The sequence below is a fragment of the Marmota monax genome, unplaced genomic scaffold (assembly GCF_021218885.2).
Source record: "Marmota monax isolate L192 unplaced genomic scaffold, Marmota_monax_Labrador192_F-V1.1 WCK01_AAM20220418_F8-fsc00096, whole genome shotgun sequence".
In the NCBI taxonomy this organism is placed as follows: domain Eukaryota; kingdom Metazoa; phylum Chordata; class Mammalia; order Rodentia; family Sciuridae; genus Marmota; species Marmota monax.
The window spans coordinates 2,187,625-2,259,713 of NW_026695236.1; the positions used below are offsets into that span (position 1 = coordinate 2,187,625).

At 36.5% G+C, this 72,089-nt stretch overlaps 1 protein-coding gene and 1 long non-coding RNA gene across 3 annotated transcripts; one reads left to right on the forward strand and one right to left on the reverse strand.

The window, feature by feature from the left end:
• Positions 1-9,870: 9,870 nt before the first annotated feature.
• LOC124089335 (uncharacterized) lies at positions 9,871-11,506 on the reverse strand. The gene is made up of 2 exons (XR_006850711.2): positions 11,301-11,506; positions 9,871-10,087 (listed from the first exon to the last, which is right to left on the reverse strand). It is a non-coding gene; the product is annotated as an uncharacterized LOC124089335 (long non-coding RNA).
• An 18-nt stretch (positions 11,507-11,524) lies between these two features.
• Ctsc (cathepsin C) lies at positions 11,525-55,232 on the forward strand. 2 transcript variants are annotated; one of them, XM_046439343.2, is made up of 7 exons: positions 11,533-11,801; positions 13,518-13,663; positions 36,552-36,718; positions 40,283-40,438; positions 47,073-47,188; positions 52,886-53,017; positions 54,341-55,232. In XM_046439343.2, the coding sequence occupies exons 1-7, from the start codon at positions 11,630-11,632 to the stop codon at positions 54,841-54,843; spliced, it is 1,392 nt and encodes a 463-aa protein (XP_046295299.1). In that variant the 5' UTR covers positions 11,533-11,629; the 3' UTR covers positions 54,844-55,232. The 2 variants fall into 2 exon arrangements, with proteins under 2 accessions (XP_046295300.1, XP_046295299.1); XM_046439344.2 differs by lacking the exons at positions 36,552-36,718; positions 40,283-40,438; positions 47,073-47,188; positions 52,886-53,017; positions 54,341-55,232 and adding exons at positions 18,391-18,475; positions 20,081-22,673 and having other exon boundaries at positions 11,525-11,801.
• The last annotated feature ends 16,857 nt before the right edge of the window (positions 55,233-72,089 follow it).

A 72,089-nucleotide genomic window follows, 5' to 3' on the forward strand; every position in this document is an offset into this window, starting at 1 on the left:
CATATTAAAAGAGGATGGAAGCTGGACATCTAATCTGAGATTTTTATGAGGATTGTATTTTTATAATGTGCTGCAGTATATCCAAAATAGTAAGCGCTTGATAAACTTTTTCTTTTTGTCCTAATATTCAAATATCCAAATATCAGATGGCCAGAATTTTGGTTATCCAAAGAAGTTATGATTCCTAAGTGCAAAAAGTAGCTTCTCAAAGATGGTAGGTCATCGATCTTCTCACCTTTTCTAATATGAAATAACATCTTAAGTGATTTTTTAAAATTGTTTTACTGACAACTTCCACTTTGCACTTATCTTAGTAGCACTACCTTTAGAGTTAATTGCTAAAGAACATATATTTTAACTAAAAAGTTTGACAAATTTTCTTATATCAGTGTGCATTTCATTAATCACAATGTGATCTTGTCAGCCTATTAACAAAATAATTAAGAGAGAGATTCTTCAAAGAATACTGTTATTTTGAAATAGCAGAACACTGCAATGAGAATATGCATTACCAAAGTAAAACATGGTCATATTCAAAGTTTTATTTTGTCTAAGGTGCTGATGGTCTTTGTATAAGGCTGTCATTTTGGTAGAGTGTTTTGTGATACTTACTATAAGGGGATCTTACTTAAAAACCCTTCCTTCATTACCTCCCAGCTTTATTTATTTTAGTTTTTGGATAGAACTGATGTAAGTGACTTCATTTTGATTCCAACAACTTTCACAGTTCTTTCACAATATTTACATATGAATATATACATATAAAAAATTCATGTATGTAAATATGAGACACATTACCTATTTGCATGTGTCTTGTAAATTTTTGCTCTTTCTACTGCATAAAACAATTTCATACATTCCATATTTGGAACTGGATATATGGAGTTGCTTTCTCTTTTTTGCCTGTTACTCTTCTCAAAAGAACTGAGTTTCTTTTTTCTTTTCTTTTTTTTTTTTTTTTTAATGAAGTAGTGCTGTTCATGTGGTGGCCCTGTTAGCAGAAACACTGGGAACAGTTCAGGGATGACAGGCTTAGATTGTATTATCAGATGCTTTAAATAGATAATCAGATAAATTAATTCCTTTTTTTTTTTAAGAGAGGGAGAGAGAGAATTTTTTTAATATTTATTTTTAGTTTTCGGCGGACACAACATCTTTTTTTTTTTTTTAAAGAGAGAGGGAGGGAGGGAGAGAGAGAGAGAGAATTTTAATATTTATTTATTTTTTTTAGTTTTCGGCGGACACAACATCTTTGGATGTGGTGCTGAGGATGGAACCTAGGCCGCACGCATGCCAGGCAAACGCGCTACCGCTTGAGCCACATCCCCAGCCCAAAAGAACTGAGTTTCTTGAAGGGAAGATTCTTAGAAAAAATATGAAAAAGGTCAAGGTGGTTTATGTCACTACCTTTCTCCTTTTCTCCTTTCTCAGTTGAAAGACATGCCTCATACTTGGGGCCCCAGGCTGCATCTGCTGTGATGTTCTCTGTTCTATCCCTTTTGGCATCACTAAGGGATTGTGGGAGGAAAATAATCTCAGCCAATTTTGAAGTCAGAAGTGACTTTTTAACTGTTTTTTGTTTTGTTTTGTTTTGTGGAGAGAACATAATGTGGGCATATTTTGTCATAGTTTTCAGAAGTGTTCACATTTTTTAAATTATTTGTTCTTTTTAGCTATGCATGACAGTAGAAGTGTTTGAATTTTAACCACGGCCAACTCAATTAATAAACATTTATGTCTATTCAAGCCTATGTAGAACTAGTTATAGTACCTCCTTACCTAGAATAGGCTCAGAGAGACAAATAAATGACTTAAATAAACCATGCAATCAATAAGGGGGTAAAAGCAGGTATGTTGTAAAGTAATCATATAGGAGAAGAAATAACTGAGCATTTTTAGAATAATAAATGGCTTTCTTTATGACCCAAATGGAGTGTTCATAGAAGTAAAATTTCCAGAGGAAGTGATAAATTAGTCAGAATGTTGCTACAATAAATCTCCTCCTCCTCCTCCTCCTCCTCCTCCTCTTCTTTTCTTTTTTAGTCACATTGAAACATTTGGGAAACAAAAGAGGAGTGTTTATGCCTTTTTGCCAAATTGTTCCCCTGGCATAAGGAATTTTACCTCAGACTCTCTCTTTCTCTCTCACTCTTTCGTTATTTTTCTCTTTTTCTCTAATGAAACCTGTGACCATCAAAACCATTAAAGCTGTAACCTCACCTCCTCAGATTAAAATATTTTCTTACCCCTAAAAAGAATTATTGGTTCCCTTCACTTTCCACATAGCATTTATCTTATCATTCTGTGTATTAAAGTCATTACCACTCAGTTTTAAAGTAATAAACTTTACATTGCTATGATAGATCTTACAATTACAAAGTGCTTTCATCTATTTCAAATATATATATTTGGAAACTCTGGATTTACAGTTCTTCCTCTCTCTCTCTCTCTCTCTCTCTCTCTCTATATATATATATATATATATATATATATATATATATATATGCACTTTGTAACTCTATGTATACATACATGTATATATTATATATAAGTACTATGTGTTTTTTCATTATATATATATACACCTTTTTTCATTATTATACACACACAAACATATGATTGATCATATATTTAGTAAGCATCTGCTGAAATTAGATCTTCCACAATATAATTCTAAAATCATATTCTTTATATACACCTTACAACTGAGAACATTACAATGGGTCTGAATGAAGAAAATCATTAGATATGTATTTTTTAAACTCTGATTTCTTTGCCTGCTCTTATGTTTAAACCTCTAGTAATATTTATTTACCATGTCTTATTAACATTGTTCTTCAAAACCACAATTCTATTTTACTCCAGAAATATTCTGTGGAATTAACATGGGCATACAAACTATTTGTGTTTCATTTTAAAATATATTTATAAAATATATTTATAAAGGTCTTTCTGCTCATAGCAAACTGGATCATTTGACTTGATACATCTGTCTATATGCTATTAATATTATGACTGGACAAGTTCCTTCAAATAAAATAATTTGTAAGGTTTTATTTACTCAGTTGTGGTATTTATTTCTTCCTTCTTTTTCATCCTAGAATAATCAAATCATAAAAAGTAGATTAGAGTTGAGACAGTATGTGTCTTGAGGTAGCATTTAATATAAACTGGGGCTCAGAGGAGTTGTTACATCTAATTAGTGGCAGTAACTTCCCAAGGTTGGCTAAAATTTATGGATTGTTGGCAGGTGGAATCTGAATCACTGTGTAACCAACTTTCCATTTTTACAGAATTATGGATGTTAGGTACGTGTTGTAGTCATTCTTGCTAAAGCAACATTAAAATTATTAGCAGTAAAACACTTAAAAAATAATTTAAAAGTTTAAAAAAATAGGACTTTGGGTAGATAATTCTCCATAGCATTTCTACAGATCATGTTCCCATAGCAAAGAGCCCCTTGCAAGCTAGAAATAGAGCCCCCATAGTCAAAGGACAGATTTGTTTACTGAGCAGGATAATACAGATGAGACGTTTCCTTTGCTTTCCTGGAGACATTAAAGGTAATAAGGATAATGTGTTTTTCCAGAGGGAAGGTGGACAGGTTTGTGTGACCTCCATATAAAATCAGTTCCCATCTGACAGTTCTTCTGGTGTGTTAGTTTTCTGTTACGGTGACAAATACCTGAGACAATCAACTTAAGCAGAGAAAAGTTTCATTTGGACTCATGGTTTTAGAGGTTTCAGTCTGATCAATTGACCCTGATGCTTTGGGCCTGTGGTGAGGCAGTGTTTCATGGTAGGAGGGCATGGTGAAGCAAAGCTGCTCACCTCAGGACTGTAAAATAAAAAAGAGAAAGAGGAAGGGTCTGGGGTCCTATAATCCCCTTTGAGCACACACCCCCCAATAACCAGAAGACCTTCCACTAGTCCCCACCTTTTAAAGCTTCCACCACCTCCCAGCAGCACTACACTGGGGTCCAAGCCTCTGACACACAGGCTTTGGGATTCCAGATCCATACTGGAGCAATGAGCTGTGATCAGGATCCACAGTGGGATCACTACTTACCTAAACCTACTGCTTCATTGTCTGCTTCCTTCTTTTCCTATGAAATAAATCATGCTATAGTATAAATATTTTCTTATATTATTATGAGTTCTACATACAGACTTTTATTAACTATTTATATTCCTCATTTGCACACACCATATATTCCCACTAATTCCTATGTATTAGAAATTTGATTTTTTTCTGTTACAACTATACATTAGTAAATATCATTTTTCCCAGTTTTTTTTTCTGTATTTCATTTAATTCACAATAAGATAGATAAACAGAAGTAAAAGGACAGAAAATTTTTTTGAAATTTTTATTGCAGCTTGATCTTTTCAACCGGTTAAACAAATAAAATATTTTAAATGTTCCCTTATCAGTACTTGGGGAAGTGATCTAATTCTGGAAAAGGAATGAACTTTCTCAGCTTGGAGAAAATGATAGTTTTGACCTTTACACTTGACACCTTAGGCCAGCTGCTAGTTGGTTTTGCTCTCTTCTTGCCAAGAATCTATAGTTTCTCTGGCTTAGAAGTCACCTTGTTCGACTTTGTTTTCCCTCCTGGTAATAACCTATAAAGAGAAGGGAAGTAAACTTAAACTGCAAAGCTGTGGAAATAAAATGCTGACATGTAGTTTAGCCTTCCTATTACCCAATATGTGTTTATAACTTGGCTTAAGCAGGCCAAATATTCATTACTTAGACCAGGGTCATCTTCCACAACTTCCAAACTAACTCATATTGGTTTGTTAGCTAAGAATCCTCAATATTACTGGGGCTCACTACTTGGTCCCTTATGCCAGATGAATATCTTGAAGTGAACAGTTTGCGGTAACTAATATAAAATGAATCATCTATTCATGCTAACACTTGTCCAGTGAAAATTTCCTTCAGATAAACCTGATTTTTAAAGCTGATGAGTAGGTACAGGTAGTTTTAATCAACACTTAATAAATATTTATTTAGCATCTACCATGTGATAGGGATACAGTGGTATACTAAATAGGCAAGACTCAAGCAGCTTGGAGCTTATGTTCCAATGGGGGCAGATTCATAATACACAAGAAAATATAATAATTAGAGGCAATATGTGTGGAGATAAACAGGGTGATAAAAGTGAGTAGCTGCAGAAGGCCACTTTAGATAGCAAGACTAGGGGAAGATTTTCTGATATTTCTCACTCATCAGTGAGAATATCAGTCAATGAGAAAGAGCAGTCATTGAAAAACTGGGCACATTATTTTAGGTAGAAAAAGTAGCAAAGTGCAAAGGAAATGAAGAGAGAAGGAATCCAGAGGTTTTGAGGCACTGGAGAAAAATAATAGTTTCAGAAACAGTCAGCAATGGGAGGAACAATAGAAGAAGTAGGGCCTCCTAGGATTTCATTCAAACATGATAAAAAAAAAAAGTAGCTCAGTGAGACATTTTAAGCAAGGAAGTGACTTTATAGAATTTATATTTAAATAAAAAAATCACAGTGTAAGAGTAGACTCAGTAGGACTCATAGGCTAATCAGATAAGGCAAAAGGTCAGGAGGGGCAAGAGAATGAAAAGTCAAGGATGATACTTAGGTTCCTGGCTTGTGCGTTAAATTATACAAAAAGCAGAAAAAACTAGAATATCATTGCTGTAGGTACTGACAGCAAGAAATGGTAAATGGAGTGCATTTGGTGCAACAGAACAGGTATACACATTAAGTTTGTCAGTTTGCTCTTGAGAGTTGCTCTTACTATATAACATATGGGCAAATCCTAGTCTATCAGTAAAAAAAATAAAAATAATAAATAATAAAAAGCTTCCTAAATTTTCCATTTCAAAATGGCTTATTTAACAGAAGTGAAAAGTGAAGTGAAACTAGGATCAAATAAGTAGAAATATACTAAAATCATTCACAATTGCTTCCACTTGTATTGTCTCTACATTTCACTTGTAGAAATCACTGTTTCTCCTGTTTTTATTTGACTGAAACAATAGTTAAATGAAACATCATTTTCTTCATTCCATTCTAACAATGCCACTTAAAAAATGAAGTTTTCTCTTGGTTATCAGATTTAGACTCACCAGAAGTGCACCCACAGAAAAGTCACTTAACTTTTCTGAGGCCCAATTTTTCTTATCTGTAAAAATGGGAATGATAGTAGAAGATTGCTGTTAGAATGATGTGACTGTCATGTGAACAAAATAACAAGCTATTCAAATAGAAATAACAATTACTATTTTTCTAGCTTTGTAAGCTTGTTTCATCAAATTGAAGGACATTTTCCTATTTCTTATATATAAACTGAATAAATTTCCCCACATGGGATATAAAAAAATAATACCAGTGACCTGTAAATAAAGAATGTGCTTTCCATGGTTTCTCCATTCTTGGAATTGTGGTCATTCAAGTATACTCTGCTCATCCCTGTTTGCCTTGTGACCAAGCACATACATTTTTGAGAGAATCTCAAAATGTCAGTGAGAGAATCCCTGGGTGGAAAATTATTATAGCAAGGAGGTACAATGCATTATCCACATGTTTGTGATAATACTGGTGAAAATAAAACTAAAATGATGCCAGTTGTATAAAAGTATAATGCCTACATTAGGTAAGGTACATAATACATGGTAGTGATAAGTGATCATGTTACTGGTTTATATATTTACTACATTTTGATTTTTATCATTATTTATTGTACATTCCTTCTATTTATTAAAAGAAATTTACTCTAGGGCTGGGGCTGTAGCTCAGTGGTACAGCGCCTGCCTCGCACATGTGAGGCACTGGGTTCAATCCTCAGCACCACATAAAAATAAATAAAGATATAAAAGAAATTTACTATAAAATAGTATGCCATGTTAATATGAGCAGCAGCCTCAAAGTATGCTACTTTCATTTTATGATTATTATTAAATGAATAAATCAATACTTAATTATTTTTACATTTCATTTCTAATAAAGTAGATATCACCAGATATAATCTATATAAACAAAAATTCTTGGGAGTCCTCATAACCTTATAAGAATGCTAACTAGTCCTGAGATCAAGTTTGAGAAACATTGGTACAGTTCAACTAACCAACCTGGGCAGCATTACTAAGCAACCGTGTGATTTTCTCCGCCACAACCATCAACTAAATTTTCATGCATAGAAACCTCCTTATTCATTTTTTTCTACCGTTCTTCCTACTTATCTTTCTTTCTTCTTTTCTTGCATTAATTTTATTGAGGAAATGAATAAGTAAATATTATTGGCCCAACTCCTGTGAGAAATTTTGATGTATAAAAATATCATAGTCCTACCATCAAGGAGTATGAAGCCCAGTGGAAGTCAATCACAAAATTATAATGAATTGTGAACACAGGAACATGAGGTCACAGCAGAGGGAATTTTGATATTTGCCTAGAAGACAAAGACAGAAACATTGCCAAGATAGTACAGTATGTGGGATATCACCATATCTGAAGAAATGTCCAGCCTCCTTTGTCATACTTGTGGATCAACCCATAATATTAGGCAGGAATCTCTCTCTACCACACTGTTGCTCCCATAGGCGTCTACTGTCTCCACTTCTCTTCAAAATAGCCCTGTTGTGAGAGTGTCATTTCCTGACAGCATGATTTCAAGATCCATCTTAGCTTTCTGGATCAGGCCAATTAATAAGTGCAGCTCCTTCATGAACAATCTTTATAGCAGTGTTTCCTGTAGGACTGTCTGAGAATGTATCAGAGTTGTATTTCTGAGTTTCTTTCTAAGTTTCTTTTCTTTCTTCTTCACAGGTGTCAGACCTACACATCCTCTGAGGCTTCCTCTTTTTATTCTTCTTTTTCCCTCCTCACTTTTGCTTTCACAGTCATTAGACCCTAATAAATTCTTTGAGACCCAATTTTTTTTTTTTTTAGGGATAAAATAGAAATTATGTAACACCTTCATTATAGAATTGTGTGATAATTAAATGGGATAATGCATATTATCTCGACAATGTGAAATGCTAGATAAATAAAATTGATTATTATTTTTATTTATTTATTTATTTTTGGTACTAGGGATTGAACTCAGGGGCACTTGACCACTGAACCACACCCCCAGCACTATTTTGCATTTTATTTAGAGACAAGGTTTCACTGAGTTGCTTAGCGCCTTGCTTTTTGCTAAGCCTGGCTTTGAACTCACAATCCTCTCTCAGCTTCCCAAGCTGCTAAAATTGATTATTATTACTACCAATGCCAGAAATGTACATGATATAAAATATCATTGCACAATATTAATATGTCAAGTTTTTCATCTAAGCGCTCTCTCTCTCTCTCTCTCTCTCTCTCTATATATATATATATATATATATATATACACACACACACACACACATATATATAGGTACCAAGGATTGAACTCAGGGGCACTTAACCACTGAGCTACATCCCCAGCCCTTTTTATATTTTATTTTACCACAGGGTCTCACTGAGTTGCTTAGGGCCTCCCTAATTTGCTGAGGCTGGCTTTGAACTCGTGATAGCGATCCTCCTGCCTCAACCTCCCAAGCCTCTGGGATTACAGGCATGCGCCACCATGCCCAACACTTTTTTTTATATTTTGACATGCATTCCAATATGGTAGTTTTCATATCTATTCATGAGGCAAAAAACATGGAAATCATGATGCTCTTAGCCAAATACCATTAAGTACTGATCAACTTGTAACCATTATATTATTAATTCAGAAAATATTTGAGCACTCCTTGTGTTCTAGGAAATATTTAGGGTAATAGGATTACAAAAAAACTATATTTGGAATCTACTGGTTTAACTAATAAGGAAAATTCCTCTAATAGAAATACTTATAGTGATCTATATTACTCTTATAGAGAGATCTATATTCTCATTTAGTCTTTTTAAAACCAGATAAAGTAGTCATAGGAGATATAATTATGTACACTTAATAGACAAAAAACCCAAGGCACTAAAAGAAGAAAAACAACTTAGGTCAAGATTTAGCAGCTGTTGAGTGTCAGATTTCAAGTGTGAATCCCAATTATTCCTAAACCAGTAATTCTCAAACTTTAGTTTGTATCCTCTGGAAGTGGGTTTTTAAAACACAAATTGCTGGGACCTCCCCAGACATTTTCTTTATTGGTAGGTATGGGGTAGGTCTAAGGAATTTGCATTTCTAACAAATTCCAAAGAATTGGTCCTGGGACTACAAGAACCACTGCTAAGCAATGCTTCCTTTGTTAAACCTACTTACAATTACATTAACCTAGCAGCAAATCAGTTTTGCATATAAAAACATTTTATTTCATATAATTTAACATACACTGAATTCATGGGAATGTAACTTGAAGATACCCAATTCAAGTTTTTTTCCTGAATTTCATTAAGTGGCAATATGCCATTCAGCAAGTGTCTCAATTCTCCATTGCTCAGTTTTTAAATGACTCTTACATTGAGAGGTCTCCAAGATCCCTTTCTATTTGTTCTTCATTGCATAAAAGCTGTTTTAAACTTTCTTCACAATTAAGTATAATATTCTAATTACGTGTATCAAAAAAATTTCCAACTTGACGGCTCAGCTCTAAAATATTGATGATCTAGCAAAAAATTTAATGTTTAACAATGACACACTTTCCCAGAGATTTAGGAAGGAAATGTTACTCTGTTAGTGTATTTTTAAATAGTGTTAGTGTAATTAGATGTCAGTTTTTAATCCTTAAAAGGTCTATAAAATCTAGAAATACATGTTACTGAAGGTGGTCCAAGAAGGTCTCAGAGAGGGGATCTCAATTCAGGACGGCAGGGTCCTTGACATATATGACAAAAAAGAATTCCAGCACACTTCAGCTATTGAGTCACAGAAATTTATTTAGGAAAGCAAGGAATACATTTTTCACCAGCAAGAGAGACTTTGGGGGTTCTTGGTCTCCTTTTTTAAAGGAAATTTGGTGAGGGACGGCCATGGGAAGGTATGAGGGAATGCCATCAGTCTGGTGGTGATCACAAGACAGTTTATGGTGGTCTGGCTATTCTCAAGTTCCTTAAGTTGAGGTCTTCTCCATTACCTGATCAATAGATAATGGTGGGATAGGACCCATTATTATAGGTTGCATATCTTCCTTTCTCTGTTCTAAAAATACATGTAATAGTGGACTAATTAATAGGGCACAGGACAATTTTAAAGAGTGAGTGAATTTCCAGTAACTTTAAGATTGTCAATGAAGACTTGTAGATTTTCCAGAAAACATAAGTGATAGGCTAGGAAAAAAGAACTGACTCGGGGAGTGAAAGTATGAGGAACTTTAGCCCAAGGCTTTTAAAGTTTAGTTTTCCTGTCCTTGCATGTTTCTTTTCTACTTTTTATATTTCTTCTGGCTACCTCATAAAAGGTTGGCCACACACTGGCCCTTGTAGTTTGGGTATTAAAAAGCAATTTCACCTATGAGCTTTCAAGGGCAACTACTTTTTGGGTTTCAGGCTTACAAATAAAGATAACATTTAACATTCAAGAACACATCCCTGGTGGTTTTAAACAAGATTGCAGGGAGATATAAATGAATGATTTGGACTTGCTACCTTGGAAGGTTTATAATCTGATGGAAAAGTGGCTATATGGGTACAAGAATGCATGCAACTGAGAGGGCAGGGACACTCAAGTATGTCTGGTTCATCAGAGTGTCCACAGGGTCTGATACCTCCGAGGCTCAGTGGAGGAAAGGAGCCCAATTACACATAGCAGCCAAGAAAGTCAGAGAAGCTCTCACACAGGGGAGAACAAGGAGGCACCTGAAAATAGGGCTACCTAACAAATGACCATCAGATTGGCACACCAGAGTCCAGAATTGGGCAGGACATCAGCTTCCTTCCTCATCCTGGGCAAACTACTTCCTTTTTCTGGCCCTCCAGCTTTTCATGTGTAAAGTAGTAGAACTTGAGCAATATAATCTCTGATCCCCTTATGTAACTAAATCCAGTTAAACTGGGCGGAGGGGTGGGGGTGGGGAGGTACTTAACGCTCAAATTTGCACTATAGTTGAATTCTCCCTTAGGCAAATAGACAAATATCATCAACAGGAGACCAAAGAAAATCAAGAGAATATTAAAAGAAGTGAGAACTGGAAAAAGGAAGAAAGAGGAGTTTTCAAACAGAGTGCTGAAGTTTTTCGGAGGGGAAAAAGTTTATAGCTGATAAACAGGCAACTAGACCTCAGAGAGAGGGAAAGTAAGCAAAAGAGAACTCCACTCCTCCCAGCTCTTCTCTCTGGGCCTCCTTCTCACCTTCTGTCTCCCCGCCCAGACTAGGTCCTATTTAAGTCACCGATTGTGCAAAAAATTGAAACGTCCGTCAGCATTTGTTTTTCTGGTTTGGCGTCCGGCCGCAGCCAGGTGAGGACCTGCGCCTTCGGCGAAACCCACCTGAGAAAGGTGGCCCCGCCCACCCGGGTGTCCCGCGCCGATCCCCCACCGTGCCGTAACCCCGCCCCCCGCCGGCCCGCGGTTTCCGGGCTTCTGGCTATTTTAAAGCGCGAGCCACCCGGGTCGCCTGATTCCAAGTCCGCCACGCTTGGGCTCTTCTCTTCTTTGCCTCTTGTCCGGGCCCCTCCAGCATGGGTCCCTGGCCCCACTCGTTGCTCGCCGGCCTCCTGCTGCTCCTCTGCGGTGTCTGGACCGTGCGCTGCGACACACCTGCTAACTGCACCTACCCTGATCTGCTGGGCACCTGGGTCTTCCAGGTGGGCCCAGTCGGTTCCCAGCGGGACATCAACTGCTCGGTTATGGGTAAGCCGCCGGCGCCCTCAGACGCTCGCTTTGCCGCGCCGACCCGGGACTCCTCGCAGTCGCCCGTTTCTGCGCCCAAAGGCCACACGGCGGCCAGCGCTCCTGAGTGGCTGGAACATCCTGGCTGGACTCTGGGTCCTTTGGGGTAACTCTCTTGGCCACCGCTGCGAAGTTAAATTTGAACTGCTGAGAACTTCTAACTGCACACTCTTCAGGACCTCAACTCTCCCCCTCCCCCCCCCCCCGAACTTTTTCTTCCTCTTAATATTTGTATTTATCTGGTTGCTTTGGTTTAGAATAGAGTTCACAACTGCAGTCTTTTGTTTCCCCCTTCTAATCTGCCAGTTTTTTCAAAATCCTATTGGTGAAAAAAAAATATATATGAGCTCAAGGACTCTTGAGGATATGAAAATATATATATATATTTTTTTTCTGTGAGGTTATGGGAAAGGACTCTTATGTCCAGCCATTTCGATTTGGCATGTGGTAATGCTTCTTGTCCTTCAGTATTTCTAGCACCATTCTTTGTTTCATGTACTTCAAGGAGGTATAGAGAAGCTCATTTCTTCTTTAATACTTTCCCTGATAATTATTTGGAAATGCCCTGAGCCAAGTACAGTGCCTGGCAGTTGGAACAATAAATATCCAGTGTGTGAATACACTGGGGTATTACATATGCTTCAGTTACTTGGCTAACCTTAAAAAAGAAGCCAGTAGAGAAAAGAGGAAAAACAAAACCCCCAGACAACAGGCTGCTGGTCTGCTGAAAGTCTTGCTCCCTGTGACTTGCAGAGTGAGTGGAGCTCTCAGCTGTAGTTTCCCCATTAGCAGAAGGAAGTCTGTCAAGTAATCTGATACTGTCAAGTAATATTTCTTTAAAAAGAAATATTTAAGGCTGGGGATGTGGCTCAAGCAGTAATGTGCTCGCCTGGCATGTGTTGGGCGCTGGGTTCCATCCTCAGCACCACATAAAAATAAATATGTTGTGTCCACCGAAAACTGAAAAATGAATATTAAAAAATTCTCTCTCTCTCTTCTCTCTTCTCTTCTCTTCTCTTCTCTTCTCTCTCTCGCTCTCTCTCTCTCTCTCTCTCTCTCTCTCTCTCTTTAAAAAGAAAAGAAAAGAAAAGAAGTGTTTAACTCCAGTTGACTATATGGCTTTTCCTAATCTTGGACACTGTGTACCATTGTTTCTTTTTATAAATTGAGCTTGGGGATGATGGCAGAAGGGAGATCAGGATTTACACTTCCCTGTCACATGCAGTCTCCCACTCAGAGTATTAATCTGAAGACTCCCTGAAGTGTGGGAATGTCCAGATGGACACAACTGAACTCTTTTCAGGCAGCCTCACAGTAAACCTACCTTTGACTTTAATCCAGTAATTAAAGACACTCCTAATTTAGAAGGATTCAGGTTCTGAGGTTCTCATTTCTAGAGCCACTGAGTAAAAAAGATACCCCATTTCTTCTTTGAATAGACCATTTTCTGTTTTTTCTTGGGCTTAGCACATTATCCTTTTTCATTATTTGATGGTTGGTCTTTTTATCTCCTTGTACCTTTTATTAAATTTTTCTTTGCCTTGATTTTTGGATGGGGGGATTGAATTTAGGGATGCTTTTCCATGAAAGGAAAGCAGCTTAATTAAATAGTAGAGATATTTTTAATCCTGTGAAGTTCAAATAACTTTCCTTTGTTGTACATTTTCTTTTCTCTAGGACCACCAGAAAAAAAAGTAGTGGTGCACCTTAAGAAATTGGATACAGCATATGATGACTTTGGCAATTCTGGACATTTCACCATCATTTACAACCAAGGCTTCGAGATTGTGCTGAATGACTACAAGTGGTTTGCCTTCTTTAAGGTTAGTTTCTACTGCTTTGAGATATAAAACCTCTTCTGATTAGGATACCCTGGAATTTTAGTTTTAGGTTAACAGGATAACCAGTATTGATACACATTTTCCAAGAGAAGTTAGCATAATTTTGCAACTTTAAACTTGTGGCTTCAGTAGGATTAAACAATACTTGATCTATATTGAATGTGTATAAAGTATTTACATTTGCATTTTGGTCAGTAGGACATGATTCTCAGCTTACTTTCTTTATTGCTAAACCTTTATTTCTTAGTGTTGCCTTGTTGGCTTTATACTGAATTGGTAGGAAACATAAGGCTATTATAAATTTCATCTTCGTGGTGTTTAGGCTGTTTTTCTTATCATTGCTTATTGACTCTGAGAAATTGACCTAAATGACATATCGAATTAATATAATGTAGTATGTGTTAATATGAATTTTTTTTTTTTTTTTTTTAATACTAAGACAAAGAAACAGCATAGGAGTTACTCTGCTCATTAGGCTGATGAAAGTAAAAGGTAGACCATCCAGTCCAGGTTGTTTTTTTCTCTTCTCTCACTAGAGAAGAACAGTTATTGCTCATTCAAACACACTGTTTCCAGTTGCATGCACACTTTGGGTTAAAATAATTTAGTACAGATTTATGGCCCATCCCATATGTTGTTCTGAAAAAGTTGGAACTTTTCCTGTAAGCTGAGTATTAAATGGTTCAAGTAAATTGAAGCTAGCTGAAACTAGCTGTTTCTCATTATACATGGAGTCTAAATACAGATTTTTCTTGGGATAAGTATACAGCCTTTGGAGCATTTGGCAAATGTTGACCCTTTATAGGAACCTGTGGGAAAGTGGGGAATGAGTTTGTTACAAATGACAAAAGACGAAACAGTAGCAGAGGCCTAACCTTTAAATTTGTTGTGATTTCTCCTAGGAGTTGTGACTTACTACTAAGATATAGTGTTCTATCTAAACCATGCTTATTTCTTTTAAAAAATAACTTCCAAAAATTGTTAAATAAGGGCCCCTCTTTAGTATGAAAAATAAATAAAATGAAAAGGAGATAGAGAAGAAAAAGTTATTTCTTTCCAAATGGATTGGCTGATCTGATACTTAGTGGTGGGAATCGGGCTGTGCCTGTCGGCTATTGTTGGCCAGCAGTCTGTTGGATTAATTGAAGCCCATGCTTGACCAGTTGCTAACTATTTTTAATATCATCCCTAAGTGCTATGAATTTTTTTTTAAACCCATAACTATGTGAATTTTTAAAATGCTGCCATATTATGGTAGATGTATTCAATCAATTTATTTCTTGGTCTGCGTATTGATGAGCCTAGGGCTTTTTAGACCTCTTACTCTGTCACATTTCTTCAAAGGTTCTTTGCCTCCAGATCAAAGTACCTACAGAATTGGTGCACAAAAATTAATTAATTAATTAATTACAAAATGGATAAAGTGGGACCTGATTAAAAACTAAGTTGAGTAAATTATTCAGTGTGAGGTGGGAAGTAGGATATAGATGAGTAAAGAGTTTACCCATTTGGCTTAGAAAACTTCTCATTCTTCAGTCCTGTAGAATTGGAGAAGCTGGTGGGGAAATTTCTAAAATCACCATTTAATTACCAAAAACATAATAATCAGAAAGGTAGCAGAATACAACAGTTACTAATAGGGCATTATGTAAAAATGTGGATGTGTAACCGATGTGATTCTGCAATCTGTATTTGGGGTAAAATTGGGAGTTCATAACCAACTTGAATCTAATGTATGAAATATGATATGTGAAGAGCTTTATAATGTTTTGAACAACCAATAAAAAAAAATTAAAAAAAAAAAAAAAAAAATAATAATCAGAAATAGACAAGGGCAATTTCCCTCAGTATTTTTTCATCAGAAACAGAGGGACTGACTACCTGATGGCTGAATGAGGAATTGGAACACTTTTTGAATCAGTGTAAGCAGATGTGGTGTTTTGCCAGAGCCTCATTAGGTCAAAAGAGAACCAGTTTTTAAAGCTAAATACAGTTAAAGTATTCTCAACCATAAGTGGGAAAGAGTCAATGTATGGGCAGATAATTAGTCAATGATTAGACAGCTACAGTGGAACCTTGCCTGAACATATGCTTTAGGATGGTGTTCAACAAAAGCCTATTCTCTTCTTAGAAGTAACAACAGAAGGGGAGCTCCCCTATCCAGCTGATTTTGCTGTATAGAGTTTAAAGTGCCCATTTGACAGAATCATTATCAGGGCTACGTTTTATTTTCCTGCAGAAAAATCAACTACTCTAACCAGTCAGTTGTTGGGCCTTGTGACAACAATCATAATTTCAATTAGCAGAGTAGACTATACATAAGATTGTTGTTTTAAAACCTATCTTAACCTAATCAAGTAGTTCTAGGCAAACATATTTTTGCAAAATAATACAACCCCATGTTATTTTAGTAAATACAACTGCAAGTATGATGGGAAACAGTTAAAAATTTAAGAAATTACAAGATCAAGTTACTTCAGATAATAGGAAAATCAAGCACTTTTGGTGAGATTTGTTAATTTAAATCTTGCTGGATTTTACCAAGCCTCGGGGTATTTCCTACAATGTGCTGGCAAACCAGAGTGGGAGGGATGTGTAATTCAAGAAAAACAAGCCTATTTAATATGTAAGTTGGATCTTTCCTACAGGCTTATAAAATATCTCTTGAAATTAATTTATTTTTTGTGGTACTAGGGCTTGAACACAGGGATGTGTACATGCCAGGCAAATATACTACTACTGAGCTATACCCCCAGCTAAAACTAATTTTTTAAAATGAGGAATCATTAAAAGTTAAATTGTATTTGCTATTTGATTTTAAGTGTCTTATGTAAACTATAGCATCTTTTCAACCCAAGACGTTGGATATATCTGACAAATTTTTACCATGTACACCTGCCATGTTACTCTATACATTATTATTCTACAAATCAAGTGGATTTCCAGATCTCTCCGCTCATACCAGACTATGTCCCTTTGCCTTCTTTAGGTGTGCTTTCCTCCGATTGCTTCTAAGTGTCATTTCTGGCAGATTTTGAGGAGTAAGTGACACATGCAGGGCATTCTGTTAGGCTCCTGCTGCATCATCTGCTCCCTTAGGTATCCTGAAGCATAGTAGTAGACACATTGTCCTCCCCATTCTCTGCATTCTAGCGGGGAAGTGATTAGATGCCACCCTTATTTCTAGGAACTTTCTTTATTCAAGTTTTCTGTATTCAAATCTCATCTGGAAGATGAGCATTTTTCATGGTATGAGATTCCTAAATCTTTCTTACTTGATTTTAATTGCTTGAAAATTTGATGGATTTGGGATGATCTATCTTTTTTTCTTTGCACATGACTTCAAGATAGATGCAAGCTCAGAAGGAAATAAATCTTGATGTTGAACAGTTTTGCACAGTTCAAGTTGAACAGGAAATACTAGGTATATATTTTTAAACCATCTTTTTATTTCCAGGCATTCCATTATCTGAACATTTTATGGGGGTTACAAATTCTAAATTTAGGATCTATCTAGGCATTTTCCTAAGCACTGAAACAATAGGGATTAATTGGGTCTGTGTCAAAATGGAAAATTCTTAGAGGCATTTTTTTAAAACACTGCTTGCCTAAACAGATGACAGTACTCTGCAAGTCAGTTTTTAAGACTATCAGATTTTAATAGCTTTAGCCATTTGGTTGTACTTGTTGTTCTCTGGTAGATTTGAACCTATTTAAAATATCTGCATATTACATATAGCCAAGCTCCAATATAATATCACAGTGCAACAACAACAACAATAACAACAACAACAACAAATAAACAAGCAGAATATAAAAATGCCTAATTTTGCCTGACTTTATGTGATAGGTGGATAAGTGACTTTTTCCTTTGTTCTAAGCTATTATATACTTTATATATTTTTTTTTGACCAGCATATATAAAGTTGCTGGGTACAACATCCAAACTCTCTACCAAATTGCCCAGAGGAAGAAAGTCATGGGAAACAAACTGATCGTCGAAGAATGCCCTCAAGTTGAATAGGCTTTCTAACCTTTTACTATTTCTCATTGCACTTTCTCTGAGGCAGGAAAAGAAACTGGAAAACAGAGCTGTAGAGAAGGAACTCAGATTTTATTTTGAAGATTAAGCTACTCTAAATTCAAAGAAAATTCACAGGAGGGAAATGAGATTCATAATGACTAAAATTGTTATTTGGTAATAGTCAAACTAATTTTACTGATTTCTAATTGAGCTCTTGTTGGGGACCTTCCAATCTTAATAGAAGCATAAGCTAAAACAAAAACCAAAACACTGCCATAGTTGTTTCCAGAGCAAATGGCTTTCAAAACAAGAATGTTGAATGATTTTATCAGAAGATTTAAGTGCCCACTTTGTGCACTGGTGATCTTGTCAATCATGTTTCCACAATAAAGGACTAGGGAATTATGAACCATTTTTTTCAGACTGCTCTCTGGGTTCATTTTTAAGATACAATGATCTCAGAAGAGTTATTTTTGAGGTAGGTGTACTTTTAAAATTATAGATTCAGTATATCAAGCTCAGGATTTTATTTATTTTTTAACACTTTGGGTTTACTATGAAGAATGTTTCAATTGAGGGAAAATGTCAGAAATTTAGCACTTAATGCATGCCTATTTTATGTTAACTTTCTTGATGATGCTTTAATTTCAACATGACTCAGTTTGCCACTGTAAACTCTTTATAGGATGTGACTGATTTAATCAGTCAGTTGTTCATGCATCTGGGAACTGTGGGGATATATGATTTGCCACATCTGAGGAACAAACTGGGTGAGCTCTACTGAAATATTTTTAACTTTGTTATTAAAAGCCAGCTTCCCCTCTTCCCTGGTGGCTTATGCAAATAAATGTCTATTTATTCATCAGAGAGAGTCAGTCTGGAGAGATTATGGTTTTCTTATGGATTTCTTGCTTGAGCCTGCTTATCTTATACTTCAAACTTGCCTGCACTTTCTTATGTGTTATTTTTCATTCTCATGTGTTCTGTTTGCACACCTCAAATTCCAGAATGATACTTGTAACTTAAGTAGATAGGAATTTAAAAAGATAGAGATCCTGTTAAAGAAAAGGTTGGCTAAAGTTCACTTCACATTTTAAAAGTAGTTATGCTGCTGCCTCAGGTTGCTTATTCTTTTCTTGAAAGACTCCCTCAAGGGAGAACCAAGTGAGGCCACATGAGTGTAGAAGGTGATTCAGAGAAATTGACATTCCTGTGAGATATCACTCATCTTTTAAAAACTGGTTTGTACTAAGAAATTAACAATATTGACTAGGAAGAGGAGGAGAAGAAGAACTTTTTCACTCTTTCAGTTCTCCCATTTGCAGAGCAGAGATTTAAATCATTGCCCACACTAGTGCCATAAATTTAGATGTCTAAAATTTTGATTAGAATTTGATTGATGGTTAAAGTTGATAGGGACTTACCCTTCCTTATGTTTAAAAGTAATACTCTTTCCCCTTTTCCTTGGCTCTTAAGTACTAAGAGTGAGATAGAAAAAAAAGAGGGAACTGGGGATAAGTATTGAAAGTTTCATAGCTTCATCTCATATTACTGTTTTCACTTTATAATGGACCATCTGTGGCACACACATCTACTAGGTAGGGATTGCTCCTCAATTATGTCATTTCATCTTGTCAGGTTTTAAAGCTTGTTTCAGGCAGTGGTTATTGACAGATCAAAGTGAGCAGAGAGCCGAAACTAATAAGCTGTTTCTTAATTTTTTTCTGGCACCTGAGTTAGATTAGAACTATTAGTTTTCTTTATTTGAGAACTTCTCAGAATTTTAATATATATCTAAGTGATAGTTGAGGAGGAAAATAAAATAGGAAACTTTTCCCAAATAGGTTTACTGCCCCCCCCCCCCGAAAAAATGAAAACAAGGTACGCTCAAAATATAGTTTATGAAATGCTGTCTTAAACCTCTTCACTCTTAGTTAGGGAGACACATCTGCCAGTAGAAAAGATGAACCTTCGCATTTTGTTCTGAATATGGGATAAAGATCCTAGGACCTAGACATGGATCTAAGCAGCACTAAGCCTACATTTAGCATTTGTAAGAGATATGTGTTGTGTGTCTAAGTTATCAGAACTTAGCCTGTTTCTTAGGTATACTTCAAAATTATGTTGTTTTTGAAGTGGCAGTTACTTTCAGATACATGTGCTTCTTAAGCATGTTGGCTGCATGCATAATAGATTTTGCTTAAGCACTGAGCTTGAGAATGGCAGCTTTAAATGTCTTAAAGAGCATTAAAAAATAACAAGGATCTCTATTAGTTTTGTTTTATTTAACTTAACAGAAATTAATGTAATTAAGTATTATTAAGAGACAGTGTGATTCCTGTTGGCTTGTAACCCTAGTTTTTATTGTTTTATAGTTATTAAATAGAGCCTCTCTGTGGGGCTCTTTTAAAACCACAGCCAAGAACAGACTTTGGGTCTAAAAGGCAGAGCAGCATGCAGCAGTGGACCTACCTCTGGCAGCTAGCAGAGGCCTGTGCAGCTACAGCCCCTTCTGGAGTCTTTATTGCATGTAAAATGCAGAGGAGTCCTGGTGACCTACCTCCAAGGCAGCTGCCCTCCTGAACATTTCCTGGGAAAGCAGTAATCATCATAATGGAATGTGAACAACCAGAACCTACACAGGAAAAGAAAGGTCTGGAAGAGATGGAAGTCTCAGGTGGCTTCACTGTTCAGTTTTTTAATAAAACAATATGGAACATGTTAATTTTTTTTTTTTCTGTTTGAATACTTTTCTGTTGAAATGATTTTTTTTTTTTTTTCCAAACTGGTCAGGATTTGAAATTTGTGTTTTGTTTCATTGACAGCACAGATTTTATTCACAATTCCGTTGCCTCTGCTGAGTGCCTTCTCGTCCTCTATTTAACCTGAGGAACGCAGAATCTATTGTAGGGAGAAAATAAGGTTTCAGGATCTCTTAAGATGCACAGATGTAGCTGGTTGTGATGGCCCATGCCTGTAGTCCCAGTGGCTCAGGAGGCCGAAGCAGGAGGATTGGGAGTTTAAAGCCAGCCTCAGCAATGGCAAGGCACTAAGCAACTCAGTGAGACCCTGTCTCTAAATGAAATACAAAGTAGGGCTGGAGATGTGGCTCAGTTGTCAATTTTCCATGAATTAAATCCTCAGTACCCGCCCCGCCACCCCACCCCCCCAACAAAAAAGATGCATAGATATAAGTTATTGAAGGGAAGGTAGTTTTTTGGAGGACATATTTAAAGGAGGAGAAAAAGAGATTGTCTCAGACAAGCCATGCTATTGAAGAATGTCCTGTAGACTGTATGTAGAACTGCAGTAAGTATCTCTGGCCAGAACTAAGAAAATGTGTTTAGTTAATAGCTTTTTTTTTTTTTTTTTTTTGCCTTTTCACACTTACTCCCTACCCGACCCTTTTTGATTAGATGCCTGCTTTGTACTAAGAACTTGACATAGTATAATTTTTTAAAAAAATATATAGATAGTACTAATTTTGTTTTACGGATAGGAAAAAGTAGTCATGTAGTACTTAAGCTCACACAGCTTCCAACTGTAAAATGCTAGAGCTAATCTTTCAAGCCTAAGGATACCCCTAGAACTAAAAATTAAAAGAAAAACCATTTCACAATAGAGTAAATAATACTTAGAGTCACATTTGGGTAGATTTTCTGATGGATTCCAGCATGTAAGCATCATGAATGTTAGTTGAATGGAGTAGAATAGCTGCATTGGCTTTTGTTGGAGTCTTTAAGAGCAATTCCCTTTGAGATTTAGCATTCCTTCCCATGAGCTGCTAGCTTTCTCGCCCAAGCTAGACTTAGGGACAAAATCTTAACCTTATTTTTCTTTTGTACCTTCAAAAGTTGAAAAGAGAGCTTTTAAACTTCAAATTAAATACAAATAAAATCCCTTGCCAAATAGACTTCTCTTAATTACACTATTGTTCATACTGATTGTTAACTTTTAGCTGTTTCCTGCTAAACAGTATACTCATTTCCTCCTCATTTGGTTTAGAGCCCATTTGATCTAAAATGTGGGGCTACACCTAAAATGTGGGGCTACACCTAATCTGTAGTATCTAGAAAGACTTTTCCCCTACATTTTGTCTTAGATAGATAAAAATCTCCCTAGATAGTAGTTTTTCAATAATGATGACAATTTTATACTGTTGGAGAGGAACTGGTCTGCTATAACAGTATAGCTAACTGTATCTATCAGACATTCTTTTCTATCCTGCCTTTGGACCTGATCAGTGCTTTATCACTGAGGACCTGATGCCACCTCCCCAGCTATCTCCATTAACAGGAGAAGCTCTGTTACCTTGGTCCCCATTGTACTTTGCAGATTTCTCTCATCTCATACCTATTATAGCAGAATATTTTGATAGAATGTCTTCATCGTCTTCTGGGCTGAAAGTCTGTATTTAACCTTCAATATTTTCAGCACCTAATGCACACAGAACTTCATAGATTCTTGAAAATAAACCACATTTCCTTTTTCTTTTTGCAGACTTTTTACGAGTAATACCAGCTTACAAAGAATCAGTTCTCTTGAATCCTAGAACATATTTGGGAATGGTGCTATAACTTTTTTAGTACTCTGCTCTAAAAAACATTTTCAGGTTGCCTACCTCCAAAGATCTAAAAGTTGTATATTTTCAATTTGATGTACATATTGTAGAATGTATTTAATGTGAAATTTTAAAAAATTATTAAATGTTTCTGTTTATTTCTCTGAGTAATTTAGCTTATAAATGGATTATGAAAAAGAAGAATTAGTGACAACAAATTTGTAGATATGTGTTACAATGTAATAATGCTTAGCTTTCTCTGTCATAATTGTCTGCTTTGTCTTCTGGTCTTAAAGTCCATTATGCAAGGATCAACTCTGTATTACTAACCATTTTATTCTCCATGTATAGTGCAATATGTGAAAATAACAGGCCTTCAATAAATTTAGAAAAAAAATTGAGCAATACATCCTGGTGTTATTTTTATTGATGTTTCTGAAAGTGTTACCTTTATGTCCTTAGAGACTCGGGTGGAACCTCAGGACATATTTGTTGAATGACTTAGTGGAAAAGAGATTAGACTTTTAAATTTTATTCTGTTTATTTATGATTTAATATTCCTGAGGCATAAGAGGGCACTATACATCTCCAAGTAAAAAACAGTAAAAGTTCTAACTTTCAGAACTAGGGAAAACTCAGTTGTCAAGAGAAAGTGAGTTTTCTGGCTGCAGTGGTTCCCTGAAGCCTATAGAAATGACAATTTGAATTAGCCTGGAAGGCTGCAGGTTCTTGTCACCTCTGTCAACTATGGTGAGGAGCAAGACCTAGGAAATACATTAGATGAACTCAAGATTTCTTCCAACTTCACAAGTTAGAAGTTTGTGAGCAAGTAAATGAGGGATGAACCCAGGGATTTGGGCTGCTTTGCTGAGTGGTAAGTGACTGTTTTAACTAATTCTGAAATAAGTATTTTGGCTTAAATGGAATATCTTCGCACTAGGAATAATCAAACTTAAGATCTTCATTCTCACGTATAAAGCCAACTATCAATTTCTTTTGGTAAAATGCTGGATATTATTTGGTTGCAGCTACTATAAGGATTTCCTGGCAGTTTTGTAATTCATTAAAATTCAACTTTTTAAATAAACAGTTCAGTCTTATTAGTAGGCAAAGCTAGTTCTCGGAACTGACTTAGGGAAGTTGGCTTCTTTCTGAGGAAAGATGGTGCTCTGGGAGGGGTTTGGCAAAAAAACAACTTGGTAAAATTCACTTTTTTTCTTGTTGCTGTCTAGCAGCTTTTGCTTGTTCTAAAGACCTGGTAGCCAATTAGACTGGTTAATTTGTACTTAGGTAGATATCTGCAGTAAACAAATGGTAAAAGATTGAGTAGACTTTTTTTTTGTTTTCAAATATTACTCAGATTTTGTATTTCCATATCTTTTATCATTAAATCATTGTACTTCATTAAAGGTGTTCTTTTTTGAAGTAGTAAATCACTGTGATGGATTACATGTATGGTCCAAACTTTTATGAGTTCCACAGTATTTATCAATATATTTAAAAATTGTACACATGAAATATTAACCAATGTTTTTTAAATAATAGGAAATATTAAATATTTAATGGTTATATTAAATATTTTATTTGTTAATGTCACAAAATTACCCTACTAAAAAAATTTCATGATGATACCATTTGAAAGCAATGTAAAATATGCTTCATTATGATTTTAATTTCCAAATCAATGTTAGAATCTACTACCAATAAATAGTTTCCATGACTAAATTTTCAGTGTTTGAACACAGTTTTCTAATGTATTTTAAAATCTTTTAAATAAGGGATTTAAAAAAAGAACAAAAGACATTTTTAAACCTTATTAAATCACGTCAAGTGAGTTCCCAAAGTAGTTGTGTCATTTTATATCCCCACCAATAGTATATAAGCAATTGTATTTTACTTGAGATAGAGTCTCACCAATTTTGCCCAGATTGGCCTCAAGGGATCCAGCTACCTGAGTAGCTAGAACTTAAGGCAACTCCATTCAGTTTTTTTTGACACCACCTTTTTAAAAATATGAAAGTGTCATGGCTTTTGAAGAGTTTTTAGGAGAGTCACTGGTTTGCACTAGCAATGGTAACAATTTAATAGACATTTTAACTGAAACATTTACTTTCTGGAAGAATGGCATTCCAAAGTGAATATCCTAGTCCTGGAGCCATTTCACACATCTACTTTCTAAACAAGACTAACAGAACATATTATACTTAGGGCAAGTGAACATTTATGTTTACATCATTAGTATTTGCAGATCCTGTTTTCTTTGCAAATATATTTTAAGCCACTTGTTCATTTTGTGAAGGTTAGCTTTATGAAATCAGATATTTATGTCAGTTAAAGCAGGAACAAAAAAGAATATGCCATGTCCCAACCATCTTGTAGGTACTTTATTTACTAGCACAATAATAACAGTGAAAGTGAACCTTGGATAGTGGAACTGACTGGGAGCATCAACCTTGATTTTTATATTAAATAATAGTGGAAGTCGTTTTTCAGCTTTTTATCAAAAATATAAATAAAAAATATAATACTTTTTCCCATTGTTCCAGTGGCCCTCATTTTACCTCCTTTTGGAAACCAATGCCTGATAGGATAGGCCCCACTGTCAACAGCTCAGTTTGTTGACAGTTGGGATATTTGAATGCCTAGAAATTATTTGACTGCATCAATGGTGTCTTAAACAGCTTTGTACCCCACATAGCAATAGATGGTAATATTTTTTATTGTTACTTGTTTGTGTTCTATGTAAACTCTTCAAATTTTAATATCTTTACCCTTCATAACAATCCAGTGAGTTAGTATCAGTTGCTGATATCATCCCCGTTTCAAATGAAGAGATTGAGGCTCACTAGTTTTAGCTTGTTCAAGGATACGTAAATAAGTGACAGAACTAGAATTTAAAGGGCAAAGTCTTTTTTACTAAATTGCCCCTGCCCCCTAGCCAGTGTGTTTCATAAAACAAATGTTTGAATATTTGCTAACTATCACTTTCGCCAGGAAAGTAGTGGAATGAGGTTTAAGTGATTTGTTTTTTACCCTCCTATGTGTCAAAAACAGTGGAGAAAGAGATCTAGAATAAATAAGTTACTTATTTGTGTGTGTGGTGGTGGTGGTGGGGTGTCCCAATACCATGTAGGTCTAATTGGATAGTTCATAAAAATAATTGGGAAATTTATAAAATGAGATTTCAAGAATGTTTGACAGCTTACTGGTAATTTTGAAGAAGCAAATGAATAGTTAATGAATCATAGTTATTTTCTAATCTTAAGTGCTTGGGAGCTTCATCACATTTTAGGAAATTATCTATTTGTTGTAGTAGGAATTGGCATAAATGAATGGAAACTTGAATTGTTTCATCTGTCCAAAGCATTCTTTAGAGACTGATGTTTATATAAATGAAAACTCTTTGGAAAAAAAAAAAAAATTGGCTGCATTTACAGCTGGATAGTGTGGCTAAAACTTCAACTTACAAATTCATGATCATGTCAAAAACCACATCAAATTTCACAGTAGCAGGAAAATGACAAATATCTTGGGAGCATTCAGATCAAGAAAGTAACAGGTACAGTGAACAGTGCTTCCAGTTCAAGGCTTCAGAACTGTGAAATGTCTCTTTTGTAGTAAGTTATATTGCCCTGAACAGGCCTGTCATGGCCTGTTACTGCAAACCTTCCCTACCTTTTATAGAATAACTTCACCTTCTAAAAAAATTACTTCAGTTTGTGAAAACTATAGAATAATATAAAATTAATTTTAAAGATAAAATAATTCCATCAATTTAATGTAACAGAAGTGACATACAAATGGATACCATTTTTAGTATATTTCAGGATTTTAGTTATAACAACAAACAAAGTTGTAGTATTTTAAAGGATTATTATTTATAAATAAAGCATGGGTCTAGATTAAGAACTATTTGCCTGATTTTGTTGATTTTGAGCAAAACCACAGATGTAAGGATGTATGGTCAGGAAGCTCAAAGGGAAATTTTGGAACAGATCAGGAGAGGAAAACTGGCAATTCTGAAGTCTTGTTATGAGTTATAATTTGGGTCTCTTATGATATGTTGGCATCACAACACCTAATTATAACTTCTTATCTGATTTCAGTTTCTTGTGTTAGTATTGAAATGGGAAGGGCATTTGTTCTTTCTCTTCTATTACTCACTTTGCTTATTCACTCATTCAAGAATTAATTTCTTCCAAGCTCTAGACAGTTTGCTAGGTATGGAATACATGAAAAATCCTGTTATCACAGTGCCTGTTTCTGTGTGGAAAGTACAACCTCATAGGCTGTTGTGAAAATTAAATGAGTTAAAAATACCACCTATGAGATGGAGTCTGTTATTATCAGCCCTGATCTTATAGATGAGGAAACTGAAAGTTCAGACAGGACAAGTCTAGTTTAGGATCACTTGCCCAGCAAGTGGCAGAACTAGATTGTATTGAAGTGATCCAAGCCTGGGCTGCTAGAAAGTTTAGGCAGCCTTTACAGGGCATTAGGCAAACATTTGAACCTGACTTGAGTCTATTTAATCTTCTGAAACTTTTTTTAAGAACAGGATATACTGAAAAGCAATGATCTTCATGACCTGGGAAACATATTTGAATCCTCTCATTTTGTATCTTTGCATGTCTATCTTTTCTTCATTAAAGGGATAATGCTTGTTATTCCAAGAGATTTTTGTGAGCCTCAAAGAATATAGGAAGAAGTCTCTTTGGGGTATAAGCTTTTGCTGCATAGTTTTTGGGTTTCTCCCCTCAGTGTCTTTAGTAATTGTCTCTCTAGCTTTTTGTGAGAAGACACAAGTGTACAAAGAAATAAAGCATTGTACTGGGAATACTGTCTGAGTAGAGTAATCTTTGGTTATAAATTCTAGTTCAACCACCTTTATAGATTTCATTTTTTCCAAGAACCTTTAACCCAAAAGCATAATATAAATATAATTTATAAATATAAAGCATAAGAAAATATAATCATAACCCCAAAGCAGCCATTAGCAATATATAAGCATGATGCTTTTCCAGTATATAGCAACAGACAGGTCTCTCCAGCCTGTTTGTTTACCTCCTTCCTATAGCACTCATGAATTACTTAAAATGATATGTAATATTTCTTTGAGTTGATACTGTGTACTTATTTTATATTTTCAAACTTTTTTGTGATTTTTTAAAATCTTGTTTCTGTTAACATTTCTGTTGTACTGCAATGAGTGGCTTCCTGTGTATAGTATTGTATGTGTGTGTGAGCGAAAGAAAGGGAAGGGGGGATGGTTTCTATAAGGAAAATCACAAGAATTCTTAAAACATTGTCAGATTTCTTTCTCAACAGAGGTGGGAGGGAGCAGTGTCTTAGCCTTTCCTCTCCTGTATTTCTAACATCCAGTAGAAGAAACAAGAATATGATCAGGAATCATTGCTAAAGAGAAACACACCATCAAACCCTAGAGGGTACAGGGTACATTGCATGAACCCGACAATATTAGGTTATTTTTGAGCTATGGAAATATAACTTTAGGACTGGAGAGTGTGGTTCAATATTAGAGTACTTGCCTCACATGTTTGAGGCCCTAGGTTCAATATGATGTGTCTCTACTTGAGTAACATCCTGAAATACTATATAAGCTGAAAATAGTCATAGTGAAACTCACCATTCCAGCTGAGTAACGTGGCTGCCACAAACTACAGCTCACTGTCTCTGTTCACTTTCCTCTAAACCAGAGGATGCCAATCTACAGACCTGTTCCAGTAAAAAGTATTATTAGCACTTGGTCTTGCTCATTCATTTATGTATTCCCTATGTACCTTTTATATTGTTGTGGCCTAATTGAGTAGCTAAAGGCCTTTAATCTGCAAGTCTGAAATATGATTTCTTTTTCGCCCTTAAAATAAGAAGTTTGCCAACCTCTGCAAACAAGTAAAGTAGCCTCCATTAGATTAGATCAGCAGAAAGTATAGCCTCTATAGCTAAAACCAACCTACTGTCTATTTTTGTAAATAAATGTTTTATTGAGACATAACTGACTCTACTGAATCTGTGCCAGTTTGTTCATGTTTAGTCTTTGCTCTACAATGGCAGAGTTGTATAGATGTGACACTATGCAGAGCCTGAAGTATTTGCTATCTGGCCTTTCTTGAAAATGTTTACAAACCTGCACTTGATCGTGGAATTGCTATATCTATGCCTTTGAGGGTATTTTTTTCCCTACTTTTCTTGTAGAGATGATAGAACTAAGGCCTAGTAAAATCTTGCACAAAGTTCAACAAAGAGTTCCATTAAATTGAGTCAGAGCATGAATTGCTTATGTCCCAGTTGCTCTTTGTAGAAATATGGTGTGTCATTTTTCCTTTGTGCCTTCCATATGCTGTGCTCTCATTCTGCTTATTTGCTACTCCCCAGTGGGGATATGTTACTACATGAAGGCGATGAGGCTCTGGGGCCAAACATCTGAGTTCAAATCCTGGCTCTATCGCTGTATAGTTATTTATCAGTGTTAACAGTGAAATATGACAAAAGGTCCTATCAGTGAAATAAAGTAGGGAGAAGTTAGTAATCAAGTTAGCCGAAACTGAGCTCTTTCATAATCAACATATCCTCATAGTTTTATAGAAAACTTTTGTCACTTGTTTTGTTTTTTGCAGTGCTGGGTTCACACCCAAGCCTTCATGCATGCTAGAAGTTTGCTCTACTACTGAGCTACATTCCCAGCCTTTCATTTGTTCTTATAGTTATCTAATGAAAGTCTTTTCTGAGTGGAAAAGAAGAGTTGGATAGATCATTGCCTTGGTTGGAGTTACTGCGAGCCAGCTGAACAGCCACTCTGTTCTTTTTTTTTTTTTTTTTGCTTTTCTTTATGTGAGAGGGCACACTTTATTGTCATGTTGTTTCAAAAAGACATTAACATTTTCCTTATGAAAAAATAGTTGTTATTCTTTAACATAAATTGTACTTGATTTTTTTTAAATTTTTACTCATTTATCTTGCACACTGAGAAGGTATTTGCTGGGGTCAGTGAGATACTGATCAATCAATTGTATTTTCAACTAATGTAAAATGCATCTCTGACACATTTGCAATTGTTTTCATTTTATATAATAGCATCATGCACAATCAGCATGAGAAGAGTTTGCTCATTAATTTTGGTATCAATAGTGGGTTAGGTACATTGAAAAGATGTTGAGAAAATTATATCTATAATGGTGGAATCTCCCAATTCTTTGTTTTCATTTTTTCCTGTGGTGCTTCTGCTCTTGATATTTTTTTTTAATTTTTAATTTTATTTTTCATTGTCACATAATAATTGTACGTGTGTATTGCGTACAGTGTGATATTTCAGTGCATGTGTACAATATGTAACTGTTAAATCAGTATATTCATCGTTTCAAAGGTTTAGCATTTCTTTGTAGTAAGGAAATTCAAAATCCTCCCTTCTATCTACTTTGAAATATATGATAAATTATAGTTAGCGATGGTCCCCTCTCTGTGCTGTGTGGTAGTGTTCTGTGTAGAACACTAGAACCTGTTCCTTCTATCTAGCTGTAATTTTGTACCCATTAATCAACCTCTTCCTATCGCGCTTGTCTCCCCACCTCCCAGCCTCTGGTAGTCACTCTTCTTCTTTTTTTCTTTTTCTGATTTCATCTTTAATTTCTTTATTTTTTTTTTAATTTTTTATTGTTGGCTGTTCAAAGTATTACATAGTCCTTGATATATCATATTTCACACTTTGATTCAAGTGGGTTATGAGCTCCCATTTTTACCCCACATACAGATTGCAGAATTACATCAGTTACACATCCATTGATTTACATATTGCCATACTAGTGTCTGTTGTGTTCTGCTGCCTTTCCTATCCTCTACTATCCCCCCTCCCCTCCCCTCCACTCCCCTCTTCTCTCTCTACCCCTCTACTGACATTCATTTGTCCCCCTTGTATTATTTTTCCCTTTCCCCTCACTTCCTCTTGTATGTAATTTGTATAACTCTGAGGGTCTCCTTCCATTTCCATGCAATTTCCCTTCTCTCTCCCTTTCCCTCCCACCTCTCATCTCTGTTTAATGTTAATCTTCTTCTCATGCTCTTCGACCCTACTCTGTTCTTAGTTACTCTCCTTATATCAAAGAAGACATTTGGCATTTGTTTTTTAGGGATTGGCTAGCTTCACTTAGCATAATATGCTCTAATGCCATCCATTTCCCTGTAAATTCTATGATTTTGTCATTTTTTAATGCAGAGTAATACTCCATTGTGTATAAATGCCACATTTTTTTTATCCATTCATCTATTGAAGGGCATCTAGGTTGGTTCCACAGTCTTGCTATTGTGAATTGTGCTGCCATGAACAGTGTCCCTGTAGCATGCTCTTTTTAGGTCTTTAGGGAATAGACCGAGAAGGGGAATAGCTGGGTCAAATGGTGGCTCCATTCCCAGCTTTCCAAGAAATCTCCATACTGCTTTCCAGATTGGCTGCACCAATTTGCAGTCCCACCAGCAATGTACAAGTGTACCCTTTTCCCCACATCCTCGCCAGCACTTGTTGTTGTTTGACTTCATAATGGCTGCCAATCTAACTGGAGTGAGATGGTATCTTAGGGTGGTTTTGATTTGCATTTCTCTGACTGCTAGAGATGGTGAGCATTTTTTCATGTACTTGTTGATTGATTGTATGTCCTCCTCTGAGAAGTGTCTGTTCAGGTCCTTGGCCCATTTGTTGATTGGGTTGTTTGTTCTCTTATTGTGTAATTTTTTGAGTTCTTTGTATACTCTGGATATTAGGGCTCTATCTGAAGTGTGAGGAGTAAAGATTTGTTCCCAGGATGTAGGCTCTCTATTTACCTCTCTTATTGTTTCTTTTGCTGAGAAAAAACTTTTTAGTTTGAGTAAGTCCCATTTGTTGATTCTAGTTATTAACTTTTGTGCTATGGGTGTCCTATTGAGGAATTTGGAGCCCGACCCCACAGTATGTAGATCGTAGCCAACTTTTTCTTCTATCAGACAGCGTGTCTCTGATTTGATATCAAGCTCCTTGATCCATTTTGAATTAACTTTTGTGCATGGTGAGAGAAAGGGATTCAGTTTCATTTTGTTGCATATGGATTTCCAGTTTTCCCAGCACCATTTGTTGAAGATGCTATCCTTCCTCCATTGCATGCTTTTAGCCCCTTTATCAAATATAAGATAGTTGTAGTTTTGTGGATTGGTTTCTGTGTCCTCTATTCTGTACCATTGGTCCACCCGCCTGTTTTGGTACCAGTACCATGCTGTTTTTGTTACTATTGCTCTGTAGTATAGATTGAAGTCTGGTATCACTATACCGCCTGATTCACACTTCCTGCTTAGCATTGTTTTTGCTATTGCGGCTCTTTTATTTTTCCATATGAATTTCATGATTGCTTTCTCTATTTCTACAAGAAATGCCGTTGGGATTTTGATTGGCATTGCATTAAACCTATAGAGAACTTTTGGTAATATCGCCATTTTGATGATGTTAGTTCTGCCTATCTATGAACAGGGTATATTTTTCCATCTTCTTAGATCTTCTTCTATTTCTCTCTTTAGGGTTCTGTAGTTTTCATTGTATAAGTCTTTCACCTCTTTTGTTAGGTTGATTCCCAAGTATTTTATTTTTTTTGAAGATATTTTGAATGGAGTGGTTGTCCTCATTTCCATTTCAGAGGATTTGTCGCTGATATACAGGAATGCCTTTGATTTATGCGTGTTGATTTTATATCCTGCCACTTTGCTGAATTCATTTATTAGCTCTAATAGTTTCTTTGTAGACCCTTTTGGGTCTGCTAGGTATAGAATCATGTCATCTGCAAATAGTGATAATTTAAGTTCTTCTTTTCCTATTTTGATGCCTTTAATTTCTTTCGTCTGTCTAATTGCTCTGGCCAGTGTTTCGAGAACTGTGTTGAACAGAAGTGGAGAGAGAGGACATCCCTGTCTTGTTCCAGATTTTAGAGGGAATGCCTTCAGTTTTTCTCCATTCAGAATAATGCTAGCCTGAGGCTTAGCACAGATTGCTTTTACAATATTGAGGTATGTTCCTGTTATCCCTAGGTTTTCTAGAGTTTTGAACATAAAGGGATGCTGTACTTTGTCGAATGCTTTTTCCGCATCTATCGAGATGATCATATGGTTCTTATTTTTAAGTCTATTGATGTGGTGAATAACATTTATTGATTTCCGTATATTGAACCAGCCTTGCATCCCAGGGATGAATCCTACTTGATCATGGTGCACAATTTTTTTGATATGTTTTTGTATCTGATTCGCCAGAATTTTATTGAGGATTTTTGCATCTAGGTTCATTAGAGATATTGGTCTGTAGTTTTCTTTCTTTGAAGTGTCTTTGTCTGGTTTAGGTATCAGGGTGATGTTGGCCTCGTAGAATGAATTTGTAAGTTCTCCCTCCTTTTCTATTTCCTGAAGTAGCTTGAAAAGTATTGGTATTAGTTCCTCTTTAAAGGTTTTGTAAAACTCTGCTGTATACCCATCTGGTCCTGGGCTTTTCTTAGTTGGTAGTCTTTTGATGGTTTCTTCTATTTCCTCAATTGATATTGGTCTGTTTGGGTTGTCTGTATCCTCCTGACTCAATCTGGGCAGATCATATGACTTAAGAAATTTATCGATGCCTTCACTATCTTCTAATTTATTGGAGTATAAGGATTCAAAATAATTTTTGATTATCTTCTGCATATCTGAGGTGTCTGTTGTGATATTGCCTTTTTCATCCCGTATGCTAGTAATTTGAGTTCTCTCTCTTCTTCTCTTCGCTAGCATGGCTAAGGGTCTGTCGATTTTGTTTATTTTTTCAAAGAACCAACTTTTAGTTTTGTCAATTTTTTCAATTGTTTCTTTTGCTTCGATTTCATTAATTTCAGCTCTGATTTTAATTATTTCTTGCCTTCTACTTCTTTTGCTGTTGTTTTGCTCTTCTGTTTCTAGGATTTTGAGATGAAGTATGAGATCATTTATTTGTTGGTTTTTTCTTTTTTTAAGGAATGAACTCCAAGCAATGAATTTTCCTCTTAGAACTGCTTTCAATGTGTCCCATAGATTCCGATATGTTGTGTCAGTGTTTTCATTAATCTCTACGAATTTTTTAATTTCCTCCTTGATGTCTTCTATAACCCATTGATCATTCAGTAACCTATTGTTCATTCTCCAAGTGATGTATTCTTTTTCCTTGCTTCTTTTATCGTTGATTTTCAGTTCCATTCCATTATGATCAGATAGGATGCATGGTATTATCTCTACTCCTTTGTATTGTCTAAGAGTTTCCCTGTGACATAATATATGATCTATTTTTGAGAAGGATCCATGTGCTGCTGAGAAAAATGTGTAACTGCTTGATGTTGGGTGGTATATTCTATATATGTCAATTTAGTCTAGGTTATTAATTGTGTTATTGAGTTCTATAGTTTCCTTATTCAACTTTTGTTTGGAAGATCTGTCCAGTGGCGAGAGAGGTGTGTTGAAGTCTCCCATGATAATGGTATGGTGGTCTATTAGACTCTTGAACTTGAGAAGAGTTTGTTTGATGAACATAGCTGCACCATTGTTTGGGGCATATATATTTATGATTGTTATGTCTTGTTGGTGTATGGTTCCCTTAAGCAGTATGTAGTGTCCCTCTTTATCCCTTTTGATTAACTTTGGCTTGAAATCTATTTTATTTGATATGAGTATGGACACTCCTGCTTGTTTCCGACGTCCATATGAGTGATATGATTTTTCCCAACCTTTCACCTTCAGCCTATGTATGTCTTTTCCTATCAAATGCATCTCCTGTAGGCAGCATATTGTTGGGTCTTGTTTTGTGATCCATTCTACTAGCCTGTGTCTCTTCATTGGTGAGTTTAAGCCATTAACATTTAGGGTTATTATTGAGATATGGGTTGTTCTTCCAGCCATATTTGTTTATTTATGTTACTAAACATGGTTTGTTTTCCTCTTTGATTATTTTTCCCCCCTTTACTGTCCTACCTCCCACTGTTGGTTTTCATTGTTATTTTCCATTTCCTCTTCCTGTAATGTTTTGCCAAGGATGTTTAGAAGAGATGGTTTTTTAGCTGCAAATTCTTTTAACTTTTGTTTATCGTGGAAGGTTTTAATTTCATCTTCCAACCTGAAGCTTAATTTCATTGGAAACACAATTCTTGGTTGGAACCCATTTTCTTTCAGTGTTTGAAATATGTTATTCCAGGATCTTCTAGCTTTCAGAGTCTGTGTTGAAAGATCAGCTGGTATCCTGATTGGCTTACCCTTAAATGTGATCTGCTTCCTTTCTCTTGTAGCTTTTAGAATTCTCTCCTTATTCTGTATGTTGGGCATCTTCATTATAATGTGTCTAGGTGTGGGTCTCTTATGATTTTGCACATTCGGCGTCCTGTAGGCTTCTAGGATTGGGGATTCTGTCTCATTCTTCAAGTCTGGGAAGTTTTCTCCTATTATTTCATTGAATAGATTGCTCATTCCTTTGGTTTGAAACTCTGTCCCTTCCTGTATCCCAATGACTCTTAAATTTGGTCTCTTGATGTTATCCCATATTTCTTGGATGTTCTGCTCATGGTTTCTTAACAGTCTTGCTGAGCTGTCTATGTTCTTTTCAAGTTGAAATACTTTATCTTCATTGTCTGATGTTCTATCTTCTAAGTGTTCTACTCTGCTGGTAGTATTCTCAATTGAGTTTTAAAGTTGGTTTATTGCTTCCTGCATTTCTAGGATTTCTGTTTGTTTTTTATAACCTCTATCTCCCTGTATAGTTGATCTTTTGCTTCTTGGATTTGTTTATGTAATTCATTGTTGACGTGATCTTTCATTGTCTGATTTTGCTGTCTGATGTCTTCCTTAAGACTCCAGATCATCTGAAGCATGTATATCCTGAATTCTTTATCTGACATTCCATCTGCTGCAGCTATTACCTCTTCTAACGTTGAGTTGACCTGCATTGCTTGTGGTCCTTTCTTTCCTTGTCTCTTCATACTGTTTGCGTTCCTTTCTACTTGGTGAAACTGTTATGCTATTGAATTTTCCCCCTATATATTTATATTGGTCTTGTATAGTTGCAAAGTCTCCCTCGCAGGCACAGGCGGCGGCTCTGCCCCTCCTCCAATTGGGGCAATGTGCCTACCACGCCGGCAGGCCACTGGGCCTGCTCTGCCAGTCGGTAGCAGGTCCGCCTACCTTGCAGGCGCGGGCGGCGGCTCTGTCCCTCTGCGAGCCGCTAGGCTTGTTCTGTCGGTGGTCGCAGTTCTGCCTACTTTGCAGGCGCATGCAGCAGCACTGCCCCTCTGCAGGCCTCTGGGGCTGTTCTGCCAGTGGGTCACAGGTCTGCCTACCTTGCAGGCGCGGGGGTCAGGGCGACTCTACCCTTCCACAGGCCACTGGGCCTGTTCTGTCTGTCGGTTGCAAGTCTGGCCTGTTCTGATGGTGGTCACAGTTCCGTCTACCTTGCCAGCACAGGGGGAGGGGGCGACACTGCCTCTCAGCAGGCCGCTGCTCCTCTTCTGCCGGTGGGTCGCAGGCCCGCCTACCTTGCAGGAGTGATTGGAAGCTCTGTCCCGCCACGGGCCACTGGGCCTTTTCTGTCGGTGGTCACAGTTCCGCCTACCTGGCAGGCGCGGGGGGTGGGGGGCGGCTCTGCCTCTCAGCAGGCCGGTGCTTCTCTTCTGCCAGTGGGTTGCAGGCCCGCCTACCTTGCAGGAGTGATTGGAAGCTCTTTCCCGCCGCGGGCCACTGGGCCTTTTCTGACAGTGGTCACAGTTCCGCCTACCTGGCAGGCGCGGGGGGTGGGGGGCGGCTCTGCCCCTCAGCAGGCCGCTGGGCCTGCTCTGTGGGTGGTCACAGTTCTGTCTACCTTGCCGGTGTAGGGGGAGGGGGCGGCTCTGCCTCTCAGCAGGCCGCTTCTCCTCTTCTCGCCACTCTGTTCTTAATAAAGCTGAGTGTTGTTTACATTCTCATAGGCATATTCCAAGGGTTAAATAAAGTAACTTTTGTAAAAATGTTTTGAATATGGCAGATACTCTAAACCGGCTTCTCTCCTTGCCTTTCATTTCTAGAAGTATTTTGTCATGTTCATTTTGTTTGGTAGTCAACATATACTACACATGCAAATTTTCTATTTGTTTTCTAAAATAATTCTTAGAATGTAACCTCAGGGTGAACTTGTTTGGGTTGGCAAAGGGAAATGTGGGGGCATCTCAACCATGACTGAGGTCTAGGGAAATCGACTCGAGAGTTGAACACAGATTTCATTTGGCCTTTCCCTTATTTAATTACAGTATGAAGCCAAGGGCAGCAGAGCAATCAGTTACTGCCACGAGACGATGCCTGGGTGGGTCCATGATGTGCTGGGCCGGAACTGGGCTTGTTTCATCGGAAAGAAGGTGGGAAGTACTCCTCAGAAAGTGAATGTGAACATGACACCCCTTGAAAGATCCCAGGAAAAGTGAGTTGCTACAAGTGAAACTTGTGTTTTACTTTTAAACCTGTTTAATTTTGTTTATGTATGTTTAATTTTATTTATCACATGTATGGTATATGTATATCCATTCTTAGAAACTTTTATTTTGATTATATAGAATGTGTTTGGACTAGAAATAAGCCATGTCATATAAAACTTGAAAATGTTTATTACTATAATTGACAGAAGAAAAAAAAATTAAAACATTCCAAAGTAACACCCCAATAGTAACTTTTTATTTTTTTTTTATTTATTTTTTTTATTGATTGTTCAAAACATTACAAAGTTCTTGATATATTATATTTCATACATTAGGTTCAAGTGGGTTATGAACTCCCATTTTTACCCCAAATACAGATTGCAGAATCACAACTTTTTAAAAAGCTCATATAAAGAACTATGAACTCACTGTGTCCTCACCTGGCCCTCCTTGAATCTATCCTAAATTCCATCTTTAAGGACACCAGTTATACTGGAGTAGGGTCCATCATAATGACCCCATTTTATCTTAATTATCTCTTTAAAGGCCCTGTTTTCAAATATCCACAAGCTGAGATACTAGAGGTTAGGATTTCAACATATAGATTTTGAAGGGACAAAATGCAGTCTGAAACATGAAGCTAAAGTGTTTCTTAAATTAAATCTACTGTAAGTGTCCATGATCCACACAAGCAAGAAATTTCAGACTTCGTTAGTTTTGAAAGTGGAAAATCAACAGCTATCTACCTTTTCTGTTTTATTCAGTTAGAAAATCACTAAAAGTGTAATGAACAACTCATCCAAAGCCAGACAACACTGGCAACCAACCACCACAGCAGAGAGGGGTAAAGGAAGATGAGTTCTAAAGCATGAATTGCTCATTTCTGAAACCTTGACCAAGATGTAAACCAACTGATTTTTTTTTTTTTTTTTTAATTTGATACAGAGTCTCACTAAGTTGCTGAGGCTGTCTTTGAACTTGCCATCGCCTCAGCCTCCATAGCTGCTGAGATTACAGGCATGTGCCATTGTGCCTGGCAAGTTGATTTTTTTTTTAAATAGCTTTGTTTGGCTTGATCCTTTAACAGCATATTTCTTACTAAGCTGTCCACTTTTTGTTCTACCATCTGTGATCCACTGTGTACAATTGTGTGTTATTAGATATTTCAAACGTTATTTTATTTAGTGAAGCTTCTAAGCAGAATCTATGTTGCCTCACCCATGAAATGAGCATGTGGGACTAAATTATCTTCTAGGTCTCTATCGGCTCTTAATGATCTGTTACCTATAGTAAGATACATTATTTTTAATCTCCTTGGATCTTAAACATCAAAAGTAATAGTGCTTAGAAACTCTGGTGGCATCTTGTCATTACTGTAATGTGTATATCTGCAGAAGAGGTTTTATTAGATGTTATGAGTAGGCAAGGGAAGTAGGGCTGTGTATGCTTCTGAGATATCGATAGGGAAAAGTGACTCCTCAATGGAAAATTTTTCAGAAATATTTCACTTGCAGGGGAAAAACCTACCACACCAAATTTAAAATAGGTTGTAGATACTATAGATAATATAGATGTAGTCTGTGGGTACTAGAGATATTACAAAAATTAAAGATTTAAATATATATATTTTTTACCAGTTCATGAAATTTAGAGAATTTTAAATATCTTAAAATAACGTGGTTATATGCATGCATTCTCTATTTCCCAAATGGTTCAATAGTTTAAAATGTCTCCTGGTTTTTAAAAATACCTTTACTAAGTTGTAATTGATATACAACAAACCACATGTATTTAAAGTGTAGAAATGATAAGTTTTGATATTTGTATGCACTTGGAAAATAATTATAAAATCAAAATAATGAACATTGCTTATTACCTTCCCTCAATGTTTAGAATTCTTTTTCTTGCCTCTCCCAAGGTAACCATTGATCTGCTTTCTGTAAATTTATTGTGCATTTTCTAGATTTTCATATAAAATAAGAAGTATGCAAGTGTATATGTGTATTTCACAATTTAAAATTGACTCTGGCCCTTTAAGAAACACTTAAAACAATTATATCACTTGGTTTTGTTTTTGCGTGTTTTCCAAAATGTGACACAAGCAGTTTTATAATCTAATAAAGATATCCCTCTAATTTCACACTTTGCAACAACTGAAAAATAATTTTGATTAAAAATTATCAATGTGATCACAAATTTTTCTTATTATTTGCTGTGCTCTTCATTTTTTTTTTTTTTTTGATGAGATGAAAATACTTTCTCTACAAACATGAATTAAAAGAGAAAGAAAATTTCACAGTATGCTAAAATGTTACTCAGGTATATCTTGCTTTGCATAACTGACTGTTCATGGAAGTCTTGGATAGTGAATCACACTTATACCACAGAATGTTTTTAAATAGGGATAATAATGTTGAAGTCTGTAATCCCTAGCTCCTGGCACATAGGTTTGATGAATGTTTGGACTAAAGAAATAATCACCTCTTTTTTAATGCTTTGTAACATGCTTTTTATGTGTTAAATTTTTTTACATCTCATCCAAGCATTTGTCATAAGATAAACCAGTGCTCCTCAAATTTTAATGCTATCGTGAATCACCTAGGGAAATTGTTAAAGTGCTGATTTTGTTTTAGGTGGTTTGGGTTGAGTAGAGTTGGCTTTTCTTTTCTTTCTTTTTTTTTTTAAATTTTTTTATTAGGTGCTCAAAACATTACAATGATCTTGACATATCATACATTTTGGCTTTTCTTAAAAACTCAGATATTATTGCTGATGTTGATTCAAGAACCATATTTTAAATAACAAGGATAAAAAAAATCCATACAGAATTCTTTTGAATTGTATAGTTATAATATGTGCACACTATATTGATAGTGCATACAGTTTGCACTGTCTTTGTTTTTTTTTCTTATAGAGGTGCATTGTAGGAACTGTAGAGAATGGGGAAAACGTGAGATTCTCATACCACCACTCATAAATAAACATGGTTAGCAATTAAAAAATATAACTGTGGGCTGGGGATATACCTCAGTTGGTAAAGTACTTGCCTCACATGCACAAGGCCCTGGGTCAATCCCCAGCACACCACACACATACACACACACACACCACACACACACACACACACACACACAATAAAAGTACTATATATAAATATAAATAAGATAAATAAATATAAATAAATGTACTATAGATTTACAAAATTAATTCTATATAAACTGATTATCTTTTAAATATCAGTATAGTACAAACTCTTCATATCATTAATAATCTTCTAAATATTTTTACTGAATAAACCATATAGTAAATGAAGTAGTTGTTTAATTCCTTAATTTAGAATATTCATTTAGGTTGTTTGCAATCTATCATGAATATAAAAGTGTTTCATTGAATATTATTATACATACATTTTAGCTAATTTTAACTTTGAGAAGAGACAATATGGTTCTAGGCTATTGCCAGTTGTCTTCCTAAAGGAGAATACCACTCTCAACTTTTAGTTGAGCACCTATTTTAGTAAAGTTTAAATCAGCAAAGACTGTATCTGACTATCTCACTTTTGCTGGCAGGTATTCTACTAGGCTCTACAAATATGACCACAACTTTGTGAAAGCTATCAACACTATTCAGAAGTATTGGACTGCAACAACATACATGGAATATGAGACTCTTAGCCTGAGAGATATGATTAGGAGAAGTGGCGGCCATCGTCAAAGAATCCCAAGGTAAAAACATATGTCTCTTTATCACAATTAGGCATTGTCAAATGCCATCTTCCAGCTAGCCCCATCTGGTTGCTTACTATTTTATTGATCATCCCAATGTAATCTTTTTATGTTATCTTTTTAGATCCTCTTCCTCTCCTATTTATAGATATTCTATTGCTTTCCAAGTCCTGTTTTGGGATTTTTCTGGGTAGTATCTCTTAACTTCCATTACTCCCTTTCTACACTGGCTTAGGGCTTTGTCATTACTCTTTTGTTCAATGGATTACTATCCTGCAGCCTCCTCTCTCTCTCTCTCTCTCTCTCTCTCTCTCTCTCTCTCTCTCTCGTACTGGGGATTAAACCCAGGGACACTTAACCTCTGAGCCACATCCCCAGCCCTTTTTAGTTTTGAGACAGGGTCTCTGTCAGTGGCTGAGGGCCTTGCTAAATTGCTGAGGCTGTCCTAGAACTTTGATACTCCTGCCTCAACCTCCCAAGTCTGGGATTACAGGCATATGCCACCATCCCTGGCCCTGCCTCCTATCTCTTTGTGTCTGTGAGTTTGTTCTCTTATGCTCCCTGTCCCTAGTTTTACCCATTCTATGAAATGCAGCAAATTTCATCTTCCTATATACTCTTTTACAACTGTATTCTGCCCACTATCAAATGAATAAATTTACCCTGGTATCCAAAGTCATCTAAATATGATCATAAGTATATTTACTGCCTTGATCTGCTTTCAAACAATCTCAATTGATGATACCCAATTCCTGAAAACTCCCTTTTCATTTTACCTATTTTTACCACTCTCCTTTTGATACCCCTCAAATTGCTTATATTAATGGTCAAATATGCCACTTGGAAAAATCTGAAACTCTCAGGGCTTTAAGGTCAAGCAAATAAAATTCCTTATTTATCAATATATTTCCACTCTCTTCAGCCAAAGGTGGCATTTTCTCTCTTTAGTTTACAAGCATCTTGGAGTATTTCTTACTTTGGAAAATTATGTCATAATACTTCAAATTTGTCTAATCAGTATAACAGTTTTTATAGAAACTGTAACTATAGCTAGCAAAGGGTTTAACATTTGTTAAGGGGCCAAGGATATTCCTGTGATGCCCATACCTTCTTTGGAAGAAATTGATAACATGATTAAAGGAAAGGGAATTAGAAACAAATAAGGATCTAATGAAAGTTGATAAATTATGTAGGTAAGTTATTTTCCTTAGTATATTGAAATATTCTACATTTCTCAGAGAATATAGTGCTTAATTCCCTAAAATCTAAAATCCATGGTTCAAATTTTCATTTTTGCAACAGACAGTTGAGTAATTACTCACTTAACTAAGATATGTAACTAATTTTTTTCATCTGCAGATTGATAATCCTAATGCTATAGCATTTCCTAATTGGAAAACTATATGGAGTTTTGTCTTATTCAGCTGATAACGTTTCCCTGTAATTGTGACCCTTTCTCAAAAGAATCTTCTGTGGTGTTTCTCAGAGTGTATTCTGGGTCTGGGAATTTCCAGTCCATAAGATGCTCTGGCCAATCAAACTTGAGAAAAGGGAGCATATCATACATATGCCCCTCTTGGAGTCACTAATCGGAGTCCTGTTGGGTCTATGTGAGGCAGGAAGTTAAAATGTATTTAATAACAAAAATCCAAAGGAGTCTTCAGAGTGGGAGTTTTAACAGTTGAGCCTGGGAGACTGGCCTCTGAGCCTCAGACACAACAGCTCTGCCATGTGTCATATGTTGTGCTTCTGAAGGACTATTCTGCTTGGTTAAGCTCTCTAGTTCATCCAGCCAGTTCTGTTTCAGAGGAGGGCTACCTTTAGGGAAGGCTGCTTTTACTACTCAATCTCCACAGAAAGTTTAAGATAAGGAGATGGAATCAAATGAATAGGAAATACTGAAACAGATATTACAGTCTGGCTGACAGATTCTTAGTAGACTTTTTGTATAAAACTTAGTTCTGTTATAATAATGCAGTAATACAATAGAAACTTTCAGATTCTTTTTAATTTTTTTTTTTTGTACCAGGGATTGAACCCAGGGGTACTTAACCACTTAGCCATATCTCCAGCCCTTTTTATATTTTATTTTGAGACCTTGTCTTGATAAGTTGCTTAGGGCCTTGATAAGCAACTTGCTGAGGCTGTCTTTGAAATCTCGATCCTCTTACCTCAGCCTCTCAAGCTGCTGGGATTATAGTCATGAACCACCATGCCCTGCTCAAAGATTCTTTTTAATTTTTTTTTTTTTTAGTTATACATGGGCACCTTATCTTTATTTTATTTATTTTTATGTGGTGCCTCACATATGTGAGGCAAGTGCTCTGTCATTGAGCCACAACCCCAGCCCCAAAGATTCTTTTGTTTTAAATTTATTTATTTATTCTAATTTGTTATACATGACAGCAGAATGCATTTCAATTCATAGTACACATATAGAGCACAATTTTTCATTTCTCTGGTTGTACACAAAATGGAGTCACACCATTCTTGTCTTCATACATGTAATTAGTAATGATGTCCATTTCATTTCACCATCTTTCCTACTCCCATGACCCCTCCGTTCCTCTCCCTCCCCTTTCCCTTATCCAAAGTTCCTCCATTCCTCCCATGCTCCCTCCCCATCCCCATTATGGATCAACATCCACATATCAGAGAGATTCTTAATCTGAGGCTTAGGGTGTCTGTAAAATTGCTGATATTCCAGACAAAATTTGTTTGAGTATCTCTTTGAGTCCAGAATTTTTACCAGATTTCTGAAGAATCTGGACTCAAAACCTTAAGAGCTGGGTGTGTACAGTCCTTAAAATGTGTATAATTCTCTTTTTGGCATCCACTTGAACTCCCGTTTCCCTCTTTTTATTTTCACCCAGTAAGCTTCACTTCTTGTTTTTTTTTTTTTTCTATGTATGAGTATATTGATGGACAAATACCCTGCCTTATAGAATGATGGGACATGAAAATTAACATTTAAATACTTGTTCTGTGCCAGATACTCAATTAAGTGTGTCAACATCTTACTTAGGACTCTTAATGACATGAATGACAATGACAGTTTTTATCACCATAGCTGCTTCTTACAGACTTGGAGATAGGTACTGTTAGCCATTATCACACTACTACTACTACTACATTGACTTTACTTAACAACCCTTTGAGGTAGGTAAGATTATAGCCATTTAGCAGATATAAACTAGTTTTATGAAGTTAAGTTCTTTGCTAATGTCACAGCTACTAAGTGGTAAAGCTGTGACAGAACCAAGATAGATGCCTTGAAATTGCATGATACTGCCAAACTTAAATTTCTCTGTTATTATTCATATTATTTACTAATTTTTACATATCTGAGAAAATTAGTTTATATGTATTGATTGAACTTTTTAATTCTTCAATATAGGGTGCAGTTCAGGGAAATGGATCTCAAAAATAAAAAAGTGTAACATAAGCAACTAAAACCATTATCACTCAAAGATGACAGGCATAGGTGAGAGTGGATTGAAAGTATAATAACTTTTGCTTTGTAACTATAAGTTGACCACTCTTGTCATCTTGATTTTTTTCTGTTGTGGTAATTCTTGTGATTACAACATTTCATTTGATTGACACCTCTTGCATAAAATCGGAGAGAATTTAAATATTCTTAAGTCTTTTAAATCATTGAGTAATAAGGATAATGAGCATAATATTAGCATTTTCAATTTAGACAGCATTTTCATATATATATATTTTCATATATATATATTCACATATAGAATCTGTGTGTATACAATTGTCATTTGATTTTCACCCTGACATAGAAAGTTAAGAAAAATAAGTATATCCTACTAGTTCATGTTTAAGAACAAACAGGTTTAAAAACATTATAGGACTTACTATCACAATATTAGTAAATAGCTGAGATATGTCTAGAATTCATGAACCTTGCCTACTCTGCCAAAGTCTTACTGCTAAATTTCACAGTCTTTGGAACTTCTCTTGATTCAATCCTAAAGCACCATGTTATATATTAAGTACCTCCAAACTTATATTCACTTAAAGCTAAGTGATTCACATATAAGATTTAGAAGGACACATTTCCTGCTTAGAATGATTCCTAATTTTATCATTTTGGGTACCACCCACTTTAGCCAATGGCCACAAGTAGGTAGCCACTCTCCAGGACTGACTCTGCTGTATTGACAGAGTACCCACATCTTTATCCTGGCCTCCACATGAACACCCCTGGTGTTTTTTTGTTTTTTTTTACAGACTGTCTTATTCTACCAAAAATCATCAAATCTTACCTGCATCAAAGATTGTTTGAGTGATGCTCACTCAGTCTTAATTCCAAGAGGACTTATTTCTAGACCCATAATTTTAATATGGTAATTCTCCCCATGAATTTTTAATTTAATATAACCAAGTGAAATAGAAATTATTGAACTCACTTCTATTTAGTCCTTGAACATTATGAACTTGACAAGATCTTAGATATCGGGTAATTATATTAAGAAAGGAGCACATATAATAACAGATTCTAATATAACTATTTTGGGTTTTTTTCTGATTTATTTTTTGATTCATCGACAAATTTAGTGTGCCAGATAAGCTGGTAAAAGTAGGAAAACTAGAAAACACAGGCACAAGCATTCCTATGTATAAACAGGAATTTTAGAATACATACCTCCACAGTGTGTTGCCTTGACATTTGGGTATATTTATCTTCTGCTTGTTCTTGTGTTGGTAAAGGATACAACCACAAATCCAGTAAATAAAATAAAAAGCCCGAAAAAAAAATCGCAAAACAATTTATTTCCTTTCAAAATTTGTTTGTGCCCTATTGTTTGGCACTGGGGATTGAACCCAGGGGTGCTTAACCACTAAGCTACTCCCCAGCCCTTTTTCATATTTTATTAGAGACAGGGTTTTGCCGAGTTGCTCAGTGCCTCCCTAATTTGCTGAGGCTGACTTTGAACTTGTGATCCTCTTGCCTCAGCCTCCTGAGCTGCTGGGATTACAGGCATGCACCACTGTGCACCCTATTTTTATTCCTAAATCTCAAATCAAATATCCCAGGTTTGTTTTCTCCCATCATGTATGTAAAATTCTACTACAAAGCTTTTTATATATATCTTGGTTATTTCTGGGGCATTTACAACATTAACTATAACTTTATTATACTCATTATAATAATTTCTGTATGCTTCATGTCTTTTAATATTGTCTTCCATGTTGCCTAAGACCGCCTCATGTTCATTTCCATAACATATAGACCTTCAACTAATCTCCTGGCTAAGAAAATATTTTAATGACTAATTAATTAACATTTCTGTATAGAATATTCTGTCTGGTCCATAAAATTGTCAAGGTTATTATGACTTTTCAAATTATTTATTAGTATTTTCTTCTTTGTTCCATCTCACTTCAGTTTTGTACTATGTCATCTCTGAGTGGAGAGGGAACCTCTGGGGAATAAGTGCAGAGACTATGAAGTAGTCCAGAAGGGGCCTTTGCCATTGACTAAAGTAGACCTACTAAAAACCAGTTGCTGAAAAGTTATTACACAGTGGTATGACAATACCATATTACATAAGAAATTCAAATGGTTTACAGTAATAGAAAAATGAATGTTACTACTGTGCAAAAATAATGCCCTAACAAAAGAGTTGAAGAAACATAGAGGGAAGAGAGTGAATTTTCCTTGGACTTTGGTGGGTGGGAGCTGAGTAGTTTTTAAACTTAGAAGTTACAGGAAGACTCTAAGAGGAGTTTTAAGTGGTGTTCAACAGGGATTTTAAATAAAAGGAGCAACAACCCAAAGACATGGAACAATGATGGCATTTGGCTGACTTAGAAACTCCAGAAAGTCTGTGTCTGGAGCTACAGCTGTGTGTGTGTGTGTGTGTGTGTGTGTGTGTGTGAGAGAGAGAGAGAGAGAGAGAGAGAGAGAACGCATGTGCATGCATGTGAGCTTATATGAATGAGTGGGTATATCTGTCTTAAATCTCTAATATAGAGATGCTTGTAGAATAATTTTCTCATTTCCAGAAAAATATCTTTTCATTCAGAGGCCCAGGAAGCTTTCATTTGCATGTCTGACTTTCCAACTATATCATATAATGTATAGTTCTATAATGAGAAAACAGTTTTATCTGTCACTTGTACAGCTAGACTGTCTATACTTTGACTTTTTCCTTCTTGGATAACTTCTTTCACAGCCATGCCACTAGTAACACCACTATCTCCTGAGTCAAAAACAGTTAGTCCTGTCTTTATTTCTACCTCTCTTTGTATGCCATCTTCAATTTCTTATATCTCCTTTCTTGGTCAAACTGTCCGAAGTGAGAATGAGAACACAGCTTTTTAGGTGTACTAAAAATAGCATTGCAGTGATATATGAAACCGGTATCATTTCACAAGAGAGAGTAACTGGATCCTGAAAAAGAAATGTTTATTGAAAGCTACTTATGAAACTGAGTTGTATAATTGGCACATTGTGCAATAGATACACTGAAACACTCATGAGACAATTGCTTTTTGGATCTGAAGCTAGATCCTAGCTAGATTAATAGTTGAAATCATGGAATTAGAGTTTAGAAAATCATCCTCAAAGGAAAAACTGTATGTTGATGTCACGCATATCTTTTCATCTTAGGCCAAAACCTGCCCCACTGACTGTTGAAATACAGCAAAAGATTTTAAATTTGCCAGCATCTTGGGACTGGAGAAATGTTCGTGGTATCAATTTTGTTAGCCCTGTTCGAAACCAAGGTAAAAAAAAAAAATAACAAAAACTGAGTTTTCATTAATTTATTCTGAACTATTCTTTGAACATTTGCTATATATCAGACTCTTAAGGTTTTGGTTGTATAGAGGTGGAAAGAATGTGATCTGTTTTAGTAAAGAAATGTTTAAAAATGTGGCCTATGAATTCTCACTCTTTTCATTTGTATCCATGGCAGATTTTGGTCATAGGTAATCTTTGTAACTGAGGTCAACATTTCTTCAGTATCTTTCTCATATTGTTCCAAGTAAATAGCAATGACTAGAGTGATATGTAATCCAACTCGTTTGTCCTGTGAGTAGGAAAGTCTGCTGTAGAAATGAAGAATCATATACAATTAAAATTGGTCTTCCTTATATGCATGGGGTTGCTGTCATCCTTTGTCAGCTGTCTTTTCAATCCCCTATCATTTAGACTTTAATTACTGTATGAGCCAAGAAAATGGCATTTCAGAATTTTATTCTGGAAGGTTTTTTGACCTATTTAAGAAACCTTAATTCATTTTTTATATCAGAATATGTATCTGATGGTAAGTACAAACCCAGTTTCCTGAATCAAAGCCTGGAAGCAGAACTCAGGATTGTCAAAAGTATCACTGTAATTGAATTCTATCAATTATTTCCAGAAATTTGATACAATGAGTTGATTTAGTAAACTCTTTACCTTCACTTGGTAGCAATTTATCTGTTAACCTAAGTTTTACCCAACAGTTATTTGGAGAATCTTTTGTGTCATACAATTTGCACATGCCTAATCTAAAAATCTTCAGTGTTCTAAAATAGAAAACTTTTTGAGTGTCATCTCAAAAAGGTTCAGCTTTCCTGGCATCTGTCCTCAGCATGAGGAAGTTCAGGAGCCCTCTGTTTCATTCTGAGTGTATACAGCTTTCAGCAGGTCTGATAGCAGCCAGTGGGCACCAAGACTCACCAACTCTAGGGAAAGTATAGATCTTGAAATCTTTTCTTCTCTACCTTCTCTGTTTCCTGGAGAGAACTTTGAAAAGGTGGGATTGGAAATGAGGAAATTTGAAGATAATTGATAAAGGAATGAAAGGTAAAAATAAAAGGTCGATATTGAGAGAATTAAAATTTACCCCATGACCAAACAAATCCTCTATATGCCTATTGTAATGAAGTAAGCAAGTAATTTATTGCATATCATGTTTTGACTGGATTATTGAGAACCTAGGACATGGTTAGCTCTCCATAATGTAAGCTACCAGTAGCACATTATTGCATCTGTTATTGTTTATAGAAAAAAACATTTAATGTATGTTAGGAAGTTTTTATAATGGCAGAGGGCATAAAGACTAATACGGAAAAAAAAGACTAATATGGCATAGCTCTTATCCTAGAGACTTACAGTTCAGCAAGATTTGCAAGCAAAACTCTTTAAGGTAAAATGTGATAACTGCTTTAATGAAGTATTTATAAAATTCAGTGGGAGAATAGGAGACGCTTGAAGGAAAAGTTTAATTTCCCTCTCATCCTCAAAAATATGATTGATAAGTAATAATAGGAATAAATTTGGGAAAGAAATTTGACTTTCTAAAAGCAAATTCTTGGATGGTGGTTTTCTTGTAATTTGGACAAACTGTCATTGTCTCCAGTGCTCCCTATTCCTTGAGTGTTATAAATATGATTTCTACAATCAGCAATTTTAAAACAAAGAACTTTGATTAATTGCTTTTGAATTGATTCCTTATCTGTACTAGTACATAGAGTACTTGAGGAAATAATGTCTTTAAAAGTTCTTCATTAAGTTTCCACTAATTTTAACAATTTCTGTGTTTGAAATAACCCAAAATTCTGGATTAGCTACAGTAGGGGAATTCACAACTTTTATCTACTTGGAGAGTAAATCAAGATGAAAGACAAATAAGGTTTTACCTTTATACTTGAAGACATCTTTTAGAAAAAGTCATTTCTGGCTGGGCACCATAACATAACATCTGTAATGCCAGTGACTCAGGAGTCTGAGGGAGGTGTATTGCAAGTTCCAGGACAGCCCCAGCAATTTAGTGAAACTCTAAGCAATTAGGGAGACCCTATCTCAAAAAAAAAAAAAAAAAGTAGGGGACTGGGGATGTAGCTGTGGTAGAAGCACCCTGGGTTCCATCCTTACTTTAAAACATACAACAAAACAAACTTTATAACTAAATTCACTTTAGGCATGAGAGTGAAGGGAAGTTAAAGAAGTTGGGCAAGATGGACTTCCTTTGTTCTTACAGCTGTGCTGCATTTACTTATTATTGTGTCATCAAGAGAGAAGAGGTATGACTCACATTGGCCACATCAATTTTCCTTATGTTTAAAATCATGTCCTTTAAGTCCCAGTTTTAAGGACTGTTTATTAGAATAGGATAGCCAGGACCTTAAACTGCCTTAACTACCTGATCCATCTTAGGTAGAAGATAAAAAGAAATTGCTGTAGGATCAGGTGACTTGCCCTGCATCACATGGCTAATGAGTGGCAAAGCAAAAGAGGAGGGGAAAAAAGAATCCTTGGGCTGGGGATATAGCTCAGTTGGTATATAAGGCCCTGGGTTCATATGCCCAGCACCACACACACACACACACACACACACACACACACACAAAAAAAAGCCAGACACGGTGGTGCATGCCTGTAATCCCAGCAGTTTGGGAGGCTGAGATGGGAGAATCAAGAGTTCAAAGCCAGCCTCAGCAAGTGTGAGGCACTAAGCAAGTCAGTGAGACCCTGTCTCTAAATAAAATAAAAAATAGAGCAGGGGATGTGACTCAGTGGTTGAGTACTGAGTACCCCCCCCCCGCCCCCTAGTTCAATTCCTATTACCAGAATTAAAAAGAAAGAATCCTCACTTTTTCCTCCTGGTTCAGTGTGTTCTCCACTATTAGAATACATACCATATGAAAAACCCATTATCTCCTTGTGATTATGGAAATAAAATCATTGCACAGCTCTGACTGAGTTAAAGCCACTTCTTATTTGTCATTGCCTGGAGTCTTAAGATAGAATGTTTCTTGTAGAATCTAGACTAGCCTTGCCTGTTTTTTTTTTGGGGGGGGGGGGTACCGAGGATTGAATTTAGGGGCACTCCACCACTGAGCCACATCCCCAGCCCTATTCTGTATTTTTATTTAGAGACAGGGTCTCACTGAGTTGCTTAGGACCTCACCCTTGCTGAGGCAGGCTTTGAACTCAGGATCCTCCTGTCTCAGCCTCCCGAGCCACTGGGATTATAGGCATGCACCACCGCGCCTGGCTTAAGCCTTGCCTTTTGAAGCCAGGCACCAATTACCTTGGCAGCTGTTGTTCTTCTGGGAAAGGCACGAGCTTGAGGGAGGTGATTGCTCTGTTAACAGGGCACACCTAAGCCCTTGATTCCACTCTCATCCTAGAGAGACTTGCAGCCTGTCCCTGCCATAATACCTGATGTCACATAATGAGAGATTATTTTCATGGCTGATGTGCACTGAGGAAGGTAGATGGCCCTAATGGGACCATTTCTAGACTCTCTTGGGATGTGTTTTTTCTTGTAAGCCTTTGATGTCTCACTGATTTTGTCTGTATTTTACCCATCTAGTACTTTGACATCCTATCATTTGAAAGAGGCATTGTAAGGATAGTACTATCTGGCTGGTTTTAATAACAAAAAAAAAGTGTTTAATTTCGGTTTTTATTGGCTATTTAGTGACAAGGAAAGGAATTTCAAAGTGCTTTAAGGTACATACAGGTTTACAAGCTGAAAGGGACCCTAATCCTGCATTAGGGGACCATAAGGCTTTAGCACCTGTGTTAGCTGTGTGTTCTTGAACAGGTCCTGGCTTCTTTGGGGGCCTCATTTACACATTATCAAGTGAGTCATTTGTACAGTAGGGGAATTCCAAGTCCCATTTACAAGTGTTTCTCTTCTAACATTCATAATTTAAAGATCATCAACAGTAAGAAAAGTATATAATAAAAATAAATCTGACATTTTTTAGGAGAATAATTTTGGGAAACATCAGAAATGATAGTAGCTAATAGGACTGGGTCCAGGACCCTGGAGTACCATGGACTATTTAAAGGAGGTTCACATTAGAAGCCAGGACTCTGCCTCTCTCATAGCTTAGAAGTAAGTAAAGTTTGACTACTTCCCTATATCACTTTATTTCTTGGCTATAAATATATCTCTCCATGTTTATCCTAAACTCATTCTTTCTACAAACATGAATCAAGTTCCTTCATTGGAACCAAGAAAAAGAAAACATTTCCTGTGGCCACTTAAGAAAATGCATGGTTTACTTTGAGGAAAACAGTGTAAATATCTCCAGTAGAGTTAGAATATTAGAGGCTGAGTGGTGTCCTGGTTTCCCTTGCCTCTAGGAGGGATGTAATCATTGCTTCAAGAAAGGAAAAACGGGGGCTCTGGAAACATTTGAATGTATAATACTCTTCAATACGTTCCTCCCTAAAGAAGCAATTACTAAATTCAGATTTACTGAAGAGACTTATCTTTATGTAGATGATTTGAATTATATAATTGTTCATAAATCTCATTTTATATTCATAAGGTAATGCTCACCATTTAAATCATTCAGATAATTTGGTTAAACTAATATATTAATAAATGAAATAACATGCCACTTGTGTAGATCTGGATTTATCTTGGATTTGGGTCAAGCATATCACTATGTTGATTTTGTGTCAGTGGCAGATGTGAAAGAGGCCACATGATAGAAGTGTGCTCATTTCTTTAAAAAATGTAACAAGTAAAAAGTCCCATTTTTTTGTATATATGCTATATTTTCTTATAGGTATTTATTTTTTTTACTCACATAGTTTGGAGCAACATAGGAAATATTGCTCATATAAGTTCCCTTATAATAAAACATTTTCCCTTTTCTTGAAATAGCAGTTATACTTCACCTTCTCAGTGCTTACCTTATGCAGCAGAATAGGCACTCTTCTTGGGCTTTTGTATTCTCTCTCCTCCACTCAGGTTAAATCAAGCTCTCTACAACACACACACACACACACACACACACACACACACACACACTGGTGTCATTCTTAGAATCCAACATACTTTGGAAAGTGCTGCTTTTTGTAGTCTATTCAGGTTGCTGTAACAAAGTATCATTGAGTTTACAAACAACAGAAAATCATTTTTCACAGTTCTCCAGGGTGGGAAGTCCAGGATGTAAGTGCCACAGATTGGGTATCTGGGGAGGGCCCACCTGCTGCCTCTAGACTGCCTTCCTTTTCTGTAACCTCATGTAGTAGAAGGGATAAGCTATCTCTGTTGGTCTCTTTTATAAAGGGCACTAATCCCATTCATGAGGACTGTTTCATGACCTATTAACTTTCAAAAGCCCCATCTCATCAACAAGAGTTTTGAGGGGAGCATAAATATTACACTTCATTTGAGATATTTAAAAGCTTAGCTCACATGTAACCCTCCACAGTTCTCTCTCAGCCTGATGGCTTAGAATGTTGTGGACATAAATTCTTTCTTCATTATCAGGAATGCTGTCAAATGCATCTCAGATGTGATATTTGTTGATTACTCTTCTATATTGTACTGACTCTTAGGAGCAGTAACAACATTCAATATAAATACTATATTAGTGAATCTTACCCAGTCCAATTTTTGTATGATTCTTTGTGATGCTTCACATGTCTCTTGGATTTTACACACATTTCTTTTCCATTTCCAGGATCTTGTGGAAGCTGCTATTCATTTGCTTCTATGGGTATGTTAGAAGCAAGAATCCGTATACTAACCAACAATTCTCAGACCCCAATCTTGAGTCCTCAGGAAGTCGTATCTTGTAGCCAGTATGCCCAAGGTAAGTGTTGTATTTCAGGCACTATTTTATGAGTTCCTTACCTATTTGCAGTTGGCCATTGCTGACAAAGGCAAAAGGATGGTGTAATAGAGTATCACAGAACCCCAGAACAAATTTTGCCTTGCACAAGTAGATGGTTTCTCATGGAATTTACTGCACTGTGCAGCAAAATGTCAACAGTTACTATATATTGAGTGAGCACTGCCTCTTATATACAGAATCTAACTGTGCTCTAAACCATGAGAACAAGCAGGAATAGTTCCTATTTCTAGATAGGGGACAGGCACAAAGAAGTTTTATAATATTGTGAGGGTCACACAGCTTTGAAACATTGAAGTTTGGGTTCCAAACATGGTCTCATTCCAAAACTTAATTCCTACTAAAACCTATGAATACTGGTTTCATTCTAAGAGAATTTTTAAATTTAGTACTTAGGCTTCCAGAACAGGACACATATAATGTATAAGAAACCCAGCTGCAACTGATTCTGAGAAAACGGTTACCATTTCAAAGTTTTCCTCTGTCAGCCCCATACTGGGGTTTCCCTGTTTCCAGTTCCACTGGAACTGCTGGTGAATGATTACTTGTCAGTGAGCCTTTCATTCTTTCTGAATTAATTACTAAATACCAACACTGTGGCTGTCATGCCCTGTGGGCTGTGATATATAAAGGCAGTCTTTACCCACATGAAGCTTACAATTAAGTGAGAGAAATAGAAATTAAATAATTATAATGATGAGAAGAATGTTGATGAAAAGGTATAGGGTTATGGGTGTGTTTCATAGCCAGTAATCAGAGGAATGTGGGAGAAGTCCTTGACAGGAGGTTTCCAGGGAATACTTACCTGTGGAGGAGCCAAGGTGTGTATATCTAGCTCTTTAGCAGAGACAGTGATCACTGACTTTTGTTGTATTTGCATAAAGTAATTAACTTAATCCTTGGTACTATTAACATTCATATTTTACAGTGGGTCAGAGAAATTAAATTCTTCACATAGCTTTGTGTTTATACCTACGTAGGTATATACATAGGCTTATATGTTTATATACACAGGCTTCAGAGGCTTCCCACTTAACCACTGTGCTATAGTTACCTTCCATGATGGTGCTAAATTAGCATCTATTAAGTTGGTGGGTGAAAGGATAGTCAGGTAGAAGGCAAAACAGGAGGATGCATGAAGTGACATGTAAGTTAAGAGCATGAATGAAGGATAAGAAAAGAAGAAACATACATGAAGAATAACAGAGCAGAGAAGAAGCATATATGAAGTCACCATATCTACTGTGCCCTTTTCTAATAAGCCATCCATGTATTCATCCTCAGGCTGTGAAGGTGGTTTCCCTTACCTCATCGCTGGAAAGTATGCCCAAGACTTTGGGCTGGTGGAAGAGGCCTGTTTCCCCTACACAGGCACCGATTCCCCTTGCACAGTGAAGAAGGACTGCTTTCGTTACTACTCTTCTGAGTACTACTATGTGGGAGGTTTCTACGGGGGCTGCAATGAAGCCCTGATGAAGCTTGAGCTGGTCCATCGGGGGCCCATGGCTGTTGCTTTTGAAGTGCATGATGATTTCCTGCACTACCACAGTGGGATCTATCACCACACTGGGCTGAGAGACCCTTTTAACCCCTTTGAGTTGACAAATCACGCTGTCCTGCTCGTGGGCTATGGCACTGACTTGGCCACTGGGATAGATTACTGGATTGTGAAAAATAGCTGGGGCACTAACTGGGGTGAGAGTGGCTACTTCAGGATCCGCAGAGGAACTGACGAGTGTGCGATTGAAAGCATAGCAATGGCAGCCACACCGATTCCTAAATGGTAGAGTGTACCTCCCACTGTTTCAAACGGGTCCCTACCAGTGGTAAAAGGAGTTGAGTGATTCACATACTTGAGACTTTTACAATAGCAATTGCAGAAACTTATAAGTCCCAAAAAATTTCTATGAAGATTTTTGCCTTTAAAATCAAAACCACCCTTAATTTTTATGTATCTTCCTGCCAATCCCTGACCTGCTTTTTTCGAAGTACTCAGTTAAATAACGTTTTTGTTAGTGATGGTTAAGCTGTCAAGTAATGGGTTTTGTTCATGATTTCTGATTCAAGCAAATGTTATATTTTAAAAAATTGATGTGAAAGTATATCAATTTTTAAATTGTACAAATCACAAGAAAATTCGGCAATGATTATTAAAATTGTTTACAGTTTTTTGTAATTGTTCACATGATGTGTTTTATAGAATGTCTGTGTGTGTTTAAGAGAATTTTTGCCATTGATTTCTTCAGCTAGATTCACTTATGTCTTCTACAGAAGTACATCTTCTGGAAGGAAACAATTTGAGAGTATTTCAATTAGGAAAAAAATCTTTGAACCTTTATGACAAGGGATATATTCAGTTAATGCCTAATGAACCCAAAGATCATCCCTGAATTTTTTTTTTTTTTTTTTTTTTTTTTTTTTTTGGTACTGGGGATGGAACTCAAGGACACTCAACTACTGAGCCACATCTCTAGCCCTATTTTGTATTGTATTTAGAGACAGGTCTCCCTAAGTTGCTTAGCGCCTCACATTGGCTGAGGCTGGCTTTGAGCTTACAATCCTTCTGTCTCATTTTCCCCTCAGAGCCACTGGGATTACAGGCATGTGCCACTGAGCCCAGCTGAATGAGTGTAATATTAGAAGTTCAGATATGGATGACTCTTTGAGGCCTCCAAGGGATATTTTACAATGGCATGAAACCTCTATGCTAAGTAAACATTCGACAGCTATTAGAAATAATGTGACAGCTCACATGATCCAGTAGGTGTTTACTTAGCATAGAGAAGGAAAAGTGTACACTCATATATTGCTGTTGGGACTACAAATTGGTGTAACCACTCTGGAAAGCAGTATGGAAATTCCTCAGAAAAACTTGGAATGGAACCATCATTTGACCCAGTAATTCCACTCCTTGGTTTATACCCAAAGAACTCAAAAACAGCATACCATAGAGATACAGCCACATCACTGTTTATTGCAGCTCAATTCACAATAGATAAGCTATGGAACCAATATAGGTGTCCTTAAACAGATGAATGGATAAAAAAAAAAAAATGTGGCATATACATACAATGGAAAAAAGAATGCTTTTATGACATTTGCTGGAAAATGGATGGATCTGGATACTATCATGCTAATTTCATGAAATAAGCCAATCCCCAAAAAACAAAGATCAAATGTTCTCTCTTTGATATAAGGATGCTAACACACAAGGGCTGTGGGAGGGGGAAATAGAAGTTTAACAGATTATACAAAGGGGAATGAAGGGAAGGGAGTGGGGTACAGGAATAAGAAAGATGGTGGAATGAATCTGACTTAACTTTTCCATGTACAACTACAAGACTGGGATCCTAATTAGAATATGATATACTCCATGTTTGAGTAAATACTTCAAAATATACTGTACCATCATGTATTTATTATTAAAAATAAATTTAAAAAGATAAAAATTAAAAAAAGATATAATGTGACAGGCAAATTAGGTAGTCAGAGCTTGAAAACATAATCCAGAACCAGAAAGAAGCTTTTAGGAGTTCTAAGGGACAGTGAAGATCATACAATCTGACCTCCTCTTCAAATAGATAGACTGCAGCTTAGTGAAAGGGCAAGTGACTCATCTCAAGCAACATAGCTGGTAAGTGATGGAGTTATGATTAAAACTAGATGTGGTTATCCTGGAGCACCTTAGAGCACTTTTTACCAGAATATGTATAATTACCAAGGATATGGAATTACCAAGAATATGCATGCTTGAAAAATTCCTCCTTGACATTGTCTCAGTTTTGTCTTAAACCTGATTTTGTGTGTGTGTGTGTGTGTGTGTGTGTGTGAATTTATTCAAGTGACATTTTTACTACCTTTGAATTGAAATGGGTCCCTAGGAGTATGTATCATGTTTAAGGTGTTTTTTTTTGCGGGGGAAGCCTTCTAGCACCAACCACATATGCAGACATTGATTGACAGGAATAGCCCATACCTTATCAACCAGAAGACCTCCAACAAGATAGTTTTCTTTGTTACTATTAGTATTGAATGAATGTAATTTTGGTCCTATGTTAAGCTTTTGCTATATAAAAGTTTAAACAGATTTTGAAGTCAAAGTATGAATTTATTTTTCACTAAAATTTATAAAGATACTACATATCAGCTTAACAGACAAGATTTAGTTTAGCATGTAAGCATGACCTTTTTGTGTGGTTACTGGACAGCAGTTAGCCAACATTTGTCAGAGCAACTTATGAAGATACAGAGTACCTGTGCTGTTGCATGATTTTGTGAGGGCCCTGACTCTGGTCATAAGGAAAATCATTGCTGGCATCAAGCTCTACATACCATAGAAAATACCGGGAGGCCAAATATAGGTGTGAACCTAACCAGCTGTGGGAACCAATTCTTACAAGCATGATTAATTGAGAACAAGCAATGGTTTGAAGGGGTCCTGAGTTTTCAGAGATTGCAAGAGAATCACAGGAGAGGAAAGATTTCAAGTTATACTACATTTCAGTCTGGATTATTTTGCAGTGGGAGACAGCTTTTCCTATAAAACAGATCCCTTGTTTCTGCCCACTTGTGGTGGAATTCATTAAAGATAGTTTCTAAATGAAATAGCATGGTTTCATAAGTCATGGCATTAGACTGTTAATTGGTATAAAAAGCAAGTTTCATTATCTAAAATGTGCTTATATTGGTGCTAGTGGATTATATAATCAGAGTTTGATGAAAAATTGAACTCTGGGAAAAATAGCATAAGTCCTCTGGCTAACCTTCTCAAAGACTTTCTTAGAAAGTCTTCAGGAAATTTTTTAAAAAAGAAAGTCTACAGGAGTAGATGCACTGATGACACAGCAGAGCATTTTATTGACTCGGGGGCCATAGTGCTTGCATAAGATTTCTGGTTCTGACAGAATTCTGAAATCTTGGGCAGCTTCCCTAACCCATCTTCTTCTGTAAAATGGAGATAATTGTATAGATAGATAACTTAATGTGAATTATCCCTCCTTTCAGCTCTTCTTATTTGCAGCAGGGGAACCCAATGGATTTACATTTGCATTTTAAAATGACATTACTTGTCATTTAACCTCAGATCTTTCACCATCCCAAGTAGGAGAACTAAAGTAGATTAAGATACTGCAGTTTTCCTGGCCATCCAACTTCACTCTCTGAATTCTGTCTGACCTCTAACCACTGAACTCATGAACTGAACAGGAGTTGGATATTAAGGGACACAAGTTACCACTTCAGAGTTCTCTGAGGATCAAATGCATTCATATATGCAAAGTAGGTAGAACACCACTTGGCACATCGTAGGGAGTGTGTAAATATTAGTTACTACTCAATTCATTATTTTTCTGAATTCAAATTGTCAATAATCTTTTGCTACAGGGAAGCAGTTATGAAGTCTTCTATAAATAAAATTCTACCTTACTCTGACCTATGAGAGGGCTTATGAGATTTTTTTTTTTAATCAAAGTAAAGAATCCACAGAGGAACACTGACCTAAGGAAACCCACACACAGAAACCTTCAAAATTTTTGAATTAGGGAGATGCTTTTTAAAAAAATAATAAAATAATTAATTAATTAATTCGTTCTAATTTGTTATACGTGACAGCAGCTTTTGATTTAGGTCCCCCTTCCTTTGGTACAGAGGTTTTCACCCCCCACACACACATACATACCCACCAGCATTGCTTCTGTTGCTGCATGTGGGGAGAGAACAATGAATTTGAAAAGTGAAGGAGCTTTGGTAAGGAATTCCCACCAGAGAAGAGTTACTGCAACATTGAAGTAAACAAGGCTAAGGCTGATCTAAGATTTTAACAATGTGATTTTCCTACTCATACTCTAAACAGGTTTAATATGGCCATGTAACATTGGTGCAGAAGGTTTTCTAGTCCAACTATGCCATAAAAACTGGGCCTGTTTATGGTTTTTGAAGTAACGTGCCTGAAATTACAGCTAATAAAGATAAATCTAGAACCTCAATCTGTCCAGAACTCTCTACCGTACCTACTGCCTCCCAATTAAGAAAAAAATGGAGAAAGAAATCTAAATGTTATGAGACAAACAATCTCTTCTTGTTCTATAAAATCATTTCTAAGATCCTTTCCAGCCCAAAGAAATCCTTTTCTGCTTTTGGGGGGGTGGTGGTGCTCTGTGTGCACTCAATCTATGTGTGGTTGTTTAGAAGCTTCTAGTTAATGGTTTTCCTCTAAATATGTTCATATTTATCACTCTAAAATAAAGGCTTACTTCTGTTTTGCAATCAGAACTTCCTGATGGAAATTGAGCTTTAGAGATAGTACAACCTAGCTGGAGTTGGTGGGGCACGCCTCTAATTTCAGAGGCTCAGGAGGCTGAGGCAGGATTGCAAGTTCAAACACAGCCTCAGCAATTTAGTAAGGCCCTAAGCAAGTCAGCAAGACCCTGACTCTAAATAAAATACAAAATAGGGCTGAGGGTGTGGCTCAGTGGTTAAGGGCTCCTGGGTTCAATTCCTGGTACTAAAACAAACAAACAAAAAAGAGATATCAGAATCTTCTGCTCTGATGGAAAGTGGAGGAACCTTAAATTTTATGTTGGTGGTGGGTTAGTTAGCCACAGAGCCTAATGAAATATTAGCTGTAATATGTTGTCCTCTCTGAATGGAAATTCTGATTGAAAGTGCACATTTGTCAAAAACTTTCTGGATTATAAAATAATTGAAACTTCAGCAGACTGGTCATGCCATATTATATCTTCATGATGGCAATAAACAAAAATCATAGAAGATGAACTCCCTTCTGTTCAGAAAACACAACATAGCCTTTTGTCAGTATTATTTTTCAGAATTTTATTTATCAAGATCCATTTTTTTTTTTTGCAAAGCCTCTTAAAAGTAAGTAGAAATAACAAATTCAACCTCTCCTTTTCTAACTTTGAGGCTATGATACTGATGCAATACTTTGCTTTTGAACTTTATGCCCTAAAAGACAATTTGTTTTTTTGAAATTCAATTTTATATGTAGGTAAATGGGAAAAGAGTGTGATAAACTTCAGATTCCAAATTGAGAAACAGTAGCAGACCTATTCCTTTCTCTAATACAAAAGGTCTAAAGAGATTGAAATCCCAACAATCAATTGAAAAGAAATAAGTTGGAGAAACAGCCTTCCCCTGAGGAGATGAGGGAAATGCCAGGAAACTAAGGCTGTGCATTAAAGTAATCATTGAGATTATTTATTTTCTGAACCTTCAAAAGCATTGAATAGTTTCAGTGTAGTTTAAGATAAGTGATAGAAAATGAACGCTTTCAGTATGAGATTTTTATACCCCTATTCCCTCTTACAGGGTTTCTGGAAAGCTAAAATAAAAGCCCTGTTTTCCTTTTAGGTTGACTATTCCTGTGCCATCATAAGCAAGGGACACTATTCCCAATAGAAGCAGACACAATCCTAGCTCTGCAGGCTAAAATTCAATTGAGTCCAAAGGATGAGTCTGTGGAAAAAAATATAAACAAGATAGCATTGTGCCATGAAAACAAAATATTATGGGCTTTGTAATTAGTCCTTATTGTGAGTCTTTGCTCCTCCAGTGTTTGTTATTTGAGCTTTGTTCGGTTATTGAAGAAAGAGTTCTAGTTGTGAGTGTCCTTGTCTATTAAAAGGCAATGCTAATAGCTGGCTTTAGCAGAGTTAAAGAAGCAATTAGTGTTTATGTATAATACACCTCCTTTTAAAAACAGGTTTAAAGTGCTCTACAACTGTAGAGATGAATGTGAAATAAGCTAAAAAAATAATGAATAAACTGAATTGAAGCAAAATAATGGTAGGAAAATAGGTTGTGACCATGAAGTAAATTCTGTACAGATTCTCACATATTACTTGATACATGGAGTTCACTCCTGAACAGTGGTTCTCATCTAGGGGCAGTTTTATTCCTCAGGGGCTTTTTGGTCACAGACGTTTGGGGTTGTCACACTTAGGGAGAGGGAAATGTGATACCACATCTAGGCAGTAGAGACCCCATCTAGTAGTCTCTTCATCTTCTGAATATAGCCCTCATTGCTCTAAGGCTTAATTTTTAAAAGAACATTTTTTTTTTCCTCTCTCTCTTCTCCCCTGTCTCCTTCCCTAACAAGATTTGAAAGACAGTGTTTTCTTTTCTTCCCCTAGTTAATTGCCCTTGAACATACCCACTATTAGAGGGAGATGCCTGCTGAGGATCTGGGAAGTGAATATCTCCCAAATTAACAAGTGAATCCTAACAAGCCAACAGGGTGCCCTGGGAACCCTTACCAGATCACACCTGGAAGGTAACTCTTGAAGAGTTCCTTTAAAACCCTGTCCCTGATGGAGAGAGTCACATCCTTTGGGACAGGAGTCTCCTGTGTTTCTCCTTTGCTAGCAAAGCAATAAATCTTTTTTCTTTTTTCTCATAACCGTGCCCTCATTATTAAATTGGCATTGGGGACAAGGACTGAGCTTACAGTAACAAGGGCAGGTACACAGCTAAGCATTCTACAGTGTACAGGATAGTTCTCCACATGAAGAATTATCTAACCAAAATAGCAATAATACCGAGGTGGAAAAACGTTTGGTTTCTAGCATGTTAACTCCCTTGCACTCTTTCCCAGAATCAATAAATGTTATGGGCTTTGGAGAACAGAGAGAAATTTGAGGCTTAAAAGTTATCCTAGAGGTTTCCAAAGAAGATTATGGAATTTGAACTGAACTTTGAAAACTCAAAGGTAGCAAAGCCATGTAAGTCCAAGGGGGTGGGGAAGGTAAAAGCAAAGAAAGAAGACACAAGTTCATCCTGCATCCCTTGGTTTCAAGATGACACCCGAGCCCATTCTGCAATAGCCTCCACCCAATAGGAATCCACTGACATGGTTCTAAGACATAACATTTTTTAAATGCGAAGCTATGGTTTATAATAATGGGACTCATTAATGAACCAGAAATTACAATGAATCCTCAAAAAATGAAAAAACTAGTGGAGGAAGCAAATGGGAAGGAATAGGGATAATTAGAGGCCTGTGTATGAGAGAAAATTCTTTTATAGAAGATGAGCACACTATTCAGCTCAACAAAACTCTGATCAAGATAAGAACAAGAAATAAGATTGTAATATTTTTATTTAAAAAGAACATTTGTTTAAGCCATTGATCCTATGCTCCTGCTGTCATGGGCCCTTTTGAGACTGATGAAAACTATAGATTCTTCCCCAAGAAAAATGCACTTGCTTCTCCTACGTTTTGCATAGAATGTCAGCAGACTCATGGAAACTTATGAGCCCAAGTGCAGTAAATTTATGTATATACAGATCATTTTTCTCTCAACCAGTAGTCACCTGAAAATGCAGATTTGTTAGTTTTCTTTCAGTTATAGATAGAGAGGAGCCATTGAAAAGGCCTAGCAGGTGGGATTCAGGGAGCTGTACCAGTGAGGTGAGTCAACCTCCACTCTAATCCCATTCAAACTCAGACCCTGCTTGGAAGCTGAGCTCTCTATTTGCTTTCTCAGTTCCAGCTCCTCTCTGTTTCTCTGAGATTAGGATGTCATCCTGCTGTCATCATTTCTGGAGACAAGACTGACAGGTAAACCCCCCGCCAAGTTCCTCCTACAAACGGGGAAAACCTTTCTGACCCCTACTGCCTGCCTTAGGACTTCTTCTCTTGTGCAGTGTCTGGGTTCCCTCTCCCTGTACTCCTCCCAGCCACATTGCCTTCCCAAGGTCCCTTCCTTCGAAGCTTGCTGCTGTCTCCTCACTGTGGCATCTACACCCAGGAAGACTCCACCTGACAAATTATACTGCATATTTGCACCAGTCCTGTCTTTGCAGGTAATAGTAATAACTGCCATTTTCCAAATTCTCACTGTGCCAGGTGATGTGATAAGCCCTTTAAGATGCCATGTTTCATCTAATTTCTTATAAACATCCTGTTTTATAGATAACAAGAACAACCACTTAAGTATAACTTGTCCTAAATCACAGAGCTCATACTTTATTTGATATTTGAGCCTATGGCCAAAGCTTCTAAGTGCCCTGTATTTCCTTCAAGATGTGTGGTCCCTATTTTTTTTTTGTGGGGGAGGGAGCAGCATTAGGGTTTGAACCCAGGGGTACTCTACCAGTGAGCTACATGCCCATTCTGTTTTATTTTTTAAGTCCTGCTTAGTTGCTGGGGCTGTCCTTGATTGAGATTCTCCTGCCTTAGTCTCCAAAGTCACTGTGATTATAGGTGTGGTGTGCCACCATGCCTGGCTGCTTTTTTCCTCCTCTGCAATAATAGGGATTGAAACCAAGATTTTGATCAGGCTAGGCAAGCTCTCTACCAGTGAGCAATATCTCTAGCCCTTTCCTTGTGTTGTTGTAGGTAACTATCACACTCACACAAGCCCTGGGAGATAAGAGGACATATTCAACATTTGAAACAGATAACAAAGGCTGGTGTTTTGATCCATTTTTTTGTTGCTGTAACAGAATACCTAAGACTGGATCATTTATAAAGTAAAGAGGTTTATTTTGACTCACAGTTCTGCAGGCTGAGATATCCAAACCCATGTTGCTGTCATCTTCTCAGCTTCTGGTAAAGGTTCTATCTTGCTTCAATGCATGATGGAAAGTAGAGGGAAGCAGATGCAGGTGGAAGTGACAAAAGAGGACTTGCTTTATAACCACCCACTAATCCAGTCCCAAGGGAATGAAAACTCACTCATGTGAGAAAAGCATTAATCTATTCAAAGACTCCAACACCTCCCGGTAGAACCCACCTCCCAATACTGCTGAGCTGAGGATCAAGCCTGACCATGAACTTTGGTGGGGTCAAACCATATTCAAACTGCTGCAGGTGGTCTCATAGCAGGGAGAGGTGAGTGGAATGTAGTGGTGCAAATCTGTAATCTCAGCAATTTGGAAGGCTGAGACTCGAGGATCTGAGTTCCAGACTAGTCTCAGCAACTTAGTGAAATCCTGTCTCAAATTAGAAATCTGCAAAAGGACTGGGCTGTGTGGCTCAGTTGTAGGTAACAAACATGCACACACACACACGCACACACACACACAGAAAGAGAGGTGAGCTCACAGGGGAGGTAGTAAGGAAAGGATGATAAGCTCTCTTTTAAGCATGTTGAACTTCAGCTAACCGCTGCAAAAGCTGTGTGAACTTTGCCTTTTAACAATTGTCTTACCGGAAATGTGATAGTGATTCTTAGGAAGGATTTGGCAAACCTAATGTTTAGCATATTTGCAACAACTTCTATAAACCCCAGGGGAAAATATTTTCAGTCTGTGTACTTGGCCCTCCAAGGGAGAATAGATTATTTTACTTGGAGTGCTATAGCAAGGGGGGCATTGAGAATAGCAACTTCTGAAAACAAGGAAGAAAGGGAGGGAAGCCGGGGGGTGGGGAGTGGAAAATGGAAGGAGAAGAGAGACAAGAAAGGAAAGAAGATATCTCTGCTATATTTCATGTCCTCCAGGATATTGGTAGAAAGACATCAACTCTGAATGGGTTCACAGAAAGCTTAACATCAATCTAAACACTCAATTATGGCTTTCTGTTTATGTGAACTATTTACCTGCCAGGCTTTTGATGCTTGGAATAATAAAAGAATTAAAAAAAAAAAAAAAAGGACACACCAGAAATTTCTTCATGATTTTTTTTTCTTGAAGTCAGTTCAGAGGCCTGTAGCATGAAGAATGCTGGCTTTGAAAAACTTCCAGAAAACATCTCTAATGGGAAGCCTCTCTGTTTTTGTTTTGGGGCTAGTTTGTGCAATTAATCGTGGTATTATTTACAGTTATATAAAGAGTTGGAAACAACCTAGAGGTCCAATACTAAAAATTCATCATTTAGAGTACACAGTTTGAAATATATTGTATAATGTTAAAAAATAAGCATGGCACCAATATACAACATTAAAAATATTTATGTTAGGTGGGAAAATGATGCTCTATCTTGTTACGTAAAGGCAAGTGAACATGTGAGCACTTTCAAAGGGGCAGGTGGATTATAAGTGGCTAAAAAAGTTATATTCCTTATTATTTTATTATAAAATGGATATATTATAAATAACAGGCATGGCAATCAAAGTTTATATGACCAGAGCCCTCATCATATAAATATGCTTGAGTGTTTCTCTCTTCACTAAAAGTCACCAACTCAGTGGGCACAGCGGCACATGCCTATAATCCCAGTGATTTGGGAGGCTGAGGCAGGAGGATCATGAGTTCAAAGCCAGCCTCAGCAACAACAAAGCACTAAGCAACTCAGTGAGACCCTGTCTCTAAATAAAATACTAAATAAGACTTGGGATGTGGCTCAGTGGCTGAGTGCCCCTGCATTCAATCCCAGGTACCCACCCCCCCCACTAAAAAAATGTCACCAACTCTTCACTTTCTGCAAATATCACTTTATTATTTCCTTTCCTTAATACCTAAGACTCTTCAAAGAAGACTCTTTTTACCTTCTCATTTGTGTTTTCTCCTCAACCTTTTAAAATCTGCCTCCTTCAAGGTTATTTCTTTGATTGTTCACATCAAAGTAAGCACTGTTTATCTTTTTACTGAAAACCGTTTTCAGTCTGTATTTTAGCATTTAGTCATTTCTTTCTTCAAGTTGCAATTCCTAGCTTTCAGATATCTATTTGTTTGCAGTTTTCTTTACAGGTTCCTGTTCCTCCATCCATTCCTTAAAATTTATTATTATTCCAGCTTCTGCACCAATTCCCTGTCCCCCATCACCACTCACTGTCTCTCAGTGCACTTACTCTCACTCAGTATGCATTAGCAATGTGTGAGTAAGTCCCAAATCCAGCTAAGATTTTAGTGGCTTAAACCAATATATTCTCATTATCTTACAGTTTTTGTGGATTAAGAATCTGGACTCAGTATTCCCTGAATTCTTTGCTTCCCATCTCTCACAAGACTATCATCAAGGGGTGAGCCCATGGGCTGAAGTCTCATCCAAAGGTTCAATTAGGAAAGGCTTACTCAACTGATCAGAGACTCAGTTCAGTTCCTTGCAGGTTCTTGGATTAGGCCAGTTCATTTCTTGCTGGCTGTTGGCAGAAGGCCTCAGTGCCTTGCCATATGGGCCTCTCCAACATGACAGTTTTCTTCATCAAAGTGAGTGAACTGTAAAAGCAATAGAAAGAGTAACTAGAGAGGCAGGATTCATACTCTTTGTAACCTAACCACACAAGAGACAACTCAGTGCTTCCATATCCTATCAGTCAGAAGTCAGTGACTCAAGGAGAGGATATTCTATATTCATTTGCATTTTGAGGTAAAATTTCCATTAATGAATGCAGCATGCATAAATCAGAAGACACCTTTTCTTTCCTATCCAAAAGGACAGCTTATTCCAATGTTTTTGGTTAATGATACTACCATCTACCAATTTTCAAAAAGAGAAATCTTGATATATTTATTCTTGCTTGACATTCAGTTACATCTGTCTCTCCACACATGTCAATCTTAAGCTTTTTTGACCTGCAGCCCACTTCTCTGCTGTGGTTTCCTGCTATACCTTCCTACCCTAGTTCTCCCAACAGAAATGGTGATAATGACTCCATTTCCTGTTTAAAATCCTTACTTGGTTTCCCACAGCTCAGGAATATTTCTAGGAGGATTAAAGTAGCAATTCTGGAAATGCAAATTTAATAAACCTGTGATTTTCATAATGCAAGTTCCAGAAATATAAACTTGGCAAAATCTCCTTGGCTGGTAGGAACATATAGACACAGAATGACAAATATTGTGATGGGTACAGTATTTTCTGTAATAATATCTGAACTCCTTAATACCATGTAAGAGGTGCTGATTTGATATGGAATCTCAAATATGGGGAACATAAACTTGAAACAGTTGTATTTTTTCAGTATCTACTTTCAATTATTTTTAAAACATCTTTTTGGAAGACTGAATCCTTGAAGATATTTCTTTCCTATTTTACAAATTTCTAGGCATTTTCATTTATTTAAAAAAAAAGTCCTGAGAAACTCAGGCCTATTTGCTGTAACATTTCAATCTCTTTCAATCTCAGAAAAGTGATGTAGCTTCCTCCAGGATGAGACAGGAGTCTGCACATGCCAGTCCAGAGTTCTAATACCTTCCCAGATCATGTGAGAGTCCTGCTGCTTGAAGATGTGGGGGTCTGCTTTCAGCAAACCTCCTCTTCCTTTTTCTGATCTTGTCACAGGGTGAGGATGACAAAGAGTGAAAATGGCATTTCCTGCCAGTTGTAACATGACTGGTTATCAAATATTTCAAACATTGCCCCAACTGTAGTCCAAGAAGGTGATGTTGCTAGTTTTGAATTGTTTGGGAGCTGCCTGTACACAAAGAGAGGTAAGTGGGTAAATTGAAGGTTGATCACCTGAGCTTATTTCAACCCATGCTATTTATCATTTCAAGGCAGAAGTCATCAAATTCCCTGAAAATACTTCCCATCTTCAAATTCATTTTAACTGGATTAATTTCGCAGGCTTGGAAAATAGTTGATGCTTGCTATTCTGACAGCCCCATTAAAAATGAGATATGAAAGATGACCTTTCATGAGGACATATGGGAAAGAATTCTAAAAACCCTCAAGACTTGGTTTGGCAGAGACAATTTCCCATTCAATAATGAGTAGTGTTTTTGGCACTTGGCTGCAGTACTTTGTAGCTGGCAGCTGAGTTATCTTGGCTCCTGCCCAAAACTCTGGCCTCAAATGCTGATCTTCAAATCTCCTAGTTAGTTGAAGAAGGATTTAAAACACTTAATGACCATTACATGTCAAAAATAAGACATTATATTAACCTGATTTTGAGACACTGCCTGTCTAAATGAAACAGTCACAGTACTAGACAAAATAATTACCTTTGGAGTGGTGGTATATTATTTATATTGTTCTTCAGAACAACCTTTAAAATAATTAGGGTAGGTTTTAAAAGTTCATTTTAAAGATTTAAAAAAGAATCAGACAGGTTCAATGAGACCAAGAACATGGATCAGAGTATTTAGAAGCATCAGAACTTGAGTTTATAGCTCTGGATGTAAGCCTAATCTCTTTCCATTACACCACATTATTTTCAATATATATTTTCTGAAATACAGTGTAGTAGGTCTTTAGTTAGTAATTCTTCCTGTAACTGTACCTGATAGCAAATACAGCTTTCAGCCAAAGAGGACTTGAAGAATCATTTATGCCTTCTTTAGAATTAATATTTTAAGTTCTTCCTGAAATTAATTATCTTACCCATAACTGATCTATTATTACAAATAGGTATGGTGTTGGTTTTCGACAAATATGCCTATAATCAAGTGTTTCCTGGTACTATAAATAAGGATTACTTACGTTTTTACTTTTCTAGAAAATTTATATTAACTAGGAATCACTGCTTCTCTAAACTGACCCATGACCTCATCTGGCTAAGAGCTGTGGCACCTCCAATAAAGTCTTTGATATTAAACAGGAAGGCAGCATAGTTCTCCTTTATAGTAAAAGTAATAACAGTAACTCACTGTCTTTCAATTTGATAATAATTATCACTTAATTCAGTCTTACTCATAATGTTTTCTATCATCCTTCATTTTTTTTTCTTGGAGAAGAGAGATTGGGAGTTGGTATGCATGGTATCTAGACCCAGGAAAATGGGCCAGGACTCTGTGGGAAACTGCAAGACAGACAAGGAAGATGCTCAAGGTTCTAGAGAGAAAGAAAGGCTGCAGCTTTGGATTTGGGTTTCACTTCACACACACTGGATCTTAACAAAAATAAATAGAGCACCTGCTGTTGAGAATGGGGTCAGAAGGAAGAAGGATCTTGTGCAGGAAAATAACATAATCAGATCTTTTCTTTGGTAACAATATCTGTTGCTAAGAAAAGTCTAAGAGGAAGAGCAGGATTAGAAGAGTAAGAACCCTTAGAAGCTAGCTGTTGCATCTTCAAAGCACTGTCTGAATCTCATCTCTACTGTCAGACTTCTTTTTCCAAATTTCTAATCATTTAACCCTTATTATCCATTTCTATACCATGCTTTCCTAATAAGATAAAATCTGATGAATTTGATGAACTTAATATTGTTTGTTTAATGGGATTAAGCTCATAATAAACAATTATAAAAATACACAGCTTCTTTAAAGTAAAAGGTGGAAACTGGGAGCAAATACAGCATGACATGAGCAGAGAAAGAGAAGAATGAAATGTTATGGCCAGTGATTTAGACATGTGAAATGTGGAGGGCTCAATGAGACCCACACCAGGGTGTCACTGGGTGCTCAGCTTTTCAGTCACAGGTCACATCTACTTTTTTACGTTCATCAGGAGGCACTTATTTATTTTTGCTTCTGGGGATTGAACCCAGGGCCTCACCCATGGGAGGCTAGGGTAGTAGTCTACTGAACTACAATCCCCAGCTCTAGTTGTGTATTTTAGTTCTGTCTTGCAGTGCTGGAGATTGAGCCCAGGGTCTTGAACACGCTACAGTTACCTAGTCGGCTCATTTTTTAAATTAGCTTATCTCTGAACCGAGGCATGAGTGTGAGAGGTTTCTTGCAGTTCCTCCATAGACTTAGTCTCTTTTATTTCCTCTTCTCCGTTTTCAGTTTTTCCAATGAGCTCCTAGCGAAGGCCCAGGGAAGAGTGAGTGGATGTGGAACTCTCTGTGCTTCAACATTTGAAAATTAGCTACATCTATTACATCTTCCTCCTTCTCCCACTGTTCTGAAAGCTGACTCCTTGTCAGAGATGTGTGGGACGTCTTTGGTTTGAGTTTGTTAGGTTACCTTGCACCCTCAGTCCTCTAGTAGGTTAAAAAATCCCATGACTTTGTATATTACCCAACTTATTGTATTTGTAAAGGAAGCTACATTCTCTTCTGACTTTCTGCGTAGAAGAAAAAGTAGAACTCAGACAATTTGTTTCTATATGTAACACAATTGTGATCACACAATCAGTACTCAAAAAATATTTGCAGAATAATATGAATGGCTGCTCCTATTAATTATATGTCTTCAAACTATAGTTTAATTTCATCTGTGCTTAAACTCAGACATTGTCTCAGAGAGAAGCAGTGAAATATACTCTTAAAATGTCATGTCCTCATCATGTCATGTACTTGGACATATAGATGAAGAGGAAAAAAATAAGTCTCTTGTGCTTAATAATAGTAAATAATGGCAAAGAAGAACTAGCCTTTTGTCAAGACAAGCCTTTGTGATACTTACAATACTCTGGAGTGACCTGTTCTAAATAAGATTACAAAAATCTGATAAAGAACAAAAATGCTAACATCTCCTTCCTTCTCTTGTAAGGGGTAATAAGCTTCTCTGCCTTTTTCATATAAGATTCTTGTTTCAGACATGAAGAGCCTTACTTAATCATGGTTATTTCTGGGTTTTGGTAGTGAATCTGTGGGAATCATTGTTATGTAAACCTCATATTGATCTCGGACATTCTGTAGTAGTAACGGTGAAATATATTTAGAGGTCGTTTAGAGGTTATATAATGAAGTGATATTCCATATAGCAGTGTCTAGAAGTATAGTCAAGGAAATGAGCAGACCACATGAGTCTACCTAGGTCAGCAGTCTGTTTGTCTCTGAAAAATAGGCTGGTTACCAAGGAGAGAAAAGGTAGACTCCTTTTATTCTTGTAATAATACCAGCAAATCCCTTCATGTCTTAATAGGAACAAAGACACATTAAAATATCATAAAACTGACCTGATTCATTAAAAATAAGGACTATTTCTTCTTGACCTGAATGTATTACTTGTAGAGGCAGGCCTGAGCAGACCTTTCAGAAATCTAGAAGGTAAGATTAAATTACTAAAACATACAGAGAACCAATTCTAAGTTATATTATAGAGTCCATAAGAATATCTGTGTTGTAAGGAATTGGATTTGTTTAAACGCAGTATATTAAAGGTAAAATTTTTAAACTCTAAAGTACACATACTCATGTATGTATATGTGTTAGTGTGTATGTATTTGTGTTTATATGTGCATGTGTGTGAGAGGGGGAGAGAGGCAGAAACAGACAAAGGAAAGAAGTGAAAGGCAATTGCTATAAAACTTAGAAGTTTTATGTGGAATGAAATTGACCAAATTATGCTGTGTACATATATATGCTATGGTATATTCATATGTTTATCTATAAAGCACCAATTTATAAAACAATAAATAAATTAAAGGAAGAACAGTGGTGTAGGGGAATAGCAATCAAGGAAGGGAGGAAGAGAGGGAAAGAGGAAATACTGAGGATTAAAATAGAGCAAATTATATTCCATGCATTTATTATGTCAAAATGAACCCCAATATTATGTATAAGTATATTGTATTGACAATATAAGCATTTTCAAAAATTTGAAGTTTTTGTCAGCAACTTTTAAATGGAAACTGGGACTATGCCTGTATAAAGATGCAGCCTTTTAAGCTAATGAGGCTTTCTTCCAGTTGCAATTGTTAGGGTGTAGACTTTGCAGCCCATGGTTACTTTGAGTGCTTGTGCTTTGGAGATATTTAAACTCACGTATCACTCACAGTAAGATCCTGAAAATGCTGTATATCTGACTGATCTCTTCATGAGCCTGAGGCTGTTTTATCCCAAGGCTGGGCATGCTGTCAGTAACTCAGAAGTCCTTAGTCCTGCCATGAAGCTAGGTTTTGCCTCACAATAGAAGAGAGAGGACTATACTTTCAGGTAGGAGGGAAGCTTGTAGGTTAACTTGGTCTGAACTCTAAAATATCATCAAATGGTATCAGGGATGTTATGTGTTTATATGGATTATTTCTGGCCACATGTATTTCCAATTGTTTGGTACATGATTATTCTTATTTTAATTTCACTAGCAATACTGAGAGATAACCTTTAGGTCATAAAATAGACTCCATTTCATAATCTAAGGGTTCTTTATAAAAATTTTAAAGAATTTAAAATTAGTTCCAAGATGCACTGGTTTAAATGTTTAAGAGACCAAGAAAGAGCACAAGTGAACACTTAAGTTGGATTGACGAGCTTCTTTCCACTCTAGGTTCTGCCACACAGGAAGCCACCTGTGTTTT

What these genes read in the sequence shown, in the direction of transcription:
- Ctsc (XM_046439343.2), top strand. Translation starts at nt 11,630, where the DNA reads ATGGGTCCCTGGCCCCACTCGTTGCTCGCCGGCCTCCTGCTGCTCCTC. An exon ending in CATCAACTGCTCGGTTATGG is followed by an intron (nt 11,802 to 13,517) that starts GTAAGCCGCCGG and finishes TCTTTTCTCTAG; the next exon opens with GACCACCAGAAAAAAAAGTA. An exon ending in TTGTAGCCAGTATGCCCAAG is followed by an intron (nt 53,018 to 54,340) that starts GTAAGTGTTGTA and finishes ATTCATCCTCAG; the next exon opens with GCTGTGAAGGTGGTTTCCCT.